At 33.4% G+C, this 72,089-nt stretch overlaps 4 protein-coding genes across 17 annotated transcripts in view; 1 reads left to right on the top strand and 3 right to left on the bottom strand.

The window, feature by feature from the left end:
• LOC111048638 (putative E3 ubiquitin-protein ligase UNKL) overlaps positions 1-3,115 on the top strand; it is a 36,731-nt gene extending 33,616 nt beyond the window's left edge. Inside the window, exons 14-15 of the mRNA XM_039433865.1 lie at positions 514-675; positions 2,288-3,115. Of these exons, the coding sequence (XP_039289799.1) occupies positions 514-675; positions 2,288-2,482 (357 nt within the window). The 3' untranslated portion in view covers positions 2,483-3,115. The remainder of the gene's footprint in view (positions 1-513; positions 676-2,287) is intronic.
• Positions 3,116-16,333: 13,218 nt separating this feature from the next.
• LOC111048644 (pyruvate kinase) lies at positions 16,334-45,702 on the bottom strand (the record flags this gene model as incomplete). The annotated part of the gene is made up of 8 exons (XM_039435064.1): positions 16,334-17,173; positions 22,608-22,666; positions 28,517-28,673; positions 31,031-31,253; positions 34,799-35,044; positions 40,031-40,212; positions 42,536-42,749; positions 45,502-45,702. Coding segments are annotated over 7 exons (1,263 nt in total), but the record flags the coding sequence as incomplete, so codon positions are not given.
• Positions 45,703-47,945: 2,243 nt separating this feature from the next.
• LOC120352614 lies at positions 47,946-66,774 on the bottom strand. Of its 9 annotated transcripts, none has more exons than XM_039433860.1 (3): positions 56,861-56,988; positions 52,910-52,955; positions 47,946-48,202 (listed from the first exon to the last, which is right to left on the bottom strand). In XM_039433860.1, exons 2-3 carry the CDS (start codon positions 52,946-52,948, stop codon positions 47,963-47,965), a joined length of 279 nt encoding a protein of 92 aa, XP_039289794.1. In that variant the 5' UTR covers positions 52,949-52,955; positions 56,861-56,988; the 3' UTR covers positions 47,946-47,962. The 9 variants fall into 9 exon arrangements, with proteins under 9 accessions (XP_039289794.1, XP_039289791.1, XP_039289792.1 ...); XM_039433857.1 differs by lacking the exon at positions 56,861-56,988 and adding an exon at positions 56,386-56,753 and having other exon boundaries at positions 52,910-52,966; XM_039433858.1 differs by lacking the exon at positions 56,861-56,988 and adding an exon at positions 56,600-56,752.
• Positions 66,775-71,393: 4,619 nt separating this feature from the next.
• LOC111060167 overlaps positions 71,394-72,089 on the bottom strand; it is a 27,761-nt gene continuing 27,065 nt past the window's right edge. For 2 of the 6 annotated variants that reach the window (XM_039433846.1, XM_039433845.1), the window contains one exon: positions 71,394-71,829. In XM_039433846.1, the coding sequence (XP_039289780.1) occupies positions 71,683-71,829 (147 nt within the window). In that variant the 3' untranslated portion in view covers positions 71,394-71,682. The remainder of the gene's footprint in view (positions 71,830-72,089) is intronic. The other 4 variants (XM_039433848.1, XM_039433849.1, XM_039433851.1 and 1 more) reach the window with 3 other exon arrangements.

The raw sequence follows: 72,089 nt of genomic DNA, 5'->3' as shown, positions 1-72,089 counted from the left end.
GTTGAAGAATATAGTAATTTCTAGTGTGTTTCGTGTATTCGTGAGTATTTCTAATATGTCCATTTTCTTTTAGTGATAGTGTAATTATAATTTATTGTGTTAGGTTCCGTAACAGCATTTTGATGAAGAAATATGAATAAGGTTCAGTATTTGTTGAAGACAAACATTATTAATATTGAGGATAGGTGTAAAATAAAACATGATGGTAGAGCAACTCCCGAAGTAAAAATCAAACAAGAAAAATATGAACAGGACAAAAAATCTATATTTGTAGAAAATATATTTAATCATTGGGGGATAATTCCGTAAAATTATTATTGATTACCTTTACACTTGTTTATGCTCAATACTCTATATCCTCTTGACCTTTCTCCCCAATAGATCATGATGTTGAACCCCCAAGCTAAAAGATCACGAGCCGCTACTGATCATGAGTTCTACCAATTTTATGAGATGATAATTATTATTCTTTCGACAACATTTTTGCAATGACTTGGTGTAATTGTTCTGCAGGCGATGTCTCAGGCGAAGGCGTTACAGCAAGAGGTGGACCTGTTGCAGGGATCGCCCTACCTGCATGGCGTCCGCAGGATATCAGAGCTGCGCACACTTTCTCTGTCAACGCTCAAGTCCATCAAAGAACAGCTCAAAAGCGATCTCGACGAAGTAGAAAAGGTACTACATCTTTACTTTACTTGTTCGTCATAATTATGAAACTCCATTAAGGCTAGGCGCACACCAGTTAGTCAAGTCAAGACAAGACATGATCAGACACGTTTAGTCACAATACTTTACATAGCTGCTTGTGACGCAACTCACACTGATTAGTCATTGCAATTAGATATGTCTTCATAAGCAACTATGTGAAGTATTGTGACTAAACGTGTCAGATTGTAGTCAAACCACACCAGTTAGTCAAAGCAAGGCAAGATATGATCAGACACGTTTAGTCACAATACTTCACATAGCTCCTGCTTCTGAAAGCCAATTTTCTGACTCCAGCTGTTTAAAGTCTAGAACTTGGCTAAATCTAGCTGTTTAAATCTAAATCTAGCTGTCTAAATCTAAATCTTACCTGTTTAAAGTCTAGAAATTAGCTAAATCCCGAGCTCGGAAACCGGCCCTAAGCTCCTTATTAATTTGTGATTATTTGTTATACTTACTCAATTGCAGCTGTTTTCCATGCATCAAATCGAGCCGGTAAACAGCTGTTTTCAGAAAAAGAAAGCATGTGATTCTCATCACAGCATACTATACTGTAAAAGAGATCATATGTTGTTTTCTTTACAGTCGAGTATGTTAGGACTCTACTGAGTCCTAATAACATCTGAGTAATTAATATACTCACAGTATATAGAAGAAGACGGTAGGTGTCACGCGCATGTTTGTGCTAAATTTCCGGTGTAGCTGACGTCATTTTATAATATCCAATCATCTGTTTTTAATAAATAAATAAGTTTCATAAATTGCCAATAGGTGTTGAATACCTCGGTTGGTGGCGATGACGCAATCTAGCTGGCTGGCCACTGCACACACATTTCATGACCCCTACCGTTTTCATCTAAATACCGTGAATATACTAACTCAAATAATTAAAGAACTCATTTAAGGAGTTTCAAGTTATAAAAACTCATCTGAAATCTTATAATTTAGGCCTTTATTATTTTATTTGAGCTCGAAGGGTCTGTCTGTTATGAACTAGGCGCTACGGGCTAGGTCATGTTTATAGAATGCAGTAGCTCGAGCAGCAGCAGGTAATGGTTTCTGTTTCTCAGCAATATTATTCTTTCTCAGATAAGTATGACAAAAAATATTGTACGTTAACGTATTTACCGCATTGGTATAATAATTCTGCCCTCAAATACGTTTCGGCATAGAGAAACGATAGCATGAGTAGATATCCCATGGTTCATGTCGTAACTTTTATTGTTATCCCAAGCCGATAGTTCACGTAGTTCTTTCCTATGCAGCTGTGTGACGCTGGTAGTCTCTCAAATTGTGCCGTTCATACACTATCACCCCAACAAAATAGTAAAAATTGACAATAATCGACAGTAATCGGCATGAGATAACAGTAAAAGTTGCGTCATAAATTCCCTATACCATGGGATATCTACTTACCCTATTGTTTCTCTATGGTTTCGGGCAGAAACAATCATACTTATGCGGTAAATTATCGTTACCGGACGTTAAGTACTATTACCGTCTACTGTATCCCAAATCGATGTGTGTAATTAGTGTGTGTATTGTTGCAGGTAATCTATAATTAGTGTGTGTGTTATTGCAGGTAATCTACTTGCAAACAGCTGCCAAATGCATGGTCTGCGAAGACAGGAACCGCACAGTGACTCTGGGACCCTGCAATCACTACGTGCTCTGCAGCAGCTGCGCTCCTATGGAGAAGGACTGTCCCTACTGCTATACACCTATCGAGGTCACTGCTCACTCCTCGCCCACCATCTCTAATTCACTCCAGACGTAGTCACTCAATCAACCGACTAACGACCCCGAGTGATAGGTTACTTCAAAGTGATTACTTTGTATAGTTCGACAACAGTTTTCACTGGTAGTGATTCTACTTTCTACTTCAAAGTGATTAATTTTTCTAGTAACTAATGACCCCGAGTGATAGACTACTTTCCACTTCAAAGTGATTACTTTTTATAATTCGAGAACTGTTTTCACTGGTAGTGATTCTACTTTCTACTTCAAAGTGATTACTTTTTCTAGTAACTAACGACCCCGAGTGATAGATTACTTTCCACTTCAAAGTGATTACTTTGTATAATTCGAGAACCGTTTTCACTGGTAGTGATTCTACTTTTTACTTCAAAGTGATTACTTTTTCTAGTAACTAACGACCCCGAGTGATAGATTATTTTCTACTTCAAATACTTGTGTAAAAGAAACGAGACGTGGCCGCGCTACCTGTACCCTGAGCTATTGTTCCAAAAAGGTTCATCCTCTAACTCCCGACTAGCATACTTTATTGTCTTCTGATTCCGCTTCATCACCCTCATTAGTGGCCCCGTGTGGTTTATTGAAGGCACTTCTAGTTGGAAGCTGGTAGCACCAACTTATCTATAATTTATTTACATTTTTTACAAAGAAACACTGATTGGGAGAGAAAAACTAAGGATACTCCTTGTACTATTTCTCTCCCAAATTTAGATAACATTTTTAAAGTCCAAAATAGGGTTATGATTTCACTTTACTAAAATTTAGTCCATTTTCACACAAAAACAACGAAAACTAAGATTTTTAAATGTTGACGGTTGAAAACAGAATAAAAAACAAAAATATCACACTCAAATCACCATTAATTGGAAAATTTTTGGGTAATTTTTCAAAATTTAGAGCCAGAAAAAAAACAACTAACTATACACTTTTGCAACTTACATCTGTTACTTGTATTTTCTACAAGTACTTGTACTTACTACATTACTTACTACAAGTACTTACTTCAGTACTTGTAATTGGTTCATTTGATGGAACTCAACTTGCTCACAAGCTGTATACAGACCAACTTGAGTTGCATACAATTCGATACTTATTGGACGTACGATTTTTGGCGTCCTTTTAAATTCTATTAAATTGAACACAACTTGGCAAACATATGTAACAGGTGTTTGTCAAGTCCCCTTCAATCTCGTAGAATTTATAAGGACAGCAAACAAATTTAAAATCGATGTGGGCTTTACACACCACGTACGTTTCACTAAATTTATACTCATCATCGATAGTAATGTGTGTGTTTATCCATTCACTGTAGGCTACCACTGGTTTACAGCTTAAATTGCCTTCAAGTAACTACACTGGTCCACCAAAATATTCCTCGGAGTGGAAATACGAAAATGTCGAAATTCAATAACAATAGGCGACCACTGAAGGGTCACTAGAACTTCTACCTGTCCATCCATTCTTTTCGGCGGCCCCGTCTCATTTCCTTAACCCGATTACTTTGTATAATTCGAGAACCGTTTTCACTGGTAGTGATTTTACTTTTTACTTCAAAGTGATCACTTTTTTCACTGGTAGTGATTCTACAGTAGTTACTATTCCTATTTTTACAGGAGTATTCCTAAGTAGTGTTAGACGAGTATTGTGTTTTCATAAACTGCATTTGTTTTTATTCAGTTGCACAATATGAACAGGTAACTTCTAGTTTGTGATAGTTCTTGTTAGTTGGGTCCTAGTCCAGATTCTACTTAGGTCCTCAACTTAGTTTTACTGGAGAATCAACCTTGAAAAACATGTTTACTCATTTTTTAATACAGTATGAAATGTTAGTTTTACTGAGAGAATCAACCTTGAAAAACATGTATTACTCATTTTTTTAATACAGTATGAAATATTAGTTTCACTGAGAGAATCAACCTTGAAAAAATGTTTTACTCATTTTTAATACAGTATGAAAAATTAGTTTTACTAAGAGAACCAACCTTGAAAAACATGTTTTACTCAATGTTTTCTCCTCCACCTACTGTCCAAAGTACTTACTTTACTCCCTGAAACATAATACTAAAGTGTCACTTTTTCGCTCCCGGTAGTAAAAAATAGAAAAACTCCCTAGGGAGGAAAAGTGACTCCATTTGAATAACATGAGAAGCATCTCTATTTTAAAAACTTACATTTGAAATATGTTAGAAGGTCTTAGCTCAGATGAGGAAGCATAATAGAGGTGTCTGTCATTGAATCAACTGAATTCAATACCACAACCAGAAATTCTATCAACTCATGAAATATAATATGTTTGTATGATATTATATACTTACTATTAGTTGACGATAAAAATTTATAGGTTATGTTGTTAGGAAACATTGTCACCAATGACGTAAGTTATTAAAATGATTTGATTTGCAGTTTCTATAAAACAATGTCTATGGAGGAAAAATGTTGTGTACATCACGAGCGAAAAATACTTTTTCTCCCTCAGGAAAATTGTTGCCCTCGGCTTTGCCTCGGGCTTCAAACTTTTTCCCACAGGGAGAAAAAGTCGTACTTTTCACTCTAGATATACAAATAACTATTTTAATACAGTATGAAAATTGAAACTAGACTACGGATTGAATCATTTCAGGATATTATCGGATGGAAAAACTACCTCGAAAACACTATTTTTTCAATTTTTGTTATACAGTACCAAACTGCTGATTTATAATTGTTGCCAGTTTTCAAGAAGTTTTGAATTTCTTGAGGTAGACTCCCTCAAGAAATTCCAACATTGACAGTTATTTATCATATCGGTTTTTTGAATATCAATTACTGATCAATCATTCTTGTTATATTTATAGATAAAACATGCCTTAAAAACAATTTTCTAACGAATTTTTACAATGAATAATAAAATTTGAAATTTGACTACCGGATGAAATGAATGCTTGACCGTTGTTTCTAGGTATAATGATAGAGTAACGATAGCATAGATATCCCATGGTATAGGGCGTTTATGTCGCAACTTTTATACTGTTATAATTATTATTTAACGAAAATCCTAAATAAATGCTGTAAATCACCCCGAAGACTTCTGCTACTGCAGACATTGACAACAGGGTTAACAGCTAGATGGAAACAGCTTGATGGATGATAACAGCTGGATGGTTAACAGCTAGATTTCCATCTAGCTGTTAACGCTGCGATGTTGTCAATGTCTGCAGTAGCAGAAGTCTTCGGGGTGATTTACAGCATTTATTTAGGATTTTCGTTAAATAATAATTATATATTAATTAGCATTTGAATAAATGCATTCTCTATTTAATTGCATCTGTAAATTTTACTGTTATCACAAGCCGATAGTTCACATAGTTCTTTCCTATGCAGCTGTGTGACGCTGGAGTCTCTCAAATTGTGCCGTTCATACACTATCACCCCAACAAAACAGTAAAAATTGACAATAATCGACAGTAATCGGCTTGAGATAACAGTAAAAGTTTCGACATAAATTCCCTATACCATGGGATATCTACTTACGCTATTGTTTCTCTATGGTATAATGTACCTCAAGAAACAGGGGCATTGAAATTTATTCAATTTTTTTTTTGGAACAACCTTTAGACTTCTTTACATGATGCCAGTATTGGAAATTCCTCAACTGCCTCGAAATATTTCTCAAATGAAAGAAAGTTTCAGCAGTCGAAGAATTTTCTTTAGATTTTCTACTGGCAGTTCATGTTGATGGAAAATTCTTGCATCTGGCATCATAGAAACAACTCTTTAGGAAGACTTATTGAATTTTAGGAAGACTCTGTGTGGGCCTAGTACTATTCAGTTAATCAGTTAACCAGTTAATCAACAACGTGAACGTTTTCGGCTAAAATTGAATGTATTCCTGGTTATCTTCAGGGTTTATTACAATACATTATCTTATTTTAAGTTTATACATTCCACGTTTATCACTTTTCAAGTTATGCTCTGCGTATTTTCCTCCTATGGCATACAGACCATGATTTCAAAATTATTAAACGCGAACTATTTTTGATTTGGAAAAATCGGTATATGAAGTTGACGTTACACGAATCTGTTCTTTATCATCACACAGATGACATTCCTGGTTATATTACAGGGCATATTAGTATAAGTTTGATTTGCCATATCTCAACTTGTTTATCATTCTGACTACGGTCATCATATTTCATTTTTGACTCAATGCACAATTAGATCGAAGTAAACTTTAGCTTTGCTATAATCAATGATGATTGTTCAAATAATAGAAGTTCATAATTAAGTTAGTATTTTTAGTTGCAAACTATCAATAATTTTCTAGAACTGGGAATAAGTTATGATGTTTGTGATATTCTTCACATTTAAAAGGAATATTTTTCTCGGCGTAAAATATACATCTATTCAATTCAACCAAGTATTTCGAATTAATAATACTGAAGTTGATTCCCACATAAACTCTTAGGCTTGTGCGTGGGTAATGAGTGAGAGGGATGATGATGAGAGTAATCAATGAATAAAAAGATATTTATTCTACTAAACCTTGATGTCATTATTTTAAATCATGGTCATAATTCTATTTCTGAAATCTAAATTCCTATTTAGATTTATTTTTCTATAGTAATCAATAATTAACCCATTATTGATAAAGTCGTTAACAACTCGGAATGAGTTATGGATTATAATATTTTAAAAAAATCATCAGTCTGTGAAAGTGAAAAAATTTTGTCTAGTATTCCGGTAGGAGGTGTCCAAGTTCAGAATTTGAATAAAAAATAGTTCTACAAAATTATCTTTGCTTTCTCGAATTTCCTTAAATATATTTTGTCTTTTATATACTACCATTATTGATAAAGTCGTTAACAACTCGGAATGAGTTATGGATTATAATATTTGAAAAAAATCATTATCAGTCTGTGAAAGTGAAAATTTTTGTCTAGTATTCCGGTAGGAGGTGTCCGAGTTCAGAATTTGAATAAAAAATAGTTCTACAAAATTATCTTTGCTTTCTCGAATTTCTTTAAATATATATTTTGTCTTTTATATACTACTAATTTAGGCAACTACTCGTCTCCAGTTCCTCGTTATATATTGTTGTTATCGGATAAGGTTTTAGTTGGTACTGGTTTTGTTGATAAAATTGCAACGATAAAGATAAAATCAATTATTATTCTGCACAAGCTGTGCGCATAAATTACAAGTTTGATTACTAAACTTTATCTAATTATTGAAAGTTTATGAAAACACAATAGTTGCAGAATTTAAGATGCATTTATCTTGTTAAAATTTGGTAATCTGTAGACTGTAGATCTGAAGTATTGAGGTTTTTATGTATAGAAGACTAGCTCACTAATGTTTCACAAGCTTTTTTAATATATAATACAATTTTTGTAAGGAATCAAATTTCAGAATCTTGTCAACAGTATCAGTAATTATGTAATATTGTATTCAAAAAGTGATTATTTTGAATAAAAATATTTTATAATTACGTTATCAGTATTTAGATGTTGACAGACTGTTTATCGAATTAGTATATTATGTAAGATAGGTGTATCACTGATGAAAGATGCTGATCCATTAATAAATAGTAATTATAGTAGTGAGTAGAATAGTGGTTTAACGTTTATTCAATAAACAATAAAAGGCAATTGAGTCTAAGCTTAAGCATAGTAATGTATTATGGTATCTTGGATATTTGATCGTTACCTTTGTAAAGGAAATAATTTGTGTTTTGAGTGAGAAGGACTTCAAAAAATTGATCGAAAATGTGTTGTGTACTAGTAGTAGGCCTAGTGATCAAGTGGACTTTTGTATTTCAATTTGAACATTACAATCGAATTTTATTCATGAACTATTTACTAATATTATCATTGTCAAGTATTATTATTCTTATCATTGTTCATAAAGATGGATGAATCATTAGTATATTAGTAAGTCAAAGTAATTATAATACATGCATCATTTCTTAGATAGGATTATCATTGTTTTATTACTGTAGCACTTTTTATTAAATTCGAAACTTTGCATCACCATTTTCAATGACTGGTCGTGGATTTTCTACTTGGATACAAATGGTTTGCAGATTACAATTTACAAGGCTTTATTTCATAATCATGAATGATATTTGATAATAATCAATAATTACTATTAACATTTATTTTAAATCAAGAAAGGAAAACTGCTTTGCTCAATATTGATAGCAAACAAATTTTGTTTTCAAATCAGTGGTTCTTTATGATGAAGTTATTTTTATGTTGAAGTGATGCTTTATGTGGTTAGGGTCTATCCGTCAAAATTGACTATGAAGAAAATTACAAATTTTTATGATTTTTCAACTCTTTTAAATCTAGTAATTGCAATTTAATTTCAAGTAATTTAAGTTTTCATAACTGTTGATATTGAAACAATCAATAATAGTAAAGGAGTTTTAAACTAGGGTCTATCCGTCAAAATTGACTATGAAGAAAATTACAAATTTTTATGATTTTTCAACTCTTTTAAATCTAGTAATTAAAATTTAATTTTGAGTAATTTAAGTTTTCATAACTGTTGATATTGAAACAAGCAATAATAGTAAAGGAGTTTTAACTATTCAAACACAACTTCCCTTCAAATCAATAGGCTACAGTATCATTTTGAATTGATAAGACACTAACTTTTATCTTCCCATCTGGATTATGATTGCCCAAATGCAATGATAGATTTATCTTATAGAGTATAAGATGAAAATTCTATAACAGAATAAATTAAATCTAGGATTTAACGGTAGACCGATGTATTATAAGCGGATTGCATTTTATACAGGTGTATCGAGACGCTATAAAGGTACTCCTATATCATAGCAGTTAGATTTACCAGATTCCAATCGGAATGTGTACTTTCTTCTTAAAAATGCCTATTCCAAAATTTGAATTTAAATTTATGGTTTGAGGCAAAATTGCAAAGCAAGCTTATCCTATTTAACACGTCTATAAATTATAATGTGTTACGTTTTAACACGTCGAAATAATGTATCAAGATTTCATAATTCATACAATAAATAAGTTAGTTTCACCAAATTGAATAATATTTCTCAAGTATAAAGGCCCAGTTTAATCTGAATATTTTTTCAAAAATATAAAGGCTCAGTTCAATCTCATTTTGTTCCCACTTGAATATTTTCATCTTAAGATACAAGACATTGTTGATAATCCTGCATCTGAAATAACCAAATTTTATTTATTTATTCTTTTTTTTACAATAAAGCACAGATTGGGAGAGAAAAACTAAGAATAACGTGTACTATTTCTCTCCCAAATTTAGGTAACATTAAAAGTCAAAATGAGGTTATGTCTTCTAGATTTCCACAAAATTTTCTATCCAAAAATATTCATACAAACCATTCTTTTGAATTTAGAAGTTCCAAATACCAAAATAATAATAATTTATAACACTCAGTTATTTTTAAAATAGAGAATATTCACTAAACACGAACCGAAAAACAAACTAAATCCTATAAATTATCAATTTAATCAAGTAAACCATAATTACATATCTATGAGACATCTAAGGAAATGTAAAAGGTTCATATAAATTATTGAATCAACAAAACAGAACAAATTATCAGTATCACGAAAAAGATGAAATAACATTTAGGGCACCAAAATTGATGTCAGCTTCAATTAAATTTCGTCTAACAATTTATCTCTCTGTATATAGCCTTCACAAATATTTTCTTTCAGTAGTCTTTAGGCAGTACAGAGCATTTAGTCTAAATTAAGTTTTAAAGAGAATATTGTAGAGTGGCAGAACATACATTTATATGATAAATTATTACAAAAAAATACCACACTGGATATCAGCAGGTTTATCGGAAGCATCACAAACTGACATCACATAGTTCCGGTTGCACAACAGCTGGTTAAATTTTAACCGCGATTAATTCCCTGAGAACCAAATCAGAAAAGCCGTCTTTTCAAAAACGTCTTCTCTGATTGGTTCTCGTGAAATTAATCACGGTTAAAATTTAATCGGCTGTTGTGCAACCGGGCCTTCTTCCTTAGAAAATGATAGTTGGTCTTCATCCTAGATGCCGTACAACAAAGATAGAACACATCATAATTGACTTGAATATTTTGAATTATTGTATTAAATCACTGGAGATAATTTTAATGTCTGTATTGAAAATATCTTATTTCGAGCAACCATCGCTTCTTCAGTTTTGCTGGGAAAATATTCTTTGTATTAACGTTAATTTTTTCTGAGTGACAAAATCTACTAGTGTTGTGAGAAAAATTGTTTTCTTCAAGAAATGGATCATGTGAAATTCTTGTAGCGGACAGATTCACTAATTCCATTCCAATATTGTTTAATAATTCTATTTGTCAGAAATATTCCAACCTTACGAATAGTTTTAATTCTTATTTCCAAGTTATTCAGGATATAAGAAAATGAAAAGTGTTATCCCCTATTTTACGAATTGAGATTATTGTTATTTATCATAATTGTTATTCTTATTATTATTCTTTAATGATGAAAACTTTTAGATATTCTCAAAATCTCTTCATGAATTAAAATCATCAGTTTATTAATTTTGAATTATTTATGCACGTAATTTATGCTTGATAATAATTAAAATCTAATTAATTTTCAACAACTAACACAAAATTTAGATTTATGAAAATATTAGTCTCAGTAAAGCTGGCTGCTATTTTTAATATGGATTTAGGCTGTGGTTTTTTATAGGATTTTGGTGTGGATTATAGCTAAATTTATTGTTCTCTATATTTTGATTGTGAAACGAAAATATTGTAAAGTGGAAAACTATTAAATTTGGTATTACAGTTTAATATATCAGTACCATGACTTTTGACACGGTTTGATAAGAATTTATTGGACCTCGGAAGAACGTGAGATAAATAGTAAAATACAAAAAAAACGATTGCAAAATCTTATTAATATCATGAAAATTTCATAAATGGATTTGGATAGACTACATGATAATTATAAAATTTTTTATTTAATATATTTATAATTCAAGTATTTGATGATGAACATGGTTCATTCGATCGTTTTTGTCAGTACCTAATTCATTTTATTATTATCATTGTAATTTTTAGTATTGTGGGGACCAGTTGGAATTTTCTTGATTTTCAGATATTTTTCTAATAATAAACAATATATATCCCTTAGGCTATAAAGTACCAGCATTTAGTAAAATAATAGTCAACTTTGCATGAGATATATTATTTTCGGTTTCAGAATATTTCGTTATACCGGTTGATCATTCTACAATGTCTTGTAGCGACTAGCACCTTCAATTTAATGATATAGAATAATATTATAATAACTGGTTCAATTCCCGTGCATTCATTTCCTATAATCATTATTACCTCAATAATAATAATAATTTTTTTATCAAAATGGATTTAAAAAGTCCAACGCCAATAATTTATTAAGATTTATGCATTTACATGAAAACCGTGTCAACTAAACTGATATTTTGAATAATGGTGCTTTTCTTTTTAATTTTGTTCAAAATTTGTTTAATTCATGCTGTTGAAACTTCTAATATGTTCTGCATTATCAGATTACTTCATTTTTGTGTAATAATGTTGTGCTCTCAAGAAACTCGTTGCACAAAAGCCGGTTAAATTTTAATCGTGATAAATTTCACAAAAACCAATCAGAGAAGGACTTTTTGATAAGACGGCTTCTCTGATTGGTTCTCATGGAATTAATCACGGTTAAAATTTAACCAGCTTCATTTTCAAACCCCCACATGAAGATGTGTTTTTATATCCTACTTTGAATAACAATATTGATTGAACAAATTAGTTTAGTTCCTAAAAGTTATAAATCATCAAGTCGATTGTTGATGAATTTCCAATCGAAAAATTGATCATTTTTTAAATAATATACTATGATGATGATAGGTTTTAATTGGCGTTACGTTCAGTACATTCAATAAAATAAAATGTAGTATTTTAATCATATAAAATCATTGTCGACAGTAATATTATTGAAGAGTCGTGTTGTAGTTTTTAAAGTAAGGAATAACTATTTGATTGCTTATAAGAGAGCATTAACAATCCAAAGAGTTATAAGTTTTCTATGATCTTGAAACTATACTTGTTAGTAGTCTTTTCTATCACTTTATATTAATTTATGGAATTAATGAATAAATATATTACTGTACGACATATAGATATCTATATTTATACAAAAATTATGGATAAATTACTATGATATTTTGTAAACAATAAATCAATACCTGCTTATTGAAAAGTCTTGAAATTCACTGCAATTGTAGGTACCTCATTTCCTTCATTATTAAAAAGTTTATGTTTTATAGAGATAAACGTTTCATGGTTATTATTGCTAATTGCTATTATACCAAATACACTCCTATTCTGGAGTTATACAGGGTCAAAGTTAGTAGACTGTCTACTAACGTTGATACAGGGTGAGCTATGCAGATTCAAACATAATGTTTACAAATTATCAAACGGCCTTATAATGAATTTTACAAATCGGATTCCAGATTAGTGTTTCTCGCATCAAAGAGTATAAGATACACAATATGAGCAATTTTGCTTTTTACAAAAAAAAGAAAAAACATCGCGCGTTTGGAAACAGTAGAAAAAAGTACCTTATCTCGGATTTGGCTGAAATTCGTATCATAGATGATGCTACACCGTAGAAATGTCGGAGCCATTCGACTAAAATAAAATTTACAAATTATCAAACGGCCATATTTAATGAACGGTAAAGAATTTTGCAAATCGAATACCAGATTCGTGTTTCTCGCATCAAAGAGTATAAGTTCACGAAGATTGAGCGATTTTTATTTTTCAAAAGAGAAAAAAATATGAGAGAAACCATGGACGAACGATCTTGCTTTTTTAAACTGTAAAAAATTATTTCAGATTTGGCTGGAATTTGCATCATAGAAGACACTTTACCTGAGAAATTCGGTACCCCCAGCTACTATACAGAATGAGCTATACAGCTTCAAACGTAACATTTTCAAATGGTCATATCCCCTGAATTTAGCAAATCTCAGATTTGGCTGGAATTTGCATCATAGAAGACACTTTACCTGAGAAATTCGGGACCCCCAGCTACTATACAGGATGAGCTATACAGCTTCAAACATAACATTTTCAAATGGTCATATCTCCTGAACGGTAAGGAATTTTGCAAATCTCATTCCAAATTTGTGTTCCTCGCAACAAATACCATAAGAGTTTGAGCGAAACACACTGAAACAAAACGTATCTCAGATTTAACTGAAATTTGCGCCAGAGATGAAGCTTGACCTGAGAAATGTCGAAAAAAATTTCAAATGGTCATATCTCCTGAACGGTAGGAATTTCGCAAATCTGATTCCAGATTCGTGTTTTTGGCATCAAAGACCATGAGATCATGGAGTTTGAGAGGTTTTTATTTTTCACAAAAATTAGATAAAAACCATGGACTAACCATCGTGGAACACTCTGAAACAAAAAGTAACTCAGATTTGGCTGAAATTTGCACCAATGATAGAGCTTCACCTGAGTGATGTCTGAGCCAAATTTGGCACCCCCAGCTACTACACAGGGTGAGTTATGAAGCGGTAAACATAAAATATTTTAAAATCGTCATATCTCCTGAACAGTAAGATATTTTGCAAATCTGATTCCAGATTCGTGTTTCTCGCATCAAAGACCATAAGAACACGAAGTTTGAGCGATTTTTATTTTTCACAAAAAATTTATAAAAACCATGGACTATCCATCGTGGAACACACTGAAACAAAAAGTAACTCAGATTTGGCAGAAATTTGCACCATAGATAAAGTTTCACTAGAGAAATGTCAGAGCCAAATGTTGCACCCCCAGCTACTACACAGGGTGAGTTATGAAACTGCCTACATAAAATTTCTAAATTGTCATATCTCCTGAACGGTAAGGAATTTTGTAAATCGGATTACAGATTCGTGTTCCTCGCATCAAAGACCATAAGATCACGAAGTTTGAGCGATTTTTATTTTCACAAAAAATTGATAAAAACCATCGTGAAACACACTGAAACAAACAGTATCTCAGATTTGCACCATAGATGAAATTTACCTGAGAAATGTCGGAGCCAAATTTGGCACCCCGAGCTACTATAGAGAATGATTTATGTAGCTGCATACATAAATTTTTCAAATGGTCATATCTCCTGAACGGTAAGGAATATTGCAAATCTGGTTCCATATTCGTGTTTCTCGCATCAAAGACCATAAGATCACGAAGTTTGAGCGATTTTTATTTTTCACAAAAAATTGATTGCATCATCTTGACCTGGGAAATGTCAAAGCCAAATTTGGCACCCCCAGCTGCTACACAGGGTGAGTTATAAAGCTGCAAACATGAAATTTTCAAATCGTCATATCTCCTGAACGGTAAGGAATTATGCATAATCTGATTCCAGATTCGTGTTTCTCGCATCAAAGACCATAAGATCACGAAGTTTGAGCGATTTTTATTTTTCCCCAAAAATTGATAAAAACCATGGACTAACCATCAAAACACACTTTTAACCACACATGATAACCACTTGGAAGCAGGACTAGTCGACACTCACCATAGAGTAATATAGAGATACTCATGCATAAAAGTCGCTGGCTTACGGCACCCCTGAAAAGTGACAGATTGAAATTTGGTCAGAATAAAATGTTCAGAAATTAAAATTGCTCAAACTCTCTGGTTTGATAGTACTTGACGAGAGTAACAATAATATGTCATCACATTAGCGAAATTCACTCATATTATTGAGTTATAAGCATTTGAAGATTAGTGATTTTTCTGATCTGAGAGTGGAGGAGAGATGGAGTGAATTTCGCCAATGTGATCGACATATTATTGTTCCTCGCGCCAGAAGTGGCGCGGATCTGTTGGATTTTTTTTCTAAGCTTAAGTATGTGAACTGTAGATGGAAAGGGGGTGATTATTTAAAAAAGTGTGGAAACTAGTTGACCGAGCGAAGTGAGGTCCAAGATTCAAGTCGACCGTTCGGCATTTCTCCAAATGTTTGAATGTTTATATGTTGCGCATTTACGGCGAAACGCGGTAATAGATTTTCATGAAATTTGACAGGTATGTCCCTTTTTAAATTGCGCGTCGACTTATATACAAGGTTTTTGGAAATTTTATATTTAAAGGATAATATAAAAGGAAAAAGGAGCCTCCTTCATACGCCAATATTACCGTAGAAATCAGACTATAGAATTGTTCATCATAAATCAGCTGTCTAGTGGACTATAATACTACCCGTTCAAAAACATCGAACATCTTGAAAATTGTATCTTTCCATAAACGTTGTAGACAGTTGCAGCCAGACCTGATAACAGCGCTCACACTCACATTCCGGGACGACACGTCACGGTACGATATAGGACAGAAAGCTCTATGTTTATTTAGGATTTTTTACAGACATTTTTAATTGATAAATTATTTATTAATTTTTGAGAAAACATAACAACAGGTCAATGTAACTCACTGAGCGCGAGGTCTACTGTTCACAGAACTGTTAGATGTATGCGATCTAGTAGGCCTTGGCTATTGGCAAAAGTGCGGGAATCTTGTTATTGAGGTGTGTTCTAATAGAACTCTACTAGTAATTTAGATTTAGAACAGTCCTAGAAGACGTTCTGAGCGGATGCACACTGAGGTACCAAACGGGGTGCGTCCGTTTGGTACCCCGTTTCGTGTTGTGCTTGCGCACTTTTAACCCCTGTGCAAACACACACCCAAAAATCATGTTTTTGGACTCAGGAGACCTTGAAACGTATAGAAAACATAAAACGGGTGTGCTTGATATTTTTTGGAAAGCAATTCTTTCCTTACCTATGGTAGTAGCTAGGACAAGGAAAGAAATAAATGGACAATTCAATTATATCAATTTATTTCGGATGAAAATAATGATTCTACAGTTTGAAAATATATTATATAAGACTCTTCCCGTCCTAGGAACCAGCTCAGATAAATAACAATGCAATACATTATAAATGAAATATTATTACTTCTCTAAAGCTATAAAATTATTAAAACAGATATAAGACTATTGGAATTCTAAAATGATACGAAATAGATATCATTATTTAAAAAAATATATCACAATTCTGTATGTTTTTTAACATATGCTGTAGATAAAAAACTGTATAAAATAAATTAATGAATGTTTATTATTATTCTTGAGGAGGAATTCTTAATTCGCTCCTGATAGGACAAGACAAGAATAAACTTAAATAAAAAACTTTTAGTTCAATTTCAGAAATACAGAGTATGACTCGATTTTCAATTTAAAGCATAATCTACAATGAATAAATAAAATAAATAGATGTACTGTGATTAAATCACCATCGATGCTCAAGAAAAAGCAATTAACAAAAATCATTTTGATCAACAACAAAAAGTAGATTAAGTTCGAAACCGGAATTAAAGCTCGAGAAGAAACATTGAAAATTCAAGCAATACTTTGAATATATTCTATGAAAAAAATAGAATAAACGGACCCTATAATTCAAACTCTGATTATTAGAGTTATTTTCAAGTTATACTCTGTTATTTTTCAATACTTTAATCTTGTTGATCAGATAGAACAGTTTCGAACTAAATGAACAATCGAGTTTGGACAACTCTTTGAAACGTTTTCAGAAAGATTTATTACTAGGTTGTGGCGCAGTCCAACATCAAATGGCGTCCTCAATCCTCCTTATGGAGCAGCTCTGCAATAAAAATATGCAACTCAAATTCCAATTTAACACTTCAATTTCTCAATTTGTTAATACAATCAAAGTTTAATAACTCAGTATTTGATAGCAGTGATCGAAACTGGAGTTCCAATATAATATGTAAGTATAGTATTTTAGCTGATAGCATGCTATCAAATTGAATCTTATTGACATATTCACTTGATAAAGTGCACCTTCGAAAATCCTAGAATCTTTACTAGACGGTAAATAAATTTCAAAAAGTAAATTCTCTATGACGATACACGTACTTCCCTTGAAAATAGTTGAAAAAATAATTAGTCCACCGTAAATAATTCGAAGACCGGCCGGTTTCCGAGCTCGGGATTTAGCTAAGTTCTAGACTTTAAACAGCTGGAGTCAGAAAATTGGCTTTTCAAAACGGGGCGTAGTCGCAGTCATAGCCATAGTCACGTTTAAATTGAATTTCGAAAAACTAAGAATTGAACACAAAATAAAAGAAAAAGAAAATAGTGTAATCAGCTATTTTTAACTATTTGGGAATGTTTCATTTCAGCAAGGTTTCCAATTATAGAGATGAGAAAATAAAGATTGTCATAAGAACTGCAATTAAGCCCCGTTTCGGAAAGCCAATTTTCTGACTCCAGCTGTTTGAAGTCTAGAACTTAGCTAATCCCACCCCCTGTGGGTTGGGGGAGCTTTGAGTGGAACATCGTACTCAAGAATGTGTTGAAAACCAGAATTCACCCACAGTATCCCTGCTTGTCGTAGGAGGCCACTAAAAGGGACCCCAAGGCAACTCCAGAAGTTGCCTTGCCTTCAAACCCATGATATCTGCCCCATCAGGGCAGTTTCGGAGGGGAAAAAAAGAAAAACCCAAGAGACCAGAGATGAGTGAAACTCCAGGCACAAATGTAGGTCAAGAGGCTAAGTCGAAGGTGACCAGGTGCCCTAGAGGCAATTTGGCGACCCCTCCTTCAGCGGAAGGACCTACAAAGAACCCAGGAGTGGAACTCACGTAGGTCACGAGTTTGTCGGTGGAGAGGCCAAAACTCACAACCGCTCAGAGAAGGGCGGCCATTCAGGCAAAACTTATTGGGAGAGTTGAGGCTTTTGACCCTGCAGCGTTTCGGAGAAGCAAAAACAAAAACCCAAGAGACCAGTGATGGGTGAAATTCCAGGCACAAATGTGGGTCAAGAAGCTGAGTCGAAGGTGGCCGGGCACCGGGCGCCCTAGAGGCAGTTTGGCGTCTCCTCTTTCAGCGGAAGGACCTACAAAGAAGGCAGGAGTGGAACTCACGTAGGTCACGAGTTTGTGGGTGGAGAGGCCAAAACTCACCACTGCTCAAAGTAGGACGGCCATTTAGGCAAAAATTCTTGGGAGAGGTGAGGCATCTGACCCTGTACAGTGTCGGAGGGGCAAAAAGAAGAGACTGAGTCAAGGGTGGCCGGGCGCCCTAGAGGCAACTTGGCCACCCCTTCCTCAGCGGTAGGACCTTAGAAGAAGCCAGGAGTGGAACCCACGTAGGTCAAGAGGACTAATCAGTCTGAAGAGACTGTCAAGCATATCACACTGGATTGCAAAAAGCAACCAGGTGATGAATGGGATGTTGGTATAGGGAAAAACTTCTGGTTCTTGTAAAGAACACAGGTATTGGTTTGCCTAACTGACATCCTACTTGGGAACACAATAAGCTTCGGTTGAAGTGTGGGGTTCTTTGAACCTTTGGATTCTTGAATCCGTCCCTTCAAAAACAATAAACAGCTAAATCCCGAGCTCGGAAACCGGCCCATAACATTATATTTTTAGTGACAGTTAATATAAAATTAGAAGATATCTTTGGTTATAAACAAACATCGCCCAATAAAAATAACTGATAAAATTACAAGATAATGAACCCTTCATCAGGTTTACTTCTCATATATTTTATAATAATTAAATAATGCAGGTATTCTTAAAATGTATGTATTCAGGGCTATTTGTATTTATAACAAAACATTATAGAACCCTTTTTTGAATTGTTTTCAATATAAAAACTGTTAATCTTTAAATCTAAAATCTGTTATTTTATAATAAAAACATTTCAAAAAAAGGGAATATAATGTAATGTTATAGAAAACTTGACCACAAACCATGTTAATATTAGGATACTTCCAAAAATACATCAAAGCATGAGTGTTATCAGATGAGGTTACTAAAAAAAGCAATGACATGGAAGTGCATCAATTAGATGTTAAAAAATGAAGCATTATTCAATCTACTATGCACTAAATTAATTTAGAAAATTCAGATACGGGTGAGCAAAGACCTTAAAGAGATATAGACCCACAATGCCAATGCCTTCCCAATGATAGCTCTTACTTGAAATTATTATTATTATTATTAGCGTATGGCTTTGAATGGTGGGGAGACCCAAGGGTAGTTCCACCTCGCCGTATGTAGTCCAAAGTTCCCTAATGGGAAACCGGACACTAAGGTTATAGTAAGCACAATACTTGAAATTGAAGGCCGCCATTGGGGTATTTTAGCACGAGATATTATATACATATATTTGTAATACTATAGATTACAAAGGCATTGGTAGGTAATAATCTTATGGGTTGCCCCCTCAATGGCCGATTTCAATTCCAAGTAAGACACTAGCGCTGCATGTGAGTCTATGCATCTTTAAGGTCTTTGCGGGTGAGGGTAGAATTAAGTATACTGAAGTGCTGAAAATATGTTTTATGATACAAATGAATGATGATAAATATTAAGATATGAGCAAATAAATTCATGCATTTTTAAGAAGCGTTAATTTACAGCAACACAAGAGTATGTATTACAAATAAAGTTAATTACTTTGGCAAAAGCTCAACAAACTAGTTTAAAAACAACAACAAAAGTCTACAAAGAGCTCACAGCTACATGTGAAATACAATTAACGAATAATATTTAAATTAATAAATAAATCTATTTTATCAAAACTATGGTAAAAAATCAACAAATTATTTCATCATGCTGGATTTTGATGCAAGTATTTGGGAACTAGAGTCCAGATTTAGGTAACTAATGTGAAAGTACAGCTGCATCAGCCCGGTTACTGAAAAATTAAAAAACAACCATGCCAAATTACTTCAAAAACGACTAGATAATTCTTCATGCAAATAAACATGATTACGAAGATTAAAAATCTGGTGTGGCGCACTCACACAACTTTCCTTGCCGTTAATGCTTGGAAGTAATACTTGTTATGACAAATTTATCACCTGACGCTAGTGTTCTCGCGCATCTCAAGTCTACTTATAAACAAAGATCTGAGTCAGCTGGTGACAGGACAATAACGCTGGAGACATACGAGGTCTGCTATCTCTTCATAGTGTATCATCAATACCTACTATTACTTTTATTACTATTAAGTAATAGTAGGTATTGGTATCATTCAATAGAATCAACAGTTGTTGCCAACAGTTTGCAATTAAAATAATAACATTTTTTTCTCGAATTTCGAGCTTTTTTTTCAATTTTAGGTGAAAATGTTACTAAACATTAATTGTAGAGATTTTCATGCCCAATCTTTTCCACTTATTTTTTTTTTGTTTAAATTGTATCTGAATCCTGATGATTGAGAATCTAAAATCAAACTTTGCATAGATGGGGTGGAGCTCCTGAAATTTTTACAGACTTGTGGCAGTAGATAGAGCTTATCAATGACTATTTTAGGTATAAATTTAATCAAAATCGTTGGAGCCGTTTTCGAGAAAATCGCGAAAAACCCTGTTTTTTACAACATTTTCGCCATTTTAGCCGCTATCTTGAATTGCATTTGATCGAAATTGTTCGTGTCGGATCCTTATAATTATTATAAGGACCTTGAGTTCAAAATTTCAAGTCATTCCGTTGATTGGGAGATGAGATATCGTGTACTCAGACGCGCACGTGTACTCACACACACACACACACACACACACACACACACACAACACACACACACACACACACAACACACACACACACACACACACACACACACCACACACACACACACACACACACCACACACACACACACACAACACACACCACACACCACACACACACACACCACACCACACACACACACACACACACACACACAACACACACACACACACACCACACACACACACCACACACACACACACACACACACACACACACACACACACCACACACACACACACACACCCACACACCACACACACACACACACACACACCACACACACACACACACACACCACACACACACACACACACACCACACACACACACACACACACACACACACCACACACACACACACACACACCACACACACACACACACACACACACACACACACACACACACCACACACACACACACACACACACAACACACACCACACACACACACACACACACACACACACACCACACACACACACACACACACACACACCACACACACACACACACACACACACACACACACACACACACACACACACAGACCAATACCAAAAAACCACTTTTTTGGACTCAGGGGACCTTGAAACGTATAGAAATTTAGAAATTGGGGTACCTTACTTTTTTCGGAAAGCAATACTTTCCTAACCTAACAGGGCAAGGAAAGTAAAAAGGTATAAGTTATTGTCCTGGTTGCACAAAAGGACCTTAAATTTTAACCGTGATTAAATGCCACGAGAACCAATCACAGAAGCCTCATTTTCTTAAAGGCCTTCTCATATTGGTTCTCGTGGCATTCAGTCATGATTGAAATTTTACAGGCTTTTGTGCAACCGGGCCAATACATACGTTTTCTGACGTTGTCACAATCAAGGATTTTAGAGCTTGCGATCATTGAATTGAATAAATTGAACATTTATTGTGAGAGACCAACATTCATGTAATTTAAAGTATACCTTCAGGTTTCTTTCGAATATTAGCACTACACTAATTTAAAGTAAATCCAAACTCTGGTGGATTTATCATAGATAGGTCCGATTCATTAATTGTAAACACATCTTACTGTGGTTTTGGAGAAGTCAGTTATTTGAAATATCAATTATTATCATTGTACCTAGAATACTGTAACTTAATAATAATCACTGTATTGATTATTATCATCTTTGTAAGTTGAGGGAAGTTTCGAAAAAAAAAAATTAAACCTGTCTGACAAGGGAATGCAAATTGTCTAATAATTGAAAAACAAATACTATAGAAAATATAAAAATTCTACTGAATTTGGGATTGAGACCAAATTATAGAACAAGTATCAAGTAGCCTACTACTAAAATAAATTATCAAGATTTTCAAATTTCAACTTCGTCATATATGAACATGCAAGGATCGTAATCTATTAAAATGTAGAAAGAAAAATCAATCGCAAAACATCAATCAATCTAAAAAACAAAAGTACAGACACACTCTTTAAAAATTAAGAAGTACCTTTTGGTGATAAATCGTTTCAATTTGCTATTATGTTAGCGGAATTTACATCGAAATACCTGGTACAAGAAAAAAATAGTTGAAGATTCCAACAAAAGATATTAATTTTTTCATTTACTAATATTATAATAAAATGTATTATGATTATGATATACAGCAATGTGTATACTATAATATTTTATTTAATTCTGAAAAAAATATAAATTATAAAGTATTGTTAGTAGTAGTATTCAAATAAATTAATTTATGTATCCCACATCAATTTTCTACAATTCAGCTGGATTAGACAGTCCTCTTCACAATCAGTTCCATACAAACCTTCTCTACTTAGTACTCCCGTTGCCAACATACTCTCTCTTACAGACAAGTTAAGAATATAGAATTATAAATTATTGAGATGTTTTAATACACTTCAATAATTATCAGAGAGATTCTAGATCATTTTAATCTGCAAAGATGTGTAAGTCACATACTTTTTAATCAGATACTACCTGAATTTGAAAATCTACTTTGTGAAAATAATTGAGGACTGAAAATTTTGTGAAGTGAACAACTACAAGACTTAACCTATTTCAGACTATGTGTAACCATAGAGAAATAATAGTTCAAGTAGATTTCCCATGGTATAGGGCGTTTATGTCGCAACTTTTACTGTTATCTCAAGCCGATAACTGTCTATTATTGTCGATTTGTACTATTTTGTTGGGGTGAGAGTGTATGAACGGCACAATATGAGAGACTACCAGTGTCACACAGCTTCACGGGAAAGAATTACATGAACTATCAGCTTGAGATAACAGTAAAAGTTGCGACATAAACGCCCTATACCATGGGATATCTACTTATGCTATCGTTTCTCTATGGTGTAACCATATCTAAATTTGGGAGAGGAATAGCACAAGGTTACCTTATTTTTTATCATTTTGATGATGTACTTATTGTATGAATCAATAAAGAATAAACAAACAAATATACTGAGATGAAACTGATTGAGTATTCTAACAAAGTGCCGGTTGCACAACAACCGGTTAAATTTTAACCATGTGTAATTCCACGAGAACCAATCAGAGAAGCCGTCTTTTCAAAAACGCCTTCTCTGATGGGTTCTCGTAAAATTAATCACGGTTAAAATTTAACCGGATGTTGTGCAACTGGGTAGCCTATACTATCTCAAACAAGACTAAATAAAAATAATCAAACACTTCTGGATTTTGATTAAATTTATTACGTGAAGCCCAAAAATTTATCTTCGGCCAATCGATGCATTTATTCATCTTTATGCGAGTTTGATACTCCACAACTTTATTTTGTTGCAAATCTTCATTTTGATTGATCATTCAGATAACAGTTCTGGCCCCGTACTTGAAACAAAGTTGAATTGTGATTAATATAAATGGAAATTTATCGTTCTTTTTCAAATAGAGTTATCTGGAAAAATCTATTCATTAACTGAAAACTAATGAAAACACTGGGGTGTTGTCAAAAATATCACTTATTTGGTGTATGGTCGACACCATTGATGCTGAAACATCTTTGTAATTTGTCATACATGACATCAGAACCTATTCAATTTTTGAAATATTATTTTGTGAATTGGAAATCTGGTCGCGGATTTAATTATTAAATATAATTGATAAAGCGAGAAGATCTCCAATGTACAAAGATGAAACGTGTGTTTTATCACGTTTCGTGAAGGCAATATTATGGGTTTTAGCTCCATACTATACAAACAAGAGTGAGTTGACTTTTGGTCTTTGAATCAAGGCTGCATGTGTTTTTCACATAAATAGATTTGGAATTTTTTTTTCGAGGCCCGTATACTTGAACCGTTTGTGAAGTGAGTTGTTGAGTTAAGGCATTGGTTACCTGAAGGATTCTGTCTTGAGAATTCAATTATAGGCTGTCACAGTCCGGGTAGTTTAAACCTACATAATTGTGTTTTCAGGATTTTGAATCTTGTAGGGAAAGCTGGTGTTTTTGATTCATCAACTGGCAGAGTTTTTTTTATATTTTTTTATTTTAAATTTTATATTTTTTTATTTACAATAAATTGGTGATATTTTTAACAACATCCCAGTGTTTTAATTATGGGTAGATATCACAACATCTCACCAGTAACAATATCTGAACTGAAAACTTTTCAGAAGTTGATAACATTTCTTAACAAACATAGAAGTTTACCTTCCACTATTAGGTAATAAGCAAGCAAAATTTATAGTTCATTTCAAGTATTACCAAGTAAACTAAGAATTTATTCAGAATTTTCCCTGTAATACAAAAAAATACTCACTACAGTCTATTTTATAAAAGAAAAACAGAAAGAGATCTTTTCTGTTCATTCTAATTATTTTCAATTATTCTAACAAATAATTATTATTAAACCTTCAAACCTACCTTCAAATGGGATTATTCCCAAAACATTGATATACTGTAATGATTATTAAATAAATTGGAAGTTGCATTTTTTCAGATGCTAATTAATGAATAATAATTATTAAACGAAAATCCCAATTAAATGCTGTAAATTACCCCGATGACTTTTCCTACTGCAAATATTGACAACAGAGTAAACAGCTAGATGGAAATTCGATGAGCGCTACTAATCGGGTTCGATTCCCGGGCTGAAAATTTTTTTTTGTATAGTAGCGCTCAACGAATTCCATTCAGCTGTTTACACTGTCGTCAATATTTGCAGTAGAAGAAGTCTTCGGGGTGATTTACAGCAATTAATTGGGATTTTCGTTTAATAATTATTATTCATTAATTAGCATCTGAAAAAATGCAACTTCCAATATTTATTTCCATCTGCATTCTAACAAATCTAGTATCAATCAATACATCAATGTTTTGGGAATAATCGCATTTGAAAGTAAATTGTCAACACTAATACTAAAATACTAATATTATACAATCAAAAAATAAAAAATTTAAACAAGGTAGTGTCAAGTATCATTAGTGTAGCATGCTCTGGCACTAAGTGATTGTATTGTAAACTCTACAACTCTGAGATTGTGTATAGGCTTCTTCTTCAATAACATCAAGAAGCAATCAATAGGACAACTTCTCCCAAACCTATTCTCAAATCAATCAATCAATCTCACAATTGCTTATAGGTTATGTATAGGCTTCTTCTTCATTAACATCAAGAAGCAATCAATAGGACAACTTCTCCCTAACCTATTCTCAAATCAATCAATCAATCTACAATTGTTTATAGGTTATGTATAGGCTTCTTCTTCATTAACATCAAGAAGCAATCAATAGGACAACTTCTCCCTAACCTATTCTCAAATCAATCAATCAATCTCACAATTGCTTATAGGTTATGTATAGGTTTCTTCTTCATTAACATCAAGAAGCAATCAATAGGACAACTTCTCCCTAACCTATTCTCAAATCAATCAATCAATCTACAATTGTTTATAGGTTATGTATAGGCTTCTTCTTCATTAACATCAAGAAGCTATCAATCGGACAACTTCTCCCTAACCTATTCTCAAATCAATCAATCAATCTCACAATTCCTTATAGGTTATGTATTGGCTTCTTCTTCATTAACATCAAGAAGCAATCAATAGGACAACTTCTCCCTAACCTATTCTCAAATCAATCAATCAATCTCACAATTGCTTATAGGTTATGTATAGGCTTCTTCTTCATTAACATCAGGAAGCAATCAATAGGACAACTTCTCCCTAACTTATTCTCAAATCAATCAATCAATCTCACAATTGCTTATAGGTTATGTATAGGCTTCTTCTTCATTAACATCAAGAAGCAATCAATCGAACAACTTCTCCCTAACCTATTCTCAAATCAATGAAGAAGATGCCTATACATAACCTATAAGCAATTGTGAGATTGATTGATTGATTTGAGAATAGGTTAGGGAGAAGTTGTCCGATTGATTGCTTCTTGATGTTAATGAAGAAGAAGCCCATACATAACCTATAAGCAATTGTGAGATTGATTGATTTATTTGAGAATAGGTTAGGGAGATGTTGTCCTATTTATTGCCTCTTGATGTTAATGAAGAAGAAGCCTATACATAACCTATAAGCAATTGTGAGATTGATTGATTTATTTGAGAATAGGTTAGGGAGAAGTTGTCCTATTGATTGCCTCTTGATGTTAATGAAGAAGAAGCCTATACATAACCTATAAGCAATTGTGAGATTGATTGATTTGAGAATAGGTTAGGGAGAAGTTGTCCTATTGATTGCTTCTTGATGTTAATGAAGAAGAAGCCTATACATAACCTATAAGCAATTGTGAGATTGATTGATTGATTGATTTGAGAATAGGTTAGGGAGAAGTTGTCCTATTGATTGCTTCTTGATGTTAATGAAGAAGATGCCTATACATAACCTATAAGCAATTGATTGATTGATTTGAGAATAGGTTAGGGAGAAGTTGTCCTATTGATTGCTTCTGGATGTTAATGAAGAAGAAACCTATACATAACCTATAAGCAATTGTGAGTTTGATTGATTGATTTGAGAATAGGTTAGGAAGAAGTTGTCCGATTGATAGCTTCTTGATGTTAATGAAGAAGAAGACTATACATAACCTATAAGCAATTGTGAGATTGATTGATTGATTTGAGAATAGGTTAGGCAATCTCACAATTGCTTATAGGTTATGTATAGGCTTCTTCTTCATTAACATCAAGAAGAAATCAATAGGACAATTTCTCCTTAACCTATTCTCAAATAAATCAATCAATCAATCAATCAATCTCACAATTGCTTATTGATTATTGGCCCAACATGTAGACTAGTAGGCATTAGCGACGAGTTGAAACGCGCGGCTAGAGCACATAATCAATCATAAGATTCGATGATTTACTGGATTTTCATGTTGTATGAACGTTATGGCGGCAGATGAGCTGGAAGTGGATACTATATTGCTTCTACGATTCATATCTAATGAATTTATAGGTTATGTGAACCTATAAATTGCTCTAGTCATTGTTAAGGAATTGTACCTTAATAGAACATTTAAATTGATGAGATCTTACCCAAATTAGAAGCACCGACAACCCATGATAAAGCAAGTGATTTAGCCCAGAAACCAGCTTAATATCGTGTGTATAGTGATATGATAGAACTATAGTGAGGTCCACGTTATAATGGCAGTGTTTAATTAGGAATGGCACGTTAACTGTCGGTCCCGGCTGAAGTATGACAGTCGTAAGGCCCATTGACGGCTTAAATTATATATTCAGGCGGTGGGACCTTCCCGCAAGGGACTCCCCACCAACAAAAGCCATACGAATTTACTTTTTTTTATTAGGAATGGCATTGCTATCCTTGTCTATCATTCAACAAAGCGGATAGCGCTATCACTTTCTCGCTTTGCTCTGTTGCCAGATCGTATTTTAACGATGTAGAATTAATATGGTAATTAATTAACAAAATACAATCTTAGTTATGAAAATTCATTCCGAATTTATTGAAAAATATCGTTTCTTGCTTAATGAAATATAATTTATTATTTTAAACGAGAATGAACAGTTACTATTACATCAATAAACCGGTATCAGCTACTGTCATTGAAGGCATTAACAAGACAGAGGTTCGGCAACGTTTTTCTACTATCTTTCTCCACTGCCATTATAACGTGGACCTCACTATAGACTACAATACTATCCGTTCAAAAAAATCCTAAATTTCTGAAAATGTATCTTTCCATAAGCAACAGATGCTCTTTTGAATCTTCTCGAAAGCAACGTGTTGCTTCCGAAAAGACACACAAGGTGCTTCAATGTATCTTTTTATAAGCAACAGATGCTCTCTTGTATCTTCTCGGAAGCAATGTGTTGCATCTGAAGAGATACGTGAACCTCACTATAGCTATGGCTCTGTAACGAGCTGTGCCATTTGGGTGACTTTTGGATTGCAACTTACACAATGCGCATGGTGTTTGTGTAGCCGATACCCTGCTTCCAGCCGGTGACGATGACGACCGGGTCGTTGGCTTTCACGAAGCCACGGTTCTTGGCGAACGACAGACCGAACTGCACGCGTGCGTCGACGTCCTTCAGCCAATCAGCTTGCTGTGCACCTGTGCGCCGGCGCCACCAAACAAAAACACTAATTAGATCAATCACAATAAAAAAATTAATTGAATTTGATGTTCGGTTTCACCAAGCTCGGTCAAAACATTTTTGAACATTGTCAAATCAGGTACGGGGTACAGTTTACGAGTTCACTGGAACATATGACTTCTAGAGCGATATTTACTATCGATAAATCCATTGCAAATTTGTTAAGTGGCTTGACCATGTTCAAATATTGACCTAGCTTGGTGAAACCGGTCATAATAGTTCTACAGAGCAATGTTTAAAATGTTTAAGTGCAGAAATCCCTCCCTCAAGTTTTCATTGCTTCAGTTTCAGTTCATATACCTATGTTTCAGGGAGTACCGCAGGGTTCAATATTGGGTCCCGTCTTATACCTGGTCTATGTTAATGACATCGAGAGTCACGTCAATTTCAAACTCTCTCTTTTTGCGGACGACACTACAGCTTTAATCACCATTATTAACAGTGAATGTTTGATAAGAGAGGCTGAGAGGTGTCTTGCTGAATTACATTCGTGGTTTGTTCAGAATAGTCTTAGTTTGAACTGCAAAAAAACTAAAGTAATTCCCTTCAGTAGAGACTATAAAAGTTTTGGAATAAACTTGAATACTCAAAGTAGAGTTGAAACTTCTGATTGCACGACATTCTTGGGTCTGATGGTGGTCTCATGTCACTGGTAAATTGAATAGAGCCTTGTTTGCATTAAGAGTAATGGCTAGAGTAGGGAGTGAAAAAACTGTTCTTTTTGTATATCATGCTTATTTTCTGTCAGTTATGAGATATGGAGTTATTTTTTGGGGAAAAAGTATAGGGAATAATGGAATATTCATACTGCAGAAGAAAGCCATTAGGATAATTTATAAGATTAATACAATGCGCTCTTGCAGACCTTATTTTAAAGAAAAGAGATTGCTGACGGCTCCTGCTATTTATATATTAGATTTAGCAATCTTCGTTTTTAAAAATAGACGAATTTATGAGGAGAACCAGGTGAGTCATCCCCATAATACTCGATTTAGAGGTTTTGTTTACCCACATCACAGACTAAGCCTGCTGGAGAGTGGCCCGTTATATATGGGAATGAAAATATTTAATTCAATCCCATCTCACATAAGAGAAATTGATGGCTTGAAGGAGTTCAAAAAAACACTTAGGGAATTCCTTATTGTATTGTGTCCGTACAGGTTAGCAGACTTCCTTGTTGAATAGTGTTTGATTGATGTATGTTATGTGGGATCTGTTGTGTTGAAATAGGAGGGATGGTAGATATATAGTTTCAGTTTATAGTTCATCAAGTTTCAAGTTTGGCAAGTTCTCAGCACATCAGGATTTCATTTTTTCAGTTTCAGTTCATCAAGTTTCAAGTTTGGTAAGTTCTCATTTCGTCGGTTTCAGTTAATTGAGCTTTTAGTTCATCAAGTTTTCAGTTTGTCTAGTTCACATTTTGTCAAGTTTTCAGTTTGTATAGTTATCAGTTCGTCGAGTTTTCAGTGTGTCTAATTATCATTTTGTCAAGTTATCATCACACCAAGTTTTCAGTTTGTCCAGTTCTCACTTACTCATGTTTACAGTTATAGGAATATAATTTGAGGATTTCCTATGTTGAAATTGATTAAATGGAACTAAATAAATGATGAAATAATTTTAATGTTGCAATGACAAAATTGAACTCTGGATAAATATTGAAATAAACTGTTACAAGTGATAAACAAACTACACGAGTTGAAAACATCACAGGTGGCAATCAGATGATTCGCCAAACAGTTCAGCAAGTTTTCAGTTTTTTCAAGTTTTCATTTCGTCAAGCTATAATTCCATCAATTTTTCAGTTAGTCAAGATTTCAGTACGTCAAGTATTCAGTATGTCAGAGTATCAATTTGTCAATTTCTAATTTCAGTTTGTCAAGTTCTTATTACGTCAAGTTATCGTTCGTCATGTTTTCAGTTTGTTTACTCTCACTACTTCGAGTTGTCAATTCGACAAGTTTTCAGTTTATCTAGTTCTAATTTCGTCAGCTTGAGTTCATCATAGAGAAACAATAGCGTAAGTAGATATCCCATGGTATATGGTGTTTATGTCGCAACTTTTACTGTTATCTCAAGCCGATTACTGTTGATTATTGTCGAATTTTACTGTTTTGTTGGGGTGAGAGTGTATGAACGGCACAATATGAGAGACTACCAGTGTCACACAGCTTCACGGGAAAGAATTACATGAACTATCGGCTTGAGATAACAGTGAGAGTTGCGACATAAATGCCCTATACCATGGGATATCTAGTCATGCTATTGTTTCTCTATGAGTTCATCTAGTTTATGATTTGATGTGAATAATTACCGTCATAGAGCAGAGGCAGGACACCGCGGTAGACATGCATTTGGCGGGCGACCTGCGCTTGCCGAGTGATGGCGATGATGGGACAGGGGGGGCGGTACTTGGCCACCAGGTGGGCAGACCTCCCTGTCGTCGTGATCACCACAATGGCCGATGCGTGGCACTTGCTGGCTGCGTCAACTGTTGCCACTGCCACCGCGTGCGTAGCGTCTATTGGCGCTGGGATCTGTACACACATACACACAAAACAATTGAAATTAATGAATCTCAAGATCAATTGATCTCAAATGATATTAATGAAAAGAGATCTTAAGAGAGGATTTCTTAAGACTGGATTTCAACCAGGGACTAAAGCGCCGTAAACTGTAGTCACCCAATAACTGACAATAGTTATTTGTATATCTAGAGTGAAAAGTACGACTTTTTCTCCCTGTGGGAAAAAGTTTGAAGCCCGAGGCGAAGCAAAGGGCAGGAATTTTCCTGAGGGAGAAAATGTATTTTTCGCTCGTGATGTACACAACATTTTTCCTCCATCTACATTTTTTATAGAAACTGCAAATAAAATCATTCTAATAACTTACGTATTGGTGACAATGATTCCTAACAACATAACCTAAATCTAAAACCTAAAAACCGGTCGTCTGATTGGCACTGCCGATTGCGCTATCTATCGGCAAAAGTTGTAACAATTATATCAGCTGAGCAGCTACCAAAAATGGCTGACTCCAGATCACGCGGTTCAGATTTGAATTGCAGATCAAAAATATTTGTTGGCTGGTATTTTGAATAGAATAAAATATTTTAAAAATTGTATAAATTTTTATCGTCTACTAATATTAAGAATATAATAATTAACATACAAACATATATTTCATGAGTTAATCAAATTTCTGGTTGTGGTATTGAATTCAGTTGACTCAATGACAGACACCTCTATTATGCTTTCTCATCTGTGCTTAGACCTTCTAACCTATTACAATGTAAGTTTCAAAATAGAGATGCTCCCCATGTTATTTAAATGGAGTCACTTTTACTCCCTAGGGAGTTTTTCTGTTTTTTACTACCGAGAGCGAAAAAGTGACACTTTAGTACTAGGTTTCAGGGAGTAAAGTAAGTACTTTAGACAGTAGGTGGAGGAAAAATCGGATTTCACCACACGCCGTTAGAGCTACTTTTGAAAAGTTAAAGCTACTTGTCATGTTCCAAATTGCACTGTTAACTAAAGTCAGCTGAGCTTTAGTGTTTACAAGTTTGCGTTTCTTCAATGGTTCCAATTTTTTTTTCATAACTCAATTTTATTCGTTACAAGTGGTAATTGAGTGGAATATTTCTGATCAAATTATTAATTCAAGCCATCAAATTCCAAAATTAAAGTTTTCATGTATAACTTTGTTGAAGTTCTGACACTGTGTTACTTGTAAATATTTGAAAAAAAACACTTACTTTTGTTGGAGTATTGAGGAATGCATTTCACTCCTGAAGAGGAGCTTCATCAGTTATTATATAGTGTTTCGTCATGGAAAGCAACTTCAATTTTCATGTATATTTGGACTAAAATTTTATAAAATTGTAGAAGTTAAAATTCTAATCTTATCTTGGATTTTGTCACCTATAAATTTGGAAGAAAAATAGCACAAGGACTACCTTATTATTTTATCTACCAATGTAATTACATTAGTGTCATTTGCATTAAAATTAGTGTTATTTGTAAATAAAATGAATAAATAATAAAAATTAAAAAATAAATAAAGCCGATAGTCCTAGTAGTTGTTTTTCGTGAAGCTATGTGACGCTGCACGATGGTATTCTCTCAGACTGTACCGTTCTTACACTCTCACCCCAACAAAACAGTAATACAGTAATAGACAGTAGTCGACAGTAATCGGATTGAGTTAAGAGTGAAATTTTGAACATAAACTATCTATATCATGGGATATCGTCTCAAACATGCTATATTTTCTTTATGGTGAGATTCAATATAATTTACAGTTCGCGTTTTGTAGCTTTGCCTCTGTGACTCTGAAACAGCATACATGCAAGGCATGGTTCGCGGGTTAATATTCACGGCTTTGGGAAAACATCAGGCTTCAGAGACCCTAGATCCCTAGATGGAGGAAGCTCCCTACAGAGCTTCCTTGAAGGAGTCTCAGCTCCCTTTTAAAGGAGGCTCCCTACACAAAGAAATTCTTAATGAATGAGAGTTGTAACTTATCACCAGCAATGGAAAGAGCATGTTGAACGAATCTCAGCTGATAGGCTGTGTTGTGCTAAAAGGACGTAGCGCCAAAAATTTCCTTGTGCATCTTTTCGGATGTAACACGTTGCTTTTGAGAAGATACAAAAAGCTTATGTTGCTTATAAAAAGATACATTGAAGCTCCTTATGTATCTTCTCGGATGCAACACGTTGTTGTCGAGAAGATACAAAAGAGCATCTGTTGCTTATGGAAAGATAAATTTATCAAAGCTCCTTGTGTATCTTATCGGATGCAACACGTTGCTTTTGAGAAGATACAAAAAAGCATATGTTGCTTATAAAAAGATACATTGAAGCTCTTTGTGTATCTTTTCGGAAGCAACACGTTGCTTTCAAGAAGATACAAAAGAGCATAATGCGTGTTGTTTATGGAAAGATAAATTTATCAAAGCTCCTTGTGTATCTTATCGGATGCAACACGTTGCTTTTGAGAAGATACAAATTCAATTGAATTTGACAGATGCAAAAGACCATCTGTTGCTTATGGAAAGATACATTAAAGCTCCTAGTGTATCTTTTCAGATGCAACATATTGCTTCCGAGAAGATACAAGAGAGCATCTGCTGCTTATGGAAAGATACAATGAAGCTCCTAGTGTATCTTTTCAGATGCAACACGTTGCTTTTGAAAAGATACAAAAAAGCATATGTTGCTTAAAAAGAATACATTGAAGCACCTTGTGTGTCTTTTCGGAAGCAACACGTTGCTTTCGAGAAGATTCAAAAGAGCATCTGTTGCTTATGGAAAGATACATTTTCAGAAATTTAGGATTTTTTTGAACTGGTCGTATTGTAGTCTATAGTGAGGTCCAAGTTATAATGGCAGTGGAGAAAGATAGGAGAAAAACGTTGCCTTGCCTTGTCTGTCAATGAAAAACTCTGTCTTGTCAATGTCAGCTATAGATGGTAGCTGATACAGGTTTATTGATGTAATACTAACTGTTCATTCTCATTTAAAATAATCAATTGTATTTTATTAAGCAATAAATTATATTTTTCAATAATTTAATAATGAATTTTCATAATAAGGTTGAAATATTTTGTTAATTAATTAATTCTACATTGTTAAAAGACGATCTGGCAACAGAGCAAAGCGAGGATGAGATAGCGCTATCAGCTTTGTTTATTTATTTAATCATTCAGAATTACACAACTTACAGAAAAGTAGCACAGGCTTATAAGCCCAGAACGGTTCCAATTCTAATTTATACAACAGTCCAAATGTAGCTAGGTTATGTGTCACTTAACATTCTTCAATTACACACTTAATTTACAATTCAAAACACACAAAAATAATTTTTAAATTGAAAAAATACTTCTAAATTGAATTAAATCAATCACAATTAATTAGAAAATGAAGCTATTTATTTATATTATTATATCATTGTTGAATGATAGACAAGGATAGCAATGCCATTGATAATTAAACACTGTCATTATAACGTGGGCCTAACAATAGTAGCCCTCCGCCGATAGGCAAATCTACAGGACTCGGACTATATGTCAACCTACTAACCTCAGAGGTAAGGTCGATGTAGAGCTGCTTGTGCCAGACGGCAGACTCAGCTTCTTTGCAGATGTCGGCCATTGTCTTGACACACTCGAGCGGGTACTCTCCCTTGGCCGTCTCGCCGGACAGCATGACACAGTCGGCGCCGTCCAAGATGGCGTTGGCCACGTCGGATGACTCGGCACGTGTGGCGCGGGGCTTCTTCACCATCGACTCCAACATCTGTGTGGCGCAGATCACTGGTTTGCCCACCTACGCAAACAAACAACAAAAGTGTTTAATTTAGGCTCAACTCACACTTTAGCGACTCAAGTCGAGAAGAGACTCGACTCTCTACTCGACGCAGCATGTGTTTTCAAATGGTGACACTCATACCAGTCGATTCTAGTCTCCGCAACCTCACGACTGTGACACTGAGTCGAGCGTCGACTCGACATGTTGGTCGAGTCTCGACTTGAGTTGCGTCGTACCGTGCATTTTTAATGAAAGTGAGGTTATGTTTCATGAAAGTGATGTTTTATCATTTTAGATATGACAATAATAGGAATTAGAAAAGACAATATATTCATAATATTCATAATTATTGGCCGAGCGAAGTGAGGTCTAAGATTCAAATCGACGGTTTGGTATTTTTCTTAATGTTTAAATGTATATATGTTGCGCATTTACGGCGAAACGCGGTAATATATTTTCATGAAATTTGACAGGTATGTTACCTTTTTAATTGCGCGTCGACGTATATACAAGGTTTTTGGAAATTTTGCATTTCAAGGATAATTTCAAATTCAAATTCTTTATTCTGCCTGACATCCTAATATAAAAGCCTAATATAAAAGGAAAGAGGAGCCTCCTTCATACGCCTATATTAGAGTGAAAATCAGACTACAGAATTATTCATCATAAATCAGCTGACAAGTGATTACACAGATGTGTGGAGAAGCCAGTCTATTGCTGTATTTCCATAAGGTCTATAGTTTCAATCAGGTAATTGTGGATGAGAATACTGCGTGAGGTCTACTGTTCACAGATCTACTAGTAATACATTTTTTACATGCAAATTAGTGACGAATTAGATCTTATATTTTTAATAAAGTATGGTTAGAAAATGGAGAAGCATGGAACTGAAGTAGTGACAATGAGCTAGAAAGTCGTAAGGTCAAGAGACTGGGGTATTCTCGACTGGAGTCGTACGATTCGAGTCAAGGTAGTGCGAGTTGAGCCTTACACTCAAGTTAGTTTTAGAATTGTAGATTAGATTACAGTTCTTTAGTCATGTATGTTACAATGTACAGAGTTAGTCATATGTATGGGAACCCTTCAATAAGTTGGAGACTGTTGTAGATATAATACTGTAACTATCAGGATAAGTTATTGGTCAAATACTCTACCTTTCGACGTACAACTGAATTTCAACCCCTCATAAGCGGGCGACTTAGAGGTTGTAACTTGAATATTTTAAAAGTAAACACCCATTTGTGTGTGTTACATCATTTTAAAGGACTTACTAAAACAAGAAAGATGACATCAATCAATAAAAATGGTCTGTTACACTTGTATCCATAATGGCGGCTGATTGAAGTTTTAGTTTTTTAAGAAATGATTGATAAAGTTGAAACAGCCGCCATTTTGGATACAAGTGTCATAGACCATTTCTATTGATGCCGTCTTTCTTGTTTTGAAAAGGCCTTTAAAATGATTTACCACACAATGGGTGTTTACATTTAAAATATTCGAGTTACAACCCCTAAGTCACCCCCTTATGAGGGGTTGAAATTCAGTTGTACGTCAAAAGGTAGAGTATTCGACCATAACTTATCCTGAAAGTTACAGTATTATATCTACAATAATCTCCTTCTTATTGACGGGTTCCCATATATGACTCACTCTGTTTACTTGATTATTAATATTACCGTTTTGGGTTGGAGTCTGTGGTACTCTTCTGAAAGGTGTGTAATTCTGAATGATGAAATAAATAAATAAAATTAAGTAAATTACATTACACTAATTGAAGGGGTCATAATACAAGGGGTCCAAGTGACATATTGTTAGTTTCGAGAAAATTGAGCCTAAAGTTTACTTAAATTAATTAATTCTTCATTCATGAAATGAAAATAGAAATGATATTCATTTATTCCTATAACTATTCAGTATACTTTTACCAAATCAAACACACAGTTTCATGTCTCAAATTGCTCTCCTTTCTCAATTATCAGCAAAATAGTGATAAGAAGTATCACTTGTACCCCTTGTTTAACCGACAAAACTCTATTGTCTAGCTACACATAAATCTATCAAATTTACCAGCAATTAAACAATGATCAATTACCTCATTGTAATATTATCTGATTCGCCAATTGGTTCTTGAAGTATCTTTTGCTTGGTGACATGGCTTAATCAAGGTTAAATTTAATTTGATGGATACGAGCAACAGTTGTCCTGTAAACAAGGGATCCAAGCACTACCTCCGTAAACAAAGCCATAGTGCATGACAGGTGGTTGATGGTAACGTCAGCATAGGTAGGGCTCCTACACCAATAAAAACACTAGCTGATATAGATCAGCTGGAATCAACAAATTTTTATTGGTGTAGGAGCCCTACCTGTGCTGACGTCACATGGCTTTGCTTACGGAGGTAGTGATCCAAGTCACTTGGACCCCTTGTTTAATCAAATAAACAATTGTTTGAAAATGTAGTTTAAAAATTTTATATCAGATTTCAGCTGATGGGTTAAGCTGTTACGCTTATACCTCTTGTATACTAGATTTTTACCACTTTCAGCTATCGATTACTGTAGCTAACTCAAAAAAATGAAAAATGTCACTTGGACCCCTTGTATTCTGACCCCCTCAATTGTAGTGAGTTTAAAAGTAGTAGTAATAGTTTTTGAGCGTTGTAATGACGATTGTTATGCAAAAAATCAATAAACTTGAATGTTATGTCGCATCCACATATTGGCCCAATGTGTACAAATGGCGAACAACAGTGCCAGAGTGTGGATGGGTGGTTGGCCAGCGCTGGCCTTAATTGGCCTTCGTTGGCCATCGCTCCAACTTTTGTCCAGCAGAGGCAAATGAAGGCCAGTGAAGACCAGCGCTGGCCAACCACCAATCCACATTATAAAAATAATAATAATTCCTCTGGTCGAGGGTACAACACGAACAGAGGAGTTTATTCAGAATAAAGACATATGTCGATTACAAAAAGCATATAAGCTACGATTATTTATCAAGTCAAGCAATGTTTGCTGTTTCCTGTTTTGTCAGCAGCTTTGCTGGTTTTTCAGTGTAATTAAGTGAGTTGCTATAGGCCTATTTATAATTATTATTGTGTCACTTGTGCATTCTGGTAAAACGATAGTAAAACTTAAGGTTCATTCATTCAAGAATTCCTTGAAAATAATTCAATTCTTCATCATCATCATTCATAATTATGTGGCACTACAACCCGATAGTCGAGTTTTGGCCTGCTCTACAATCAGTCTCCTCCTCTCTCTATTCAGTGCAGTCGTCTTCCATCGTCGTATTCCCAGCTCTCTCAAGTCCTTCTCCAGTTCATCCAGCCATCTGAGTTTTGGGCGTCCCACTTTCCTTTTTCCTTGTACTATGCAGTACAGTACATTCTTTGGTGCCCTTGCCGGATCCATTCTCTGGACATGTCCTGCCCATCTTATTCCATTTCCTTTAATTACACCAATAATGTCAGGTTCCCTGAAAATGGTATAGAGTTCCTGATTGTATCTCCTTCTATAACCATCTTCTTCTCTAACCGGTCCCAGTATCCTACGTAGAATAAAATATTCTTGAATAATCAAATTATGAAGAATCTGCAATGATAATACCAACTGAATTGTCAACTTTTACTAATATCTTTAATAGTACCATAGAGAAAAAAAAGCGTAAGTAGATATCCCATGGTATAGGGCGTTTATGTCGCAACTTCTACTGTTATCTCAAGCCGATTACTGACGATTATTATAGATTTTTACTGTTTTGGCCGGGTGAGAGTGTATGAACGGCACAATGTGAGAGACTACCAGCGTCGGGGGCGCGACAGTCGAGACCGACGACATTCGAGGCCTACGACCGTAGAGGACTGTTATACAGTCCTCTACGGTCGTAGGCCTCGACTGTCGGGAGTGTACGAAAATTAGAGTGGCCTCAACTGTCGCCTAACGCAGGCGACATTTGAGGCTACTTTTTCAGGAGTCCTCTCCCGTCGTAGGTCTCGACTGTCGGGGCTGTACAAAAATTAGAGTGGCCTCAACTGTCGCCTAACGCAGGCGACATTTGAGGCCTCTTTTCCAGGAGTCCTCTGCCGCCGCTGGCCTCGAATGTCGCTGGTCTCGACTGTCGGGCCTGTACAAAAATTAGAGACTCGCTTGCAGCAGGCGACAGTTGAGGACACAATCCTACTGCGATTCCAGACAAAATACATTTTATAATGATTATAACTTCTGATTTGTTGAAAACTAAATAATGGAAACTTCCTTCATAAAAAAAGCATATGAACTTTGAAGGTAGATAGTGCTTATCCTTGAAGGATTTTCAGAACGATCATCTTTGTGAAGAATTACAGCTTAATCAGTCAAGTATTTCAAGCGTGATGAGCTCACATACAAACAGACAGAAAGACAGACACCATCTCGTCTTATAGATGGATAGAAGATGGATAAATATTTATATTTGTCAATGAAGGAGGCATAATGCAGTAGTAATGGATTCCCATTACTTAAAAATATGTTTAGGGATCATCATCCAAGTACTGGAATGTATATGACTTGACCACCTTTGTTGACGAAACTCAATTGGAGGAGTCCTCTGCCATCGCAGGTCTCGACTGTCGAGGCTGTACAAAAATTAGAGTGGCCTCAACTGTCGCCTAACGCAGGCCACTTTTTCAGGAGTCCTCTGCCGTTGCAGGTCTCGACTGTCGGGGCTGTACAAAAATTAGAGTGGCCTCAACTGTCGCCTAACGCAGGCGACATTTGAGGCCACTTTTTCAGGAGTCCTCTGCCGTCGCTGGCCTCGAATGTCGCCGGTCTCTACCGTCGCTGGTCTCGACTGTCGCAGGACTCTTCTGTCGTTTGCCTCGTTTGACATCGACCCCCAGCGTCACATAGCTTCATAGTAAAGAAATAGGTGGACTATCGGCTTGAGGTAACAGTATAAGTTGCGACATAAACGCCCTATACCATGGGATATCTACTTACGCTATTTTTCCTCTATGATAGTACTAACCTTGTTGCACTTGGCGATCATAGCCTTCTGAGCGAGGAAGACCTTCTCCGGGGGAATTTCAATGCCAAGGTCACCACGAGCCACCATGATGCCGTCAGCGGCCTCAATGATCTCATCCAGATTCTGCATGCCCTGCTGGTTCTCGATCTTCGCAATGATCTTGATGTTCTTGCCTTCCTCGCCTGTTCAAAAATAATCAACATAAATTAAATCTCATCCTCGAACTGTGTGGGAAATCTCAAAAGTGTCTCGAATTGCTCAGTGAAATAAATACGAATAAGATAGAAACAAATGGTTTCTCGATCCATTCCGAGATGCGATGCATTAACACATTTATTTCATCCTCGAATTGTGTGGGAAATCTCAAAAGTGTCTCGAATTGCTCAGTGAAATAAATACGAATAAGATAGAAACCAATGGTTTCTCGATCCATTCCGAGATGCGATACACTAACACATTTATCTCATCCTCGAATTGTATGGGAAATCTTAAAAGTGTCTCGAATTGTTCAGTGAAATAAATACGAATAAGATAGAAACCAATGGTTTCTCGATCCATTCCGAGATGCGATGCATTAACACATTTATCTCATCCTCGAATTGTGTGGGAAATCTCAAAGTGTCTTGAATTGCTCAGTAAAATAAATACGAATAAGATAGAAACCAATGGTCTCGATCCATTCCGAGATGCGATGCATTAACACATTTATCTCATCCTCGAATTGTGTGGGAAATCTCAAAAGTGTCTCGAATTGCCCAGTGAAATAAATATGAATAAGATAGAAATCAATGGTTTCTCGATCCATTCCGAGATGCGATGCATTAACACACGGTTATGATGTTTTTAGAAAAATGTGCAGTCAATTATTCATGTGAATAAGAAATTTTGTTTCAAATCAAATTATCGTTTATTGTCATGAAACATACAATATGTTGAGACAATCGTCATTATTCATTAAAAAATTACAAGTTGAAAAACTTAACTATCATAGTCAAACACTACACCTACTACATACTACAATTTACACATAATTAAAATAACAATTCACATATGAGAAATTAATATAGTACAGTACATATAAGTACTCAGTTTACTTACTTACTGGAGTACTTTCGAACGGCAAGCGTCCATTTCAGTCAAACTTGAATAATTGCACGTCGTAGTAAAAAACATCAAAAGCGTATGTTTAAAAGCCAATAACCAACCATTAAAATAATTTGTATTTATTCAGTCTAGAGATCACTACATTGGATTACTTCACTACGACAACACTAAGACATTTATCGACAGCATCAAGTTACAAAAAAATGTTTCAATCAGAAAAAAAATGTCTCAATCAGAAATCAGATTGATGAGAGATGAGTGGACGTACAGCTTCAGTAGGATTTCGAACGGGAGAATTAATGGTTGTGACTAAAATCATATAGAACCTAAAATCTGTAACTAAAATCAGTATTATAAATCTAGTGGAAAATATTAAGTATATTTGGTATTTTGAAATTATTTGGATCAAATAGGACGTTTAAACAGAATGCAAGTTGAATTCAACCGTTCTTCTCATATATAAACCTAGCGCCGCAGTGCAGGATGGTTTCTCACAGCTTGGCGTTGTTGTCATATGAGATGGGTGTCTGGCTTGGAAGTGTTTCGGCCGCATTGCAGGATGACTGTTAACAGTTGCCGGAAGATCAACAGCTGGGTTCTTCACGTTATTTTTCGTGATAGAGAAATTCTGATTGTAGATTCGTTCTCAGTGACCCCAAGTTTAGCCTGAAGGCTCAGAATGTCAACAATGTTTTAAAATAATTAAAAATCATCATGAAAAGTCATTAATATGGTAGTGAACCACGTTTCTGGTAACTTTTTACTGGTGACTGGAGTTATTATTGACACACAAAAATCAAAATAATCGTGAGAAAGAAAACTGCTGATGAACGCGAATAAGACCGCCACTCCATTGTTCTATTGTCTCGGCTGCTTGGCTGAGCCTGGCTGGAAGGATCAAATAACCGACTGGATTGATCTTTCGTCTGTCCGCTAGGCGGAACTACGCCGACCATTGCTGGGTGGAAGATGATACTGCGGCCGCTCGCATTCCCGCCAACGCTGCTATTATTTGTCAGACAAGCATACAGCCTGCACTGCGGAGCTAGGTTAAGAGAGTGATTGGTAGAGAGAAAAATAATGATAATCATGGAAGAGAAAAAAGATAAGAATAATAAGTAGGAAAAGGAAGGTTAGAGAGGAAAGAAATATAAGAAGCAGTAGATGGAAATGAGAAATGTGAAGGAGATGTGAAATTACGATGATAAAAAAGAGAAAGAATTTGAAGACGATGAGAAAAAATAACTAAAATTTGAAAAAGAACCGAATTTAAAATGAAAACAAAATAAATATGGAGTGACCTGGCTGGCTCAGGTTTGGTGTCAAGAATTTTGAGGTCGCACCTGATCAATTGCAGGGCCTCTGACATGACATGATTATAATTATAATAGTGTGCCTCACCAAGGATCTTCCTGATATCGGTGATAGCCGAGGCATTACGAATGAAAGAGGCGAAGATGAAGTCGACTCCCTGCTGGACTCCAAACTTGAGATCGGACATGTCCTTCTCGGAGACGGCGGGCAGATCGACCGGAACTCCTGGCAGATTCACGCCCTTGCGACTGCCCAGGTCACCACCGTTCTCAATTACACACTGCACTTCCTTGGCTCCCACCTTGGCACAGTCACAACACACTTCATTCATCAAGTTACCGACAACATGCAACACAATTGTGCAAGAAGCAAATGCCTGAGGCTGGCCACTAACGACTGGACTGGACATGCATAATGTACATGTATTGTTATTATTTGGTGTATTGTATTATTACAAATTATTGTATTATGAATTTTTCTGATAAATAAAATCATTATTTCATTATTTTATTACTTGTGTGTTCATGATCATCATGCATGTTTTGTAATCAGCAAGATGCTTTGAACAAGCCTGTTTGACAGTATCGTGTAACATTAAATAAACAACCAATAACAATAACTAAATCACTGGAAAATGACTAATTACAATGATACAATTTTACTGTATAAAACACTTTAATCATAATACAATTATGACATTGGAGGAAAGACTAGACTGAGCCTGTACTATTTCTCTCCAAAAATTTCAATAAAATTTTGTTGTTCTCCAAAAGTTAAGTTTATTGACCGAGCGAAGTGAGGTCTAAGATTCAAGTCGACGGTTTGGCATCGTGTAACATGTAACATGTTTAGTATCGTGTAACATTAAATAAACAACCAATAACAATAACTAAATCACTGGAAAATGACTAATTACAATGATACAATTTTACTGTGTAAAACACTTTAATCATAATACAATTATGACATTGGAGGAAAGACTAGACTGAGCCTGTACTATTTCTCTCCAAAAATTTCAATAAAATTTTGTTGTTCTCCAAAAGTTAAGTTTATTGACCGAGCGAAGTGAGGTCTAAGATTCGAGTCGACGGTTTGGCATTTCTCTTAATGTTTAAATGTTTATATGTTGCGCATTTACGGCGAAACGCGGTAATAGAGTTTCATGAAATTCGACAGGTATGTTCCTTTTTTAATTGCGCGTCGACGTATATATACAAGGTTTTTGGAAATTTTGCATTTCAAGGATAATATAAAAGGAAAGAGGAGCCTCCTTCATACGCCAATATTAGAGTAAAAATCAGGGGCCTGTTTCATAAAAATTTAGAAGTCCTGTAATACAGGAACAGCTGATTTTATCGGCTATATTGACCATGTAATTGGAATGGTGATTCCCTGTATTACAGGACTAACTTGTAACTTCTATGAAACAGGCCCCTGACTATAGAATTTATTATTCATCATAAATCAGCTGACAAGTGATTACACAGATGTGTGGAGAGGCCAGCCTATTGCTGTATTTCCGTAAGGTCTATATAGTTTCAATCAGATACTTGTGGATGAGAATACTACGTGAGGTCTACTGTTCACAGAACTACTACTGTAATCACACACTGCTTAGTCACTTGATTTTCGGTCCATGAATAATGATTTGAAAGTTTTGAATGATGATTTTATACTCTAAATGAACCACAATAAATTAAAAACTCAAGAAATATTGCACTTATTTGAAAAATTTGAATACAAAATCAAAAACCTACTCACTATTAGTTATTTTTTAATAATTTAACCTCAAATAGAGTAGTGAAGAAGAAATAGGCAACAAGAAATCGAAGATACCAAAACCAAACCTCAAAACATTTTGTTCGAAGCCTTTCGCTGATGACACAACATGTATGACGACATGTGTGTACACACATTTTCATCATGCATGACCTGTTGTTAGTGGCTAGCATCTCAATCACAAATATTGATCTGAAATTAGAGCTGATTGAGCAGAAGTCCCTGCAATATTTGTGTATCAAGAACTGGGAGAGCATTTAGTGAATCATCGTAGAGATGAAAATTTCTTATAGATTTTGAATATTTTAAAATATTTATTAGTTGGTTTTATGGCGTTTATATCAACCTTTCAAAATTCTAAATTATAATTAAAATCAGTTCGGTTCAGAAATGTATATCAGTTAAATGTTTTTTTTTCTCTAAATGTTTAATTTTATATTGGAAAGCTTCAGAAAAAATGGATTCGCCATCCACACATAGCTTTCATGTGAGAATGATCATTATTAGACATAAAGGATTATTTGCTTGCTCAAAACTCTATTAGTTTAAAAGTCTATTCAAATATAAACATGCTATTGGCATGAACTGTGTAAATCAATTGATGGTTTTTGGAAATAGCTATTTGCAAATAGTTAGCCTATTTGTCTTGTGAAAGTGAAAATTTGCTAATGTGTTAAACATAATCTTACTTCGGGCAGTTTAATAAATTAAATTCAGTTAGTGAAGAAGTTTTAGGCGTGTTTTTCATTCAAATACTGTGATGTTTCAACCTAATGAATGAATGGAAAAATGAATTTTCCTGCAGGAAAAAATTAAAAGCCTATTATTATCATCATGATGCTGGAGAAGATGCATGTCAGTGGCTCCAGAACTTACTAGATTCTATTAGTATTTGACATATTAAGTGTAATTTTTTTAACCTTGGCCTATCAATGCATATGCAAATATATGTATTATAATTGTTTTATCTCTTTTCTGTATAGGGCTACTTGTAATATAAACATAAAGAAATAAGAATCTCAGTACCCTTTTTTTGAAATATTTTATCACTACATGTTTCGGACATTTATGCCATTTGCAGAAGTTTTATTGAAAATGGCATAAATGTCCGAAACATGTAGTGATAAAATATTTCAAAAAAAAGGGTACTGAAATTCTCATTTCTTTATATTTATGTATTATAATGTTTTTATGTAAACTTGTTTCTTGTTGAATGGAACAATAAATAAAAAACAAATCTATAGATTTATTTACAAATAGAACAGTGAACCGACCTGTTTGACGATGAGAGAGATGAGACCATCATCAATGAAGACGCGGTTGCCAGGCTTGACGACTTTCGTGATGTTGTCATAGTCGACGTAGAGGGTCTTGGCGCTGCACTTCTCGGCGTACGCCTTGTCTGTGGTCAGTGTGATTGGGTCGTTCCGCTTCAGAGCCACTTCGGCCGACGCACCCTGAAACAAATTAATCCAGCATTACAATTACAATAAATTACAATACATTAAAATTGTAATTAAAAAAAAAACACACATTACATTACAATTAAGCAGGTTTGATGTGATACGGTATGAATCGTAAAAGAAATATAGTAGCCAACAATTCTAATACATCTATAACAGCATATGATTCATCAAATCGAATGAATTTGTAATTATAAATTTATAACACACATTACATTACAATAAATCAGGTTTGATGTGATACGGTATGAATCGTAAAAGAAATATAGTAGCCAACAATTCTAATACATCTATAACAGCATATAATTAATCAAATCGAATGAATTTTAGGTTTTGTTATGTACGCTAGACGCGACGACTATAGCCACGCAGCTCTAGCCGCGACTATCCATAAGGCTCTAGAGTCGTCGCTAAGGAATTGCACCTACCACATGAGCTCTAGGCTTGTGCATGGATAATTTAAGGTAACATACATTATACAACACTTCAACTGTATAGTCCAGTCAATATAGACATGAAAAAAGGGGTGTGCTTGCAATTTATATTGTAGTTCTGATTTTTAATATACTATTTGGGTACATAAGAGAAGTCCAGAACCAATTTCTTCATGCAAAATTTCCTTGTGCTAGATACAGGGTGGCCCAAAAACCTTGTATCTTCGGCTCATTTTCGAGTTTTCAGCTATTTCTGCCAAATCTCGTAATCGGAAAGAAAAATTTGCTCTCGCCTTTTTTTCGATCACAGAATTCTGAATAAAATTAGATCATTCGGAACTCCCTATCTCCAATGAGTACTGAGTTCTGATTTTTCAAAAATGAGTGAAATTTGAAGGAAAAATCAATTTTGATGAATTTTAGTTTTCTAAAGGGAACCTTTTCGAATGATAAAAACAGGTTTTCCGTCGCACCCAAATTTTTTCCGCCATTTTGAATCCAACTTCTTTTTTTAATTGAAAGGTGGTCATATGATACATGATTCCGATAGGATTTCCAAAGAAAAGGTATGGTGAAAACCGCACATCGATATCTCAAACCTTTCAAAATGTATTCTCATTCATTTCCTTTATTATAGTATAGAAGATGATAGATAAATGGATGATATATCCATCTATCTATCATCTTCTATACTATAATAGAGGAAAGAACTGGTTTAAAGACGTATACACGTGTAGAGGATAGGGAAATTATGTTTGACGCATCATCACGTCTGAACTACTGAACTGATTAACTTGAAAATTTTGCATAAAGATTTTTAATTTACTGAGGATAGTTATAGGGCTATTTTCATTTGTATTAATGAATAATTATACTTTTAATAATTGAAACAAATTAATTCAATTTGTGATACAAATATTATGTAAGATAAAAACCAGATCTTTTTTGATACTTTTTATTTTAATATCTGTATGGAGCTATAAAACTAAATTCAATCTATTCGTGCTTTAAACAGTCCCTTGCGGAACAAGGGTAACCCCTGCTCATGTTCAATAAAAAGAAGGTAAGGATCCAAAATGAAATAGAGTGAATATAAACGAGAACACGTTGGAATTTGTTGTAAAGGTAGTCAAATTACTCATTTTATACCACTGAAAAAGTTTGATCAAAATAAGCCGTTAATTACACAATTTTAAATAAGTCAAGTTGTATAGTCGGAAAGTCCGGTATCCGCGACTAGAGTTGTACGATTTGAGTCGCGCTAGTGTGAGTAGTACCATAGATAAACAATAGCATGAATAGATATCCCATAGTATATGGCGTTTATGTCGCAACTTTTACTATTATCTCAAGCCGATAGTCCACGTAGTTCTTTCCCGTGAAGCTTTATGACGCTGGTAGTCTCTCATATTGTGCAGTTCATACACTCTTACCCGGTTAAAACAGTAAAAATCCACATTAATCGGCTTGAGATAACAGTAAAAGTTGCGACATAAACGCCCTATACCATAGGATATCTACTTACGCTATTGTTACTGTATTGTAGTGCCTAATTGTATGACTACAAATTTTTGATCGCATGGTAACTTATTCATTTCTGGTAGACCAGCGCACAACACTATTCATTACACTACAATTATACAACAATATTCAAGTTTGTTGTATCTTCGCTTTAAATAGAGAATACAAACAATGACTATTATCAACTACAGTCAATATTATTATCGTACTGTTTTCAATTACATACACAAAAAATAATAAATTTCGAAATTGTGAAAGAATTTAAAAACATTTTCGGTGAAAAGATCAGTTGTAGATCACATCAAATAGGCTACCATTCAAGATTTATTACTTGAAAATTGTATATGCTGCGCCCGGACTGTGGACAGTCTTAAACAACAGCAAAATACCAATAATTGGACTTTTCTTGGTGGTATTAAAAGTGATTTCTTACCCATGGTACAGATGATTCCTGAGAGTCTGTACCTCCTGGAGGGACCATTGCCTGTGGCATCAAGCTGAGTCATGTACTCCAAGTGGTTCTTGCTGATATCTCCAGGCCTAGCCACTCCTGGCATCTAATTAACAAACAATTAAAATTAATACATTTTAGATATTAATTCAAATTTGGAAGAGGAATATTGAAGGGTTACATAACAAATACATCCACTGATATAGGTGAACATTTTTTGTGTAGTTGAGAAGTTGATATTATGGTAATTATTCATATTGAATGAAAAAGACTAAGAAATTGTCAAAAACCAAAGATTTATTGATACTTAGAAAGACCGGTTTCGGTTATTACACCATTGTCAATCTCTGATAAACTGCATAAACGTATAGACATTTATATATATGAAAAAGACTAAGAAATTCTCAAAAACCACAGATTTATTGATACTTAGAAAGACCGGTTTCGGTTATTACACCATTGTCAATCTCTGATAAACTGCATAAACGTATAGACATTCATCAGAGATTGACAATGGTGTAATAACCGAAACCGGTCTTTCTAAGTATCAATAAATCTGTGGTTTTTGACATTTTCTTAGTCTTATTCATTCAATAGGTAAACATTCTCTTGAATGAAAAGAGCATAGCCTATTTTGCGAATTATTAAATTAATGTAAAAGCATAACAGCTTTATAATTATATTGGTTGTGGATTGAAAAGCAACAAAATGCACTTTCTTTACAAAACAATCACCAAACATGAGACAGACTGACGGATTAAAAAAGGAGGGACATAATTTACATCAAGGATCAACTATAAAAGTTACTGTCAACTATAACAAGTATGAATGAAATTGAAGGATTCATAAGACATTACAAGTATTTTATATGGAAGATTTGTGTTTAATTATAACCCAAAAAATATACATAACATTTTATACTTTCAACTTTCATTACAGCAGAAACGAAGAGGTTGAAAAGGTCTATTGAGTATGGAGTGTAAAATCAAGATAGACGTTATTGATTTATTTATTTTATTTTTCAATTATTTTATTTTTTAATTTATTTTTCAATAAATAAAATAGTTCAAGTTCAAGAGGATTTTATGAATTTTTCTTCCAATAAAATGAAACATGAAAAGAAAAAAAAGAAAACTAATAACATACTCATTGGGGCTGAGAGAAATAAAATCAAGACAGAATATTAATATTTATTCAATATTAAATAGTTCAGCCAACTACTGAACTAGACCTAGACTGACGTAAACGGTTCCAATGGACGACCATATTCGGCCGAATTAACGGGCGGCAGATTCGTCCGATCCAACGGCCGAACGGATCGGTTCAAGTGGACGGTTACCCTAAGCCTATTGAAGCTTTCAGTTTTTCGATAACTTTTTCTGATTATTTATTGATGCAGTAAAATGTGTTTGTAAACAGATTACAGGCAGCAGTAAGCCTACTTTACACTTGAAAGTAGTATAACACTTAAAAATATTTGAAATCACCTGTCAGCCCACTCGTTTATTCAAGGTCAACAGTAATTATCTGAGTAATTATCATGGAGTAGTCGAAACCTGTGAGTTTGAATAATGACTCCATTTTTTAAAATTGAACGACAAAGACGTAATAATTAACACAGTCTAGATCTGAACTTGTTTCTGTTTCTATAACGAATCACCTAACAGAATAGTAAGATATTATGAAAAGATGTAAATTTGTTACCCGGGATTTAATATCACTTAATCATAATCGTAAAAACGTCTAAAAGAGACTTCCTCGTATTTCAGTAATTGAGTAAGATATTATGAAAAGATGGAAATTTGTTACCCGGGATTTAATATCACTTAATCATAATCGTAAAAACGTCTAAAAGAGACTTACTCGTATTTCAGTAATTGAGTCTAAGATTAAGGTCTAAGATTCAAGTCGACGGTTTGGCATTTCTCTTAATGTTTAAATGTTTATATGTTGCGCATTCACGGCGAAACGCGGTAATAGATTTCCATGAAATTTGACAGGTATGTTCCTTTTTTAATTGCGCGTCGACGTATATACAAGGTTTTTGGAAATTTTGCATTTCAAGGATAATATAAAAGGAAAAAGGAGCCTCCTTCATACGCCAATAAAAGAGTAAAACTCAGACTATAGAATTATTCATCATAAATAAGCTGACAAGTGATTACACAGATGTGTGGAGAAGCCAGTCTATTGCTGTATTTCCATAAGGTCTATAGTTTCAATCAGGTACTTGTGGATGAGAATACTGCGTGAGGTCTACTGTTCACAGAACTACTAGTTTGATCAAAATAAATTATTTAAATTACGAGGATGTGTGGTCCACAAAATATGAAAAATCAAAGAAATATTGCAAGAAAAATATAACTTACATTTACCTTCTATATTCACAGTAGCTTATGTCTATAGAATAATACGGTCTTGTAAATGCTGTTGTAGAGCAAGGTATCTCATAACATAAGTTCATTCATAACATAACTGACACTCATTCATAACATAACTGACATGAAGTATGACGACTAGCTGTAGTGATAATTATTACCGTACTCAATATAAATAATGTATTTCAAGTGTGATAACTGTAAAGAGGATACTAGACATGGGATTTACCAGCAAAGATACAATCAATTGAGGTCATAAAGCTTATCAATCTATCAATCAATAAGGATGCTTTTATGCATTGTAAGGATAACAATAAGAATATTGATTGATTTGATGGTGACTGATGGAGTAAGTCACGTAGTTTGGTCTCTCACCAGTTAGGTATTTTACTGATTGATTGATAGCAACTTATGAATGAATTTCTCATTGATTAACAAGAGAACCTTTGAAACTGAATCTTCGACACCCTTTTTTAACATTATTGTGCATTAGTTTTTGAAATATAAAAATGCAAATCAAAATATTCTTGCCTGAAATAATATTATTATTTTCATGATAATAAACTATCCTCTTATCAAATGGAGCTTTTTGAGGTCTTTTATTATCAGAAGCTTGAAAAATTATCAGCTCCCTATGTTTTTTTCACGTTATTTTTGTTCCGATGTATTGAATTAGGCAAGAAATGTGTTCGCACCTCTAAATTTCAATAATTTATGCATAATTGTTGAAAAATTGAACGAAAAGTCAGTTCAATAGCTTCAGGGTTCCTTAAATTAGAAATTTATGAATTTGATCAGGAAATCAGGATCAGGCAAGAATATATTATATTTAATTCATAAATTTCTAATTTAAGAAGCCCTGAAGCTATTGAACTGACTTTTCGTCCAATTTTTCAACAATTATGCATAAATTATTTAAATATAGAAGTGCGAACAAATTTCTTGCCTAATTCAATATATATCGAAACAAAAATAGCGTGAAAACATAGGGTTCTGATAATTTTACAGGCTTTCGATAATAAGAGACCTCAAAAAGCCCCATTTTTTGATAAGAGGATAGTTTATTATCATGTAAAATGCCTAGTTTTCCTTCTCAAATATCAAAAAACTAGCTCAAGGCTCTTAGAACTCTAGATAAATAATTGTGACAGGTTGTTTCTTCTAATATTATTGAGCCCTGAATAAATGCAAGGAGATGATACAAACTACAATAAATATTCTAATAATATAGTTTGGAATGCAACTATATTCTTCTACAACACACAGCTTTCCATGCTTTTCAATGGAATTTCAAGCTGTATGGAGATAAAGCCGTGCAAAAGTAGCAGCAAAGAAGACATTGGAAGATAACGTCAAAGGTGCGATAAAAAATAGGTGACAAATTTTAGAGAAGTCTTCGTGAATTCGTGACTGGTGTTTGGATTCAAGCAGTGCATGAGAATGTGGTATGAACTATAGTAACTGAATATAATATGTACAGTACTATTATACATTACATAAGATTAAGTTCAACTTCATAATTTTTCTAGGGATTAGAAAATGATTAAGAGATAGTCTGTCAAATTATTTATTATTAGAAGTAGTGATAGTAATATTTATTAGTAGTTTGAATTGATAGGTTTGAAGGGAGTCAGTTGAAGCAGATAAAACAAAATTTTTTATACATAATTTTTAATTAAATTCATACATCCACTGTTGATGAATTTACATTATAAATAGCTCTCTAAACTTCGTTAAATTTGGTTTTCAACTTATCTAAATTCCTAGTTTTTATATATATTTTGGACTCAAAATTGGACAAAAATTATGATAAACATACCTATTTTTGAACAATTTCTATCCAAATTTGGGAAAGGAACGGTTTTGGGCTTCAAGCTTGTTTGTTATTCCTTTCCCAATTATTCATAATAATGAGAATGATATTGTATCTATCAATGCATACATAAATTTGTTTTAAGATTACAGGTTATTTAAAAGATAATACAAAGGGAATCTATTGAAAAACTGCTACCACTAATCTGAAAGTAATAAGAAATAGATGACTAACAGAGTTTGTCCAAGTTTCATAATTCTAAGAGAATTGTTCAATACGACATTAAAAGAGATTTCTACAAATGAAAATAGGGAGAGATATAAAAGAAGTTGGAGGCCAAAAAGGTTTATTCCTACTGGGACTAACCAGTCAGATTGAGAGATTGAGGGAGTAGATATTAAGATTCCTGAGAAGGTGAAAGGATAAGTAGAGTAGATTTAGTAGAACAGAAGATGACAGAAAGGTTGAGAGTTTAGGAAAATCGTGTTTTGAAGCAATAATTAAAGAAACTGATTTGTGATTAGACAGATAAGCGATAAACCGAAAATTTCCACACCGGTCAAACTAAGCAAACTAAAAAAGTGCATCGTTTTCAAGCAGACACTCCTAAAAGGTTTCATACCTCCTGGGGTGGAATATCGTGTTGTGAAGGCCACACCATTTTTCTCCTGTGAACAAACTGCAAATGCTTAGTAGTCCTTAGAGGTGAAGGGCAACTTTTCAAACAATCCTTGAGCGCGTTCAACAAACACACAACTAGCATTGGGGAAAGTGCCAGCTTATTTTATAATGCTGGCAGTAAGGCCTCTTCACCTCTCGATTCAAAAATAACCTAGCTCTAGCGATCACACACGCACAATACATTCCCTCTCTCACACTCACGCACAATCCAATCTACTCTTTCTCTCTTACACTTAACACACGCGCAGTTGAGGTCTACCACCTCATACCCAGTAAGAGTTTTCCACCAATAACCCTCCTCCAATCAGTTTCCTCCAGAAATCCTTCCCAATGTAAGGTAAAATCTTATATAACTACAAAAACACAGGTAATTCTGTTTTAGAGTTTGTATGGTTTTGTTTTAAATGAAATTACTTTTTAATTATTTTTAGATGGATATTAACCTGGAAAATAAAATTTTCTATTCTCATGAATATTTTCAACTTGCTCTCTGAGGTAATGTGCATTTTTTTTATAGATTATAGTAGTTACTGTATCATGTATTTTAGAACAATGGTAAAATCATTGAAAACTTTTGAATAATTCCCGTGCTGACAAATGATTTTTGAATAGTAGCACTCATAGAATTTCCATCTAGCTGTTTACCCTGTTGTCAATATTTGCAGTAGCAGAAGTCTTCGGGGTGAATTACAGCATTTAATTTGGAATTTCGTTTAATAATAAAATTATTTCACTTGAATAATATTGATCGGTGGGTTTATCCAACTATGTTATACTGGTATAACTATAGAAATTCGATTGGAAAATTTCAATTTTTAGATGAATGAGCGATTTATATTTTTCTGATCATATCCACAAAAAACAATTACTTTTGTGTAATGAGATAGAGGATGAGACTAAATTCTGAATAGAAATTGCAGCGATAACAGAATGGAGTTATGACTCTTCATATCCATCATTAGTTATTGGCTAGCTAGGTACTTATTTATTTGTATAAGTAAATTAATAAAAACAATATGGAAACTTGAAGTACCCTTTATTATTAAAAATATTACAACAACTAGTTCGACTTAGGTCGAACTTTAGCACGTTAGCACTTTCAACTTGAAAATGACCTAATGGTCGAAACTAGTCATTGTAATATTTTAAATAATAAAGGGTACTACAAGGTTTTTATATTGTTTTTATCTATTTATAAAAAGTAGCTCATTCAAGTGAAGTGTTTTTTTTTGTATAAGTTGTTTGAATTATGTATTTTAGGAGAAGTAGATAATATTCTTATATTTAAATCCTCAAGATATAAGATTGCAGTGAATTGTTTACAGTAAGAGTATTAGGTATTGGTATTTCAATACAGAATACTATTTTCAATGGATGAATGAAACATTTTTCCAATCAACCTATCACAGATTAGATATATCATAATATATTATAGAGTTGTTGAATTAACTGTATTATATATTTTGAATCAGCTCAAATAATCTATAACGAAACTGGTGTGCGTGCAAACTCACACGAATATCTGAATCTAAAGACAAGGAAAATAAATACTTGAGATGATTCTTATCTTGAACTGTACATGAATTTTGTAACAGTGACATCCTAGTTGATAATAATCTTTGGCATTAGTCATTTCATCATGAGTGGCTACGTTTGATTAAATTCTATGCAGTCTTATTTTCTATGAGAAGTGCAACAAAGATACGTTGTTACAAAATTTGGTGAAACATTTTCTTTAAAAATTATGTCAATAATTGAGCAGGTGTGGAGGAGACGAGTATTCTTAAAACATGTCGTACGGAGTGATCTTTACTGTGATTATGGAGGTTTTTTCTGCTGAGGATGATGCCCACATAAACCCGGGGCTTGTGCGTGAGCTACGATGGTGAGATATATGAAAATACTAATATTGTTGATTTTTGGAACAATGTATTGATTTTTAAATTTTTTTAGAACTCATTTTTAGCTACTCAATGATAACAAACTATAAAGCCGCGTTTACACCAAAGTTATTAACAAAATGTTAATAGCTTAATCCTTATAGATTCTATTAGATTGAACGGAGCTTGCCAAACACATGATGGTGTATGATAAATTATGTTTAATCTAATAGTATCTATAAGGATTAAGTTATTAACATTTTGTTAATAACGTTGGTGTAAACTCAGCTTAAGAATATAACCTACTGTACATAAATTGAAACTGTAAATTTGACGTTTCAGATTAACTTAAAAAAGGGAAAATTTGATTGGTCTCTTGAATGTTAGGTATGTGAACAAAATAATTCATTCTTATGAAATAATTGTAATTCATAATCTTAAGAAGAGTGGATTAGTGAACATGAACATAGAAAGTACTGACAGACCTTATATTCTATATCACCCGTTTAAAAGCCGTATTAGAACATAAAGCATATGGTCTGCATTTGAACAAAATTTATAATGATTAAGAATGAAAGTTACCTGATAGAAAAGCCATAGGAAATAAGCTTTTTCAGTTGTTTTGTCAACGGAATCATTAGTAGTTAGACTATAAAAATGTCATATAAGTTACTTATTCATGGACGACTAAAAAAATAGAAATGTGCATGAAAAACCAATAATTGATAAAACTATGGAGTTGAAATTCAAATAAATATGAGTGATTATTAAATAGATTCATTACGGTACATATTATGCAGCCTGTATCATATCAATACAGATCATACATATCATACCACCAAACAAAAATATAGGTAGTAGCCTAACGAAGGACAAGACTATATTAGGCGCAAACCAAATCGGAGAGCTTCCTGCCCTGCCGACTCTTATAACGCCTATAGAAATGCCTAATATGGTCTAGCCCTAAGTTTGAAAACAATAGTGTTGAAATCTCAGTCTATCTCAGGTCTTGAGGTATATTTTGACATATAATTTGATTTTTAGCTATAGCCTAAATGTTTTTAGAATCAAAGTTGGTTGTTCATTTAGTTTCACTAAAAACTTACAACAAATTAAAATTTTTAAATTTAGCCTGCTTGTTTCAGTTTATTCTTACAAGAATGATATTAAAGCCCACAAGATACACATTTTCAAATTACTGTAATGCCAAAACATGTTAAAATCGAAATGATAGACTATTCTAACTAATAACACACCAATCTGTAAATAACTTGAAAGTTAACAAAATTCAAGCAATTTTACATTAGACTATACCGTAATAAATTGACATTGCATGCGACGTTAGGAAGTTGAGATAGCCAAATTCGATTGGCAAGAGATGATATTCAGTTTATCAAAACACATGTGATGGCAAAATTGCAATAAAAACTATACGGTAGCCTACAATTGGAATGTTTGCCAAAAAAATAATAGGTTAGGCCTATACTTTTTGAAGTATTAGGCTACTGAAAGACAATAAAGAAGTTACACTATTTACCTTTTAAAAATTCACTAGTCAGTATGCAGAACAAAAATTGGAATCACTAAAAAATAGTTTTGTACTATGCTGGATTGACAAGGACGAAATGTCAAAGAAAGGTTAAAAAATGTATTGAATCAATCAACAGGTTATACGGTTGAAGGCCAGAGTGATGAAGATGATAGAAAACTGAAAGTACGGTACCGGAAAATAACAATAAAGCTGTACTAACTTTCTAGTAAAAAGCAGATGCAGAAATTGACTTGTGAATTAAAAAAACTCAAAAATAAAATGGTAATAACCAGTCTAAAATGATCAAACACTTGTGCAATAAAATAACCAAAACATAGGTTAACAACCTAACCTTCAACTTGGCTATACAATATTCAGGATTCAGGTTTGCCAAACGCAAAGTCCTTTTAAGGTTTAGCAAAATAATTCATAAATTAATTCTGTTCAAAATAATTTATACTCAATAATTTATTTATTTTACCTGAATAGTAGATGCTGTTGAAATGTGGTCTACATCTATAGAAATATCTGAGACGGTCTTTTTCAAAGCATTCATAATCAAAGAGCAGTTTAGCAATTTTCTTCCACTTTTTAAATGAATTTTGTCATTTTTATTTAAACTTAAACCTTTAAAACCAACTAATATTGTTTTGCAATTTTTTGGAAGTGGGCGTATTCTAAACATAAGTTAACATTTAACAAACTGACTGCCGAAGCGCCAAAAATTGAAAAGCTCCTGACACTAAGAAAACCAACATTATTCAACACCATTTTCCATATGTTTGAGATAACATGTGTAAAATAAATATCCTACATAATATTTTCAAAATAATATAACAAAATAAATCCAAGCAATAATAATAATGAATCATTAACAATTATTATTTAAATATATTTTCAGCTAAATAGTAGGACTTAAATCATTCAGTATTAAATTGATTGAATAACAGTCACTGTATTTTTAGTTCTGCATTATTTCAAATTCAATCAAGCCCGGTAATTTCAAATGAACGCTAATTTGTTCATTCATTGATTTTTAGCTAAGGCCTAATTGAGATTAATAGTTATGGTACCTATTATTTTTGTGTGCACGAGAGACTTTCTAATTCACTCTCATCGTTTAATAAAATAAACTACGACTAAAACAAAATAATATATTAGCTGATAACTAACTCCTTGATAATTGGGGAAATTGCAGATTTAAGCGTTACGGGTTGAGTTCATTTTTAGACTTCTTACAAGATGAGAGTAGAGTACTATACCTTAACTAAAATTCATATTTCATATATTAAGAATATCTACTATTATTAATCAGACCTATAAATAAAATATTGCAAGACAGTATCAATAGTTTATTAGTCTACGGTACTACACCTATAAAGGTATGTAGGTAGTCAATTATGTTCTGGCTTGAGACCTAGCCCTTTGTCAACATATTTCTACAATTACAAGATTTTCATTGAAATATTTCATTCAATAAATCAGAAATCTTGTCTACAATAATTAATTTTGATGAGCGTTCAATTATCGGTTTCATTCCCTGCATCTCGAGTCAAGGTTATTAGTTTATCATTTGAGATAAAAGAATGTTTAATATTTTGCAATAAAGAACTTCAATGAGTCAAGGTCAATTAAATTTGAATACGTTATAAACAGTTATTGTGATGTATTCTATTATGATGTACTAGTATGCATTTTATATAATATAAACCCCATAATTATCCTTTGTATATTGTGAATTTTATTTTTAAAAATCAAGTTGTCTATTCCAGTGCTGGAAGAATTTTCTCTGCTTGTTTAAAATATAAATAGTATTAATTTCTGAACTGTTCTCGTTATAATTTTATTTGAATGTTTCCTATTAATTATTACCGGTACGGTGTTTATCTATCAACACATTTTTCATGGTACGGTAACAATCATGAATGTTAAATGATAAGAAAGTGAAGAGTTTATGACAAGTCTATACAAATATTAGCTATGACCTAGGGCATGTAAAATGCAATACAACTATCTGGAATCGTCATAAAATAACTGTCTACTAGGAATACACCCATATTTCAATAAGTTTAGTATTCTTTGCAGAAAGGAACATATAAAGACTAAAGTAATATTGTGACACCAAGTTTAAGATTTTCATCGCCTGAAAAGGGAGTGCTGATGAAAAACAGTATCTAATTAGCTGATAGGATGATTTATTAGAATATAAATTAATTTATTAGATCTACTCTAATAGAGAGCTAATATTATTTTTTGATCAATTCCTCACTAGTTTTTATAACAATAATAAGTTTCGAACTCTGTCTGTTTCTTGTTCCCTATTATTGTACGAAAGGCCTATTAATTATTTTCATGAATGAACAACCATTATCTGTTCTCCAACGAAAAATTGCTTGCAAGTGGAGTGATTCATGTAAAAATTATAAAATTTGCTAATTCAATCCTATTTTAATCATAATAATTGATTACATATTAATCCATTGCCTATAAGAATAGAATATTCCAATGCGGAATCAAATCTCCTATTCCAATCAGCGAATGCCAACTTACTAGTCTGTATAGAAATTTTTCAATATCTAGTCTTAAATACTCTAGAATTTATAACACAAGTATAGTCTCAAGTACAAGACAAATAATGAGTACCGTATAGTATAGAGTACTATAACATATCTGAAAGATATAAGGAGACAGATATAATGCAAGAAGATGAGTGGATGCGTAATTGAAGATATTGTAATATAATGATGTTATTATTTTGTAGGTAACTGCGGTACCTACTGCCGTACCTATAAGATAGTAGTAGAATTGATGGTGATTTTGTGAAATCTCTCCATAATAAGAAAACAAAGATATTGTCAAATTTCACTAAAAATTTATTAAAAACTTTAAAACAGAACCATGGTTTCACGTAGTTAACGCATCATCAGCTGTACTGAGGAATGGTACGTGAAGCCATGGTTCTGTTTTAAAGTTTTTAATAAATTTTTAGTGGAATTTGACAATATCTTTGCTTTCTTATTATAAAATAGTAGGCCTAACTATTGCAGTAAAAGTGGAAGGTTGAAGGCTATAGAAGGTCCAATTCTAGTTTTGTAGCCATCTAACCCAAGCACAAAAAAATAATCCAAGACACTTACAAAGTAGCCTGAAATCCATTCATAAATTTAATGAATATAACTCAAAACTCACATTTTTCTTAACTGCAGCACGGGACATGTTGAATTTTGAACAAATAAATTCGCGGCCGTATATGGAGAAGACACACGCGGTAGAACACACCAGCTCTTGACGCAGTCACAGCAAAAGTGAGACGGAGCACTGTCTTGAGATACCAGAGCTGATAACAGGGTCACATCGCTTGCATGATGCTATGCTCTTATCAACTCATTAGGTTTTGACGCTTCAACAACTTTTCAAACTTGGAAAATTTTAGTGCCCCAATCAATAATTTTCATCTAAATAAAAAATTGTACAAAACACTTCCTAGAGAAGTTGTATTGGTGGTGTTCATAGGAGCTTCAATTCCTTTCAGAAATAGACCTAGGTTAAACATTTGCATATGTTGATTTCCATATTATTTTGATAAAAGCAAAATAAACAGCGAGTTAACACTCTATGTTGTGTAAACAGTTTTTATCTTTTGAGTGAGTAACTATTTATTTTCTGATTCACAGTGACAATACAATTGATATGCTATAATTATTTAGGTTCACAATTAAGCCTTTGTCCCATGAAATGATTTATTTCTAATGTAAAATCTTCCTCCAATTCGGAGTAATGCTTATTTCTGTGACTTTTTAATGCTGAAGAGCATTAAACCGTCCTTCCACCTCAACGTGAAATTACATGTTATATAAGGAGCATGATGGACCTAGAGGTCCTTCAGAACCAGGCGAGTGACAATATGTGTGAAAATTCTATGGGTGAGTTTCGATAGAGCAGGAAATTTTCAGTCTCCAATGGATTAAGATAATATTAAATAAAAAGACTAACAAATTGCCAAAAACCACAGATTTATTGATAGTTAGAAAGACCGGTTTCAGTTGTTACACCATTGTCAATCTCTGATATACTCAGAGGTTGTCAGAGGTTTATCAGAGATTGACAATGGTGTAACAACTGGAACCGGTCTTTCTAACTATCAATAAATCTGTGGGTTTTGGCAATTTCTTAGTCTTTTTTCAAATATGAATAATTACCACATTATCAACTTCTCAACTACACAAAAAGTGATTAAGATAATAATGAATGCCTGTACATAATTGAAGAAACCAAATATCATACATTACTTTACAAACTTTTTATGATAGAAAGTAATTCAAGTCTTGTAGCTTCCTTAAAATATAGAAACTAAATTCCTCTACTTAGCTGTTTTTTTGTGATTCTTTGGGAATAATATGAACACATATATTTGTTTAGTAGGTACTCCAACTCACTTAATAATGATAGAGCTTTATTAACATTCTTTAAAGAAGAAAATCCTTTCATTTGAGGTAGGTAAGTTAATTATGTAGTTGGCAAAAGTACACGAACTACCCAGTTTTAATCTTTTTAGCATGAAAAAATATGTTGAATTCAATTCTTATCGCTTTAACCCGCTAATAGTATGGAATACTCAAATATAGACGTCAAATCTCAAGGTCACCGTATAGATAACACAAGCATTATCCATCAATTGTTCAAATTGACCTGGAATACTAACTTCTATTCAATAGATATTTTTATTTTATCTATCATTTGACGTACTCATGAAACTGATTTCAATTATTTTTATGCATTTTCAGATTCAATATAATTTTATAAATTGATTAATCTAGAGAATTCAATATCATGAATCGATGTGTAGCAAGGGAAAGCTATCATTTAATCAGCAATATTTAAGTATTGCTTAGCTTTGTCAGCTTTGACTATTGTGAATAAATAATTGTTCTATATTTAGAGTGCCGGTACCGTACCGGTATCGTCGTATTTTTTATGTAACATGTATTCTTAATTATAAAGAATGGAAATAGGATTGATTGGAGATCAAAGTTCATGCTTAATTTAACGATTTACGAAAGTCTAGATCAAGTAAGTCTAGGATCATAATAAAAAACAAATGTATATAAAATTATACAAATATATCAAATAATGTATGACAGGCTACACACATTAGTATTAGACTACCGTGCATGAACCCATATAAATTATGTACTTGACCTTTTTCTCAAGAAATACTGTATCAATTTGTATTATCATTGGATTTAAAAAACTTTTAAAGATGTCTCATAAAAAAATTGACAATCCAATAATTTCTTTATAATTATTTGGCAGGTTGTTACCTGTAATTAGAAATTATCAGAGCAGAACAAGTATTCAAGTAATTGCTGGTCTTTAACAGTAATCAGTGTGCTCAAATAAATTGAGCTATATCCATATAAAATAAAGTGTCTCAATAGTAATAAGATAAAATAGGCCTACACCAAATTATGTGAAACTGAAAATGAAACTAAATTTCGAGTCAGTTCCAACCAGAATCTCCTATGAATATTCATATTTTTTTTTAATTCATTGGCAATTATGTTGAAAAAATGTATAAAGGATCTTATTAGGCTATTAGTCAGTAATCTTACAGCCATGTTGATAAAAATTGACTAACAGTTGTTATTTGTATTAACTTGGATAATAATGAATCTCTGCATTGATTTACAGTTACTTTTGCTAGTTTCATTTTCATGAAGTAGGCCTTATAATACTGTTGTTAAGTTCATAAATGAATCGCTTCATGCAAAAAGGGCTTCAGTCATAAAAATGGCCAAATTGAGTTAAGAGCAGAATTATGTCTTTAGATGGTGGTTTCATCGTTCTATGCAAAAAGGAATTCAGTCTGACTGCTCTAACGTTGTCAAATCAGTTACCTACGTATAATATTCTATGCAGAAAGGGCTTCAGTCCCGGACTGAAGCCCTTTATGCACAGAGTGACGAAAATTTTTCCGATCAGCTGACTGAATCGTATATTGTGATTCAGCTGCTCTGCATTACTTATTCATTCGCGGTTTTTGCGTTGAGGTTAGAAGCTGTTGTTTTGAGTACCGTTCAAGTAATTATTGATTTATATTATTATTATTGAAGAAATTATTTTTAATTCATTATGGTTAGTAGTAGCGACGAAGACAATGACAATGAATCCAACATTGTTTTTGGAAAGAGGAAAAGGCACGAAGAAACGTATAGAAGAAACGTGAACAAACTGGCTAGGAACAGCGGTGCTGAGTATAAGAACTACAAGGAAAACTGTACATGCAAAACAATCAGGACCTCCATGCAAGTAAGAAAAATTAAAATTAACTTAATTGAATAAGATATAGTCATTTTTACAATCTTGGATTTCTTGATCCATCAAAGACTCCAATGTCAACAAAAACTTTTCACACTCATATTAACACAATAACTGTCTGTGATGAAATATGTCATGCAGATATTGAATAATAATTTTCTCATTCAATGGTGTGTTCAATAGAAGTTTATCTTACCGGTAGTGAATTTCTGCTTTGTTAAATAATTTATTATTAAAAGGTACATCCTTTGTTAAACTTGTTCCTGAGCTTAATATCACCATTCTACCTGGTCTACCCATACCTTGTACTTACTGGTACTCTACCATTACTATTCTTTCTAGCCTAATGTACATGATTATCAGTATTTAAAATTTACTAATTTTAGTATTGTATAAATCCAGCTTTACCTACCTAGCCTACCTACCTTATCTAATTTGAAACATTTTATTTTTGTTTCAGTTGCAAGAGACACAAGTGCTTTGATGGAATACAGGAGTTGGACAGAATCGACATACTACAACGTATTTTGAACCTACCTTCTAAAAATGAGCAAGATTTATTCATTCAAAGCTTGATTGAAATTCATGATGTGAAGCAACGACGTCCACGGAAGGATGATAGTGCACGTACTGTTGATAAGATGTATACCTACTTTGTTATGGTTGGTAACCAAAGGACTCCGGTATGTTACAAAGCTTTTTTATCATTACTATCAATTAGTGATAAGCGAGTGAAAAGACTGAGATCACTGGCCAAAGAAGGAAAAAATCCATTAGACAAAAGGGGAAAGGCACCTAGTGTTAACAGAATGAGTATTGAAAACCAAGAAAAAATTAGAAGCCATATTCAGAGTTTTCCAACTAAGCTTAGTCATTATGCTGGTAGGGCCACAGAGTATTTGGATGCAAGACTCAGTATTAAAACTATGTACGATCTATTGGTTGCCAACACCCAGGAATTTGTAGTCCAGCATATTTTTATGAGTTTTTTCACGAAAACTTTAACCTTAGGTTTGGAAGACCCCAGATTGACACCTGTTCCACATGTGAAGAGCTTAGCATTAAGCTTAAGAACCCACACTTGAATGATGCAGCTAAGAGAGTTGCAACTGCAGAATTAATGGTACATAAAAGACGAGCAAAGAAGTTTTACAACAAAATCCAAGAAGAAGCCATGAACCCTAAAAATGAATCACATGTACTTTCCATATGCATGGATTTCATGCAAAATCTCAGCATTCCTCAAATTCCTGTCCAGCAAACTTTTTACCTGCGACAGATTACAGTAAATGTTTTTTCAATCCACAACATAAAACAAAGGACAGCAAAAGTTTATGTTTATCATGAGGGTGAGGCCAATAAGACCCCTAATGAGGTTTGCTCGTTTCTCTATGAATATCTGAAAGAGGTACCATCAGAAGTAACAGAGTTAAGACTTTTTGCAGACAACTGTGGGGGTCAAAATAAAAATCACACATTGACCAGATTTTTGTTGATGCTCACAGATACAGGTCGTTTTGAAAAAGTCACCATGTTCTTTCCAGTAAGGGGCCACTCGTTTTTGCCCTGTGATAGGGATTTTGCCACAATTAAACGGCATGTTAAAAAGTATGACAGAATTTACACTGTTGGTGAAATTCGAAATCTTATTGAAAGTAGCAGCACTAAGCTTGGTAACAATCCAAAATTTGTAGTAAAGGAAGTTGAAAGTAGTGATATTCTGAACTTCAAAGCCTTGTGGCCTACCTATTATAAAAAAAGTTGCATCTCACAAGAAACAAACAAAAAAAGCGTTCCAAAAGCAAATAAAATTCATTTTGAGATAAGCAGCTACAGACAAATGACTTTCAACAAAAATAAGCAAGGTATAATATATGCCTCGAAAATGATTGATAGTATTGTGAGTCACTCGTTTAAGATGTGTAAGGATGCGAATGCGAAGCCAACTTTGCCACCAGCTGCAGCTTATCAAAGTAATATTCCAATCAAAACAGCAAAGCTGAACGACGTCAGGCATCTCCTACCATATATTCCCCAAGAACATCTTGAGTTCTACAAAAGCATCATGGACTGGCCTACAGTAGAAGGAATCGATCCAGAAATACAAGATGATTGAAATTTAATTTGAAAAAATTAAAAACTTTAAAGTTTTTTATTTACTTTTTTCCACATGAGCTGATCATTAAAACTTACTGTTAAAAAATTCTCAACTGTATTGTTTTTAGTCAAAAATCCTTTTTTGTTCATAATATACTGCTTTCCAGTGGCAAAATATGTTGAATTTTGCAATATATAGTCACTTGAGTGTGAAAAAAAGTGTTATAAAGGTGAATTTACATGCAACAAGAGCTTTGCATAGGGTTATGTGCAAAAAGGGCTTCAGTCAACCAACAAAAAAAATTTTTTACTCAATAATTATAAAAAAATTATTGAATTTCTTTATAAAAATTCAATATTGAAAATATCTCCCTTCAAATAAAATAAATATGTGTTTTCAATTTCTCTGTGTTTTTGAGTGAGACAGTTTTTCTTGTTTTTCTCAAAACCATGATCACTTGACTGAAGCCCTTTTTGCATGAAGCGATTCAAATGGGGATCATATTGAATTATTCATCTAACAGTCAATTTTAATTTCAAACCCCATTACCAAACGCTCAAATATTATGGATTGGATGAATGGAGGAAACCTTAATGATCAATTGAGTTGGAAATATTTTACTTGAATTTAAAATTGCAATTTTGCGAAGTAACCGAATTAAAGTAGTATTTTATAAATAATTTTAATGCTTTTGTGAAAAAATCTAATCCATTATAAATTTTCAGATTAGCTACGAGGACCTACAACTATAAATCAATTAAGCTAAACGCTTCTGATCCAAGCAGTGGTGTAGCCAGGGGGTGGGATATAGGGATATATCCCCCCCCCCCGAAATGAAGCCTGAATTTTTTGTGGTTGGATTAGCCACAAATATTAGCATTTAAAGCCATACTTTTATTACATTGTACTATGTAAGTCGAGAAATATATAAGGGATGAGAGAATACTGCAATAGCAATGATAATAATAATGAGCTATTTTCTTATAGACAGTGAGTGGTCTAGTGCGTAGGGGCTGAATAACAGGGGATACAGAAACTACAGATAGCACTTCAAAGTTAGTTCACTTTTTACCGTCTGTTATTATGAAGAAATTCAATATATCTTATATTGATCGAGTTGATTATAGTTTATTCAGTTTCATGCAAACCTTAAAAAAATCTCTAGTAGTTCCATACCCCCCAAGCCCCCCAATGACCCCCTCAAAATTTAGGTGCTTTCTACTCAAATGTTATGATCCCCCTCCGAATTTTTTCCTAGATACGCCACTGGCATACAAGGGAAAATACTGTATTTCAATTCAATCGACTATATAATGAACGAACAGAAAGTAAATTTTTATAATTATTATAATTTATTGTTCAATTGCTTCTTATCAAATTAATTTGATCTGTACAGAGGACTGCAGTTTCGTGTTTTGACAAGGATAAAAAAATTTCAATTATGGAGAAATTCCACAATATCAATTTTTATTCAACAAATTTTATCATTTATATGTCATGTGAACGAATGAATGTATAAGTATATATTTATTAGGTATATTGCGTGAGGTCATTCTATACTGAGAAGTAGGTAGAGTACGGCAAAACACAAAATCTTACAATCGCCTAAATATGAATTGGATATTGAGTCACTTACCTTTTTTGAAGTTCCGTTGGTGATTTTTCCATTCTGCTGAGTTCCATTCTGGTAAGCTCCATTTTGTTGTGATCCATTTTCATGGCAAATATTTGGAATAAACGTCATTTGTAAACCTGTAATAAACACTCAACTACAGAATGATACTTGACTGAAGTTTGTTTAGAACAATAACGAAAGCTTCGACCTGCTGTGGGACCTTCAAACTAAATTTCTGATAGGTACCTATTAGTGGAGATAAGCAGCTTTCGAGTGGGTTTTATCAACAGGATAAGAACCGGTATGACTTGCACCGCAATTATCAATGATAATGAACTTGTAATAACGTCGGATGAATCGTCAAATAAATTACGATTGATATCAACATTTTTTAAAACTTTCCAATAAAACAATTTGACATTTGCGTAATTTGGATGATCCGTTTGAGATGATAAAAGGGTAGTCTATTAATAGAAATAATTTCCATTATCTCCTTTATGAGTAAAGTGTTTGTCAATGTGATTTCTAGAAGTTATTCTGTCAACTCGAATTCCATTATAAATTGATTGTTCCACAAATAATTAGTACAATCTCAGGTGTTTCACAACAGTAATGAATTGCCAAATTTACGATTTCATAATTTAATAATCAATTAATAACTTGGCAATACCACGTCGCGTTTATGAAACAATTTTTATAAAAATGTCTTAAAATTGTTAGACCCGGTTGCACAAAAGCCGGTTAAATTTTAACCGTGATTAATTTCACGATAACCAATCAGAGACGGATTTTTTGAAAAGACGGCTTCTCTGATTGGTCCCTTGGAATTAATCACGATTAAAATTTAACCGTCTTTTGTGCAACCGGCCCTTTCAGTTCAATTCTATAACAAAGTTAAGTATATTCAACAAAAAACAAATGCCATAAATCAACATTATTATATTAACGATCATAACATCATAATTTAAGAATTCACACAAAACAGTAAGTATTTCAAATCGTTTTCAAAAATTAAATACAATTACAGCAAAAAAGCTATAATAACCACGAAAATAACAACAATATTCCCAAATATTTTAAACAATATTCTACTTAACAATAAAGATAAAATTTTACATTAAATCCAACAAAGTACAACACAAGAATTGATAAATGAATTTCAACAATCACAATAGTAACAAGGAAACATTGATATAGAGGACAATTATTATAATAACATGCAATTAAAAATTGAATAATTAAGGTATCTCACTAAGTTTGTAAAGTAAGGGTTAGTGAAATTGATTTTGTACGTTTCGACAAAGGAATTAACATAAAAACCTACACTGTACCGTACCTCTAGATGTCAAATTAGATTACTCAATGACTATGGGAAGGAAAACGTTTAGCTACCACCTTTTTTATAATCAAATTAGACCTCAGCTTGAATATCATAGCCAATAATAATTCGATCAGTGATGTTCCAAGCCAAATGACAGATGGGCTCTTCTGAGGAAATTGTCACAAAACTATAATCTTTATTCAAAATTAAATGATTCCTTTCAAAACCTTAGAGTAAAGGTAGGCGCACACAGATCGTCATCGGACGGACGGCACGCATCGGACGGATCGGACGATTAGATTTGATGCATTGTTTTCAATTGGAGTGCGTATACTTATCCGCATCGTATAGGTATGCGCACTCCAATTGAAAACAATGTATCAAATCTAATCGTCCGATCCATCCGATGCGTGCCGTCCGTCCGATGACGATCTGTGTGCGCCTACCTCAAGTAGCACTGAATTATAACCAGGCGTAACGTTAACATTAAAAAAATTACATAACAGTAATTGAAGTACTGAATGGTGAAACTTTCTATCAATTTTTTATGTTTTGAGTTTTATTAAAAATGTGAACATTTACCAACTATATATAATTAATTGTACTGTTCTAGGCGTATTTAGAATATTAAATGTATCATAAGAACCATATTAATTACTAAATTTCAATAGACATGACTGTGATACGATTAGTCTAGTACCAATACTACATATTTTACTGATGAGTAGCCCCTAACTTGCTATTAACTGTCAGCCATACGTACAGTAGACTTGCAAGGAGAAATAGAATTAAAAAACAAAGATTGGAACCTGTACACGGTATATCTTGTTAATTTAGGAAGGGAATTGATCGTGCTTTTAATTCATATTTGAAGGAAATTAATAGTGTTTTTAATTCATATTTAGAATCAATTTTAATCAGGTATTAGATCTACTTTGTGCCAACAAAAATAACAGAAAGCCAATTTACAGATTTAAAAACAATCACTATGAAAACATTTAATTTTATCAGACTACTATTAAATTTTATAAAAACTTTAAAGTGAAAAAGCACTCACATTCTTTGATGTGGCGACGTCCGTTTCGTGCTGGTATCGCCAATTTGGGTTTGGCTTGAAAATGTGCGATACCAGCACGAAACGGACGTCGCCACATCAAAGAATGTGAGTGCTTTTTCACTTTAAAGTTTTATAAAATTTAATAGTAATAAATAGTGGAAACAAGATGGATAACCAACAACAAATTTAATTTTAGTCTATTTTACTATCTAGTAGACTGCCTGCTATCTTAATCCTATAAGAGACAATTTCTAGAATTTCGCTGATTTATAATAAATAGTTCTTTTTTTGATTGTTACATCACAGCTAGTTGATTAAGATTGAGACTATTCCAGTTTTTGTGCAATCTATCTCCAAATCTAAATATATACAACATTCTTGGATTTGTCCAAGAACCAAGAGTTCTTGCGCTTTCTTGGCTGTATACATTTTATCTACGCCTAAAAGTTACTATTCAAGAAAGAGCTTATCGTTTTGAGAGCAAACTTCGCGATGCTCTCAAAAGACTAGCTTACATTGGGTGAGCCGTGAATTTGAAGCAGCTTGTCAACATAATCTATTAAGTTTACTTTCTTAAAGTTAAATTTTATTTTTGTGGACTATTTCCAAATAGATTTGTATTGATCAAGTGTTTGAGTTACTCAATTTTCATTATTATACAAGGATAAACTTCAATTTTTAGAGAAGAAATGTCAAAAAATACTAATGTTAAACTACAGTTATTATACTCATATACTTTACATGATCATAATCTACACACATAGTTTGTCATTAACAACATGATGATTGTAATTAATATCCAATAATATCTACTGGTAACCTACTGCCAATTTTTAGAGAAGAAATGTCAAAAAATACTAATGTTAAACTACAGTTAGTATACTCATAAACTTTACATGATCATCATCTACACACATAGTTTGTCAACAACAACATGACGATTGTAATTAATATCCAATAATATCTACTGGTAACCTACTACCAATTTTTAGAGAAGAAATGTCAAAAAATACTAATGTTAAACTACAGTTATTATACTCATATACTTTTACATGATCATAATCTACACACAGTTTGTCATTAACAACATTATGATTATAATTAATATCCAATAATATCTACTGGTAACCCACTACCAACTAGTAAATCATCAACCATAAAAGTTATTTCTTTACAAAATATACATAATTTATAGGAACAATGTTTTCTCTACTCTACACCACGAAATTCTGGACTAACTAGGCCTACAGTATTTTTTATTTTCATTTTTTAGATTAGTTCTTTATACATAAATATTATCCTTATAGCTTATATAGTTGAATACAATATTGTAAGGCTACATACAGTAAATTGTCTTAGCAGTAACATTCAAGGATGAAAATATGATATAAGTTCTTAAATCTGTATTTCATCTATTTCTAAATAATAATAATGTTCTCAGATATTATTATTATATTATTATTATTATTATTATTATTATTATTATTATTATTATTATTATATTATATTATTATTATTATTATTATTATCTTTTTCTAAGACAAGTTGATCTAAAAAATCTAGACTAATCATCTATTCTTACCACGTAGATTCAGCAACTATACCTACAACTATGATAATATTATTTTGTTAACAACAGGATTGATTAAGTAAAATTTTATATTATATAAGCTTGGCTCTATTGGTTAAGCAAGCAAGAGAAGTGGAATAAAGAATCATTGACTTGAGCATCAACCATACAAAAAATAGAATCCATAAGGATTAAGTTATTAACATTTTGTTACTAATTTTGTTGAACGCGGCTTAACGGTACTGTGTGATAAATTCTACATAGATATTTAATTATTCTGAGACGTCCGCAGATATTTTGGCTCCTACAAAATAAATACTTAGTTTGAAAAATAATTCATTTTCAAGAGTCTGTGGTTATTAACGTTATAAATACAGAAGATACATGAAATACTACATGCTTAGGAATATTCCAGACTCCAGGCAGTATAGTATATGTGAGAAGTAGGTTATTAATATATTATTCTATTTATAATAAAACACGAATGATACGGGTAATAATGATAACAATATGATAATGATAACAACCAAATTCATTATTTACAGAATGATAATAATGAATGATTAAATTATGATGATCATATTAGGTCTAATGATTCACTACTTTTTTGGATGATTCCTAATAAGGATGAATCATCCAACGTAATAAACTCATCCCTATGATCCCAATTCATCTATATCTTATCCTGAACGTGTATATATTGTTATTTTATAGCCTATATTATTATATTACTGTACAATAATCCTTTCAACGCTTCTTCAACATAATTCAACCTTCAAGATATTGATGCCTCATCAGACCTTCCCTCTTATGAATCACTTACGAATCATATATCACTACCGTACCACATATGAAGTTAGTAATTAATTATAGAAAATAAGTAGTACCCTTGGAATATTCATTTTAAACCATACACGACTAGTTTCAACATTTATGTCAAAAACCATGAATCACTACCGTAACACATACGAAGTGTTAGTACCGTAATTAATTATAAATAATAAGTAGTACATATGGAAAATTTATTTCAATTTTTACACGACTAGTTTCGATATTTATATGTCATTCTCAACAGCTTTCTCCGAATATTTCAAGGGTAATAGTTATTTTCTATAGTTTATTGAACAACCAAGAAGCCATATTAGAATAATTTATCAAGAGGTTAGTAGTTAGAAACCCCTTTCTAAGAGATTGCCAATCTAATACGACCAACCAAACCTGCAATCAATTCCTCCCAAAACTACACGCAACTGAGGTGTGAAGAGTTGTGTATGACGTAATTATGAGAAATACCGTATTCAAAACGACCAGCATTGTTCTAATTCTACTTGACCGGCGCATCGTAGAGCAGATAGTTGAGATTCTCCTTGACGTTGCTCTGCTTGGGGGCTCCGTGACCGGGGCGACCCCAGAAGTTGCACCAAGTTTCAAAATGACGTCTACTGTTCGCCAGGTCTTCAGTGTGGGCGTCCTGCATTCAAATTTGCTTGAATTAGTAGTTGTTGTTGCTTATATAGTATTAAAAGTGTAATAATTTATAAAATTAAATTTTTATCATACTGAGAACGTGGTGATTAATTTCTTTCATTGATGAAAGGACAAAAAAGTATTGAAGCTTATATTAGGTACCGTACAATAGTTATTTGTGCAACTAGTGCGCAAAGTGTCAGTTTGCTGCACCGAAAGAAACGTTTACGCCCGAGCCGTAGGCGAGGGCGGAATGGTTTCTTG

This window comes from Nilaparvata lugens, chromosome 8 (assembly GCF_014356525.2).
Source record: "Nilaparvata lugens isolate BPH chromosome 8, ASM1435652v1, whole genome shotgun sequence".
Taxonomy (NCBI): Eukaryota; Metazoa; Arthropoda; class Insecta; order Hemiptera; family Delphacidae; genus Nilaparvata; species Nilaparvata lugens.
The sequence above is the reverse complement of the archived record's forward strand: the minus strand, read 5'-3'. Positions and strand labels throughout refer to the sequence as shown.

Coding starts and splice junctions, on each gene's coding strand:
- LOC120352614 (XM_039433852.1), bottom strand. CDS start 53,050: ATGCTAGTTGTGTGTTTGTTGAACGCGCTCAAGGATTGTTTGAAAAGT. Junction 48,203..52,909: donor ACGATATTCCACCCCAGGAG/GTATGAAACCTT, acceptor TTTGTTAATTAG/ATGCCAGGAGTGGCTAGGCC.